Here is a 72,089-nt window from a genome sequence, read left to right as displayed (position 1 = left end):
CTTCCCATGTAGCAGGACATTCTATGCTCTTGCAGACTACAGTCCACCAAAGTGATGCTCTGTCTATCAGATGATTAGTAACACACTTGATTTTATCTTTCTCGGAATAAGTTTCCTCATGGAAATAGTCATCAAACTGACTAATAAATGATAAAACAGTCTTTCCTTCTCTTATGCCATTGAAAGTGCGAAACTTGAAACTTCGTTTACTTATCTTGGATTCCTTGCGAATGGTTTGTGCTTCAAGAGTGGCGTTGATGGTACGGCGAATCAAATCTTCAGCTTGAGGTTCTTCTTTGTCAGTGGACGCTCCTTGTAGCTTTGTCAATTGCGCTTGCAAGGCTTGCCTAGCTCTTCGCTCTTCTTCCAATTGCAACATAATAAGATCCAGCTTTTGTTCCATGGTAGGCTCGGGTAGATCGTCTTCAGCCATAGGATCATCCATATGTGGGGTAGTCATCCTGTAAAACTCAACAAACCTTTCTCACTCAAAATCAATTAGCGGGATGAGCGTAGCTCAAATTTGGGGTTACAAGGCTATGTATTTTTGGGTATTTTCTTCTTCAATTTTCAGAAATTCTGCAATATTTTTGTCTCTGTTTGCTGAAAGTACTTCAACGAACTTGTAGATAGGTAGAACAGCTTGCTGCGAACAACTTTCCAGTTCAGAGTTTTTGCATACGAACAAGTCTTCTATGAGTTTTAAGCACTAGTCAATTCTGATTTAGTCTGACTTGCAGAGTTGCATACTTAGCAGACTTGCAGAGTTGTTGACTTGCTGGACTTAGGCCGACTTGCAGAACTTGCAGAACTTGATTACCGTCGACTTACGGAACTTGACTTCAGGAGTGCGAGACCCGGAGTTACTGAACTTGTCTGCCCAGTGTAACTTGCAGAGAATTGTGTGACTTAGCTTAAGAAATTAAGCTTAAGCTTAATAAGCTTAATAGCTTAGACTTTGTGGGGATGAAGAGCCGTCAGAAAACGGCGCAATTCGTGGAGGACAAGAGTATGTCTTTGATGACGACGCGGATTTTTCGGACGTCCTCAGTTACCACGATTTGAAATTTGAAGCTTATTAAGCTTCTTCTCCAAGCTTTGTTGATTAATAAAGTTAGGCTTTTAAGCTTGAAGAAAAGAAAATACTCTGATTATCCACGACTTGATGAAGGAGTTGGATGCGTGGTCCTCCGCCTGCAGAGCCTGGTCCTTCACGATCTGACAGTGGAAACAGGGGTTCTTGATCGCCAGAACTCTGCCTGTATCGACGGTTCGCGACGAGGTTGACTGTAGAGGCCGTTTGTTCCTGGAGCTCCGCCTTCACCCGAGATTGGTAGCGATTGGAAGCTCTTGATCTCTGCTCCGCTCTGATACCACTGGTGCGCAGATCGGTCGCAGATAGCTCACGTGGTGAATCCCGGAAGGTCCCCAAGAACAAAGTACTCTACTTTTTAGCACAAAAACCCATGTAAAAGCAAGCACGACATGAGGCAAGAGACAAATTGGGTTCAATCTCCCCCATGCCTTGTGTGAGCGCTTCACAAAGCATGTATTTTATGTATATTTCCAATCTTCATGCTCAATAATAGCCCAATTACAAAAATATGACAAGCTTTTAGCTTTTGAGTTTGCTTTCTACAAAAATAGTAAAATAAAGCTAATGGACGGTGCCCATAGTGTCTGGCACGCCCAATCTCAATGTCCAAATAGAAATAACATATCCAGGCGCATAAGCGCATACAAAATAATAATAAATAATCGATGTCTCAATAGACATAACAAAATATAGGCGTGGCGCCTATCAAAATCTAGTCCAAAAGTCGAAAACCCGCTAGACTCCAATGCTTTCCTCCGCCACTGCTGCTATCTCTACACATCAACTGAAGCATTCACAATCGTTAGTAAAATAACACAATTAAACCGACAAAAGTGAATACCTAGCAGTCTTCAGCTACATAAATAAATCAACTGGTTAGAAATAAATCCTAACCTTAATTTATTACGAGTGCGCACTCTAAACTCATAAACGTTTATTAATTTAATATGCATTTTGCGGAATCACCCGCTATGGAATCACCCATGTACACACTAAATTAATGAAACGCCCGAAAAGGACAGGCGTCCCCATCAACTTCTCGCACAAAGAATCCTCTTTGCGTATGAGCCCCGGTCATCTAAGTTTACGGAATCCACCGTAAAACCTCACGGAATCCACCGTGGAATATGCCTCCTGGCATCAAGTACTACTGCTAGATGTTGTGATTGAGGACAATATATGGGTTAGTTTTGCTACTAGATAGCACTTAGGATGCTTGACCAAAGGGACATGCAAAGGGTAGACTAACTGTCGAGCATGGAAGCTCTTTTCCTTCAAATCCTAATTTCCCTTGGATACTTGATCCCTTGATCTCTTGGATTGTGCAATCCTTGATCTCCTCACTCCCTTCCTTATATATTCTACTGCTTTCTCTGACATTATCTCTACCCATGTACTATGCTATAGATGGTCTTCACTACTCTTGCACCTGTCAACTCATTAATTTTCCACTGTGGCGACTCCTAGCTTTAATGGCCGCCAACTACTGCTTCCTTTAACAATGGATAACCATGGCCACTTCTTGAAGCTTCAAAATCCTTCAAGAAAAATCCATAATTGAATCTTGAAGCTTTCCAAAGTCATCTTTGTGGTATCTTTGGATCAAAAACTCAAGTCTTAGAGCTTATTTACCATCAAGAAACTCATGCATGCATTATGGAGCATTATGGGAACATGAATTCAGGAAGAATTGTCCATCCACCAATCATGGGAGGGCTATTGAAGCTTCTTGTGGAGGGATTTGCATTTGGCTTGTGCTCTTATATGGATTCTTGAAGGCAACCTCTAAATCAAGCTTATTACAAGGCACTCTTTTCATTCTTGGTCTCTCTCTTTCTCATTCACAATTGCTAAGCTGAATCCACTTGTTTGAGAGACCTAAGGATTAAACATTGCCTTGTAATTAGAGTCTTACATGGAATGAATGTTGTCCAAACTAAAATCGGTAGCTTAATTTCTCTTATCATTGCATAAGGAATGAGATTTAGTTAGGGAACGTTTAATAATTGGTTGATGCTTACCCCTAACATTCCCTTGTGGTTTGTTTACTGATTTGACCATAAAGAAATTACTAAGCCATTGTAAAAGGGTAAGTTGGCATTCAGTGAGTCATTAGACTGCCAAGGTAAGCCCCTCTTCCATCCCATCCATTTTCCATTCCATACACTTCATGAAGAGGCCCAAAGTTTCCTTTCCTACATGAATTTCATGCTAAATTCCTTAATTAAAATATATGTTCTATCTTCTATCTTAAAATTGTCTATATCATCTTTGGTTTGATTCAAAAGTTCCCCTCTTCAATTTGAATCAAAAAGTTCCCTAATTGGAGTTACATATCAAAAGTTACACTCAATTTACTCAGAATGGGTCTATTTGACTGCACCTAGAATGGCATGAAACAAAGGCAAGGGCAAGGCCCAAGGTATTCTACAAAGAGATATTATCAATGCTAGAGATGATTTAATCAAATAGCTACATGGGGATAACGTTGAGGAAGGATTACTCGAATGGGGAGCCTTCAGCATCCTCAATAAAACTCTATGTCAACATGAGATGCACCATGCGCAGAGGCATAATAACATGGTCTCTAAGCATAATGAAGTGGTATCAAAGTTGATAAGCTCATTGATCATATGGCCCACTTGGATAGCCCCTCTAAGATGGATTTATTGATTGAGAAAATAGCCCTATCCAATAAGCAAGCCATGGTTACTCAAGCTAAAACTCAACAAACCTTGGATAGACTCACCATCCTCATCTCTCAAATGGCTGCCAAATCATTTGCAAGACAAAGAAAGTATTGATAGAACCGAATTGCACTCCAACCCCAAATGGTAACTCTTAGCCCACCAATTCAAGATAGTCCACTTGATCCCTAATGCAAACTTGTAGCATGATGTTATTGGAAATAGAGACCTTCCCATCGACAGCTTTGAAGTGGGTGAACCATCCAATAGGAATGAAGAACTAATGATTAGTGCTTTCTCTATGCACAATTGGGCAACATGCATACAATTGGCAACATAGCCACAATGGACAGCAAGGTCACAATGGGAAATATACATTTAATGGACAACATGCCTACAATAGGCAACATGTAAACAATGGGCATTATTGATGTAATGGGTAGTATGCTTACAATGGCCAACATGGCTTAAATGGGCACCCAAATGATTATGAATGGGAGATCTGGGATAAGATAATGCTCACCAAATACAATAGTGAATCTTAGTCCCCATTGGATCTAGAGGAGTAGACGGTCAATTTGGAATCCTACTTTGATCTCTACCCCAAGATAGATGAGGAAAAGATACACTTTGCTATGCTTCATCCTGAGGTTTTTGCATATAATTGGTGGCACGCTATGTAAAGCATGAAAATCATACAATCCATGGATGGAAGGACTTAAGGCACATATGGTGCAAATGTTTTTTCTCCAATTGAGGCAATGTGGTTAGCTAGATTGTACCAACTAAAGCAATGTAGCTTATCCATGAGAGACTATGAGTTAACTTGACAATGTATATGGAAAGTGTTAGTGATGATGTTGAATTGCACAAGTATATATATGGATTGGAGCCCAATTTACCCACTAATGCGATGGCACAAAATCCCACTGCACTTTTGCAATCAATAGAGTTGGCTGAGAGGTATGTGTGCAAATACAAGAAAGACATTGGATTTCAATCCAAATTTGGATAGCAAAGGGCTATAGCTAGAGAAATCACTCAAGGATATGCTTATGGGGACGTGACATACTATATAGAAACCCTAAAATACCCACTTACCTACCATTTCATGCCTCAAAACAATAGCCAACTTTTAGGGCAAGATGCAATACAAAACATGAAAAAAGTAAACCAAAGAATGGTTCAGCCAAGGCAACCAAGGGGGCGAAAAATTCATGCTGATGGATCTCTTTAGAGAGTACAAAGAAAAGTGCTTATGTTTTCAATATGTGAAATAGTACATTGCAAATCATGCATCAAAATATGCTTATCAGAGGGCTAAGCTCAATATTATGTATGTCTTGGAATGTGTGGATGAACAAGATGAGGACACCGATTCCATGATACATGCTAATCACATGAGGACTATGATAAGGATACAGATCGAGAGTACTTCTATGATCCCCCAAATGACTTTTCCTTCAACTCAGGTGGATTCTTGCCTCATAACCTGGGTGGAAATGCTTATACCATATCATCATGTGCTACCACTTCCGTATGCTCTATTTCTATGGATGCATGGATGGGATCTAGGAGTCCAAGCATGCTATGAGTACAAGGAAGCATACATGAAAAATATGTTTTTATGCTTGTTGATAATGGTAGCACTCACAATTTTGTGGATAAATCAGCCATGGATTGTTTGAGTTGCTTTCCCATTGAATTACAATAGCCCCTAAGAGTGCTAGTAAATGATAATAAGGAAATCAATATCAAATATGCTCTAACGTACCGTTATATACTTGGTTGAAAATTATGTGTCATTTGTGGACTTGAATTTATTTTGATATGGGCCCCATTGATGTTGTTTTGGGTCGAGCGCTTGGGCAAGATTGCCATGGATTTCTCTTAGCTTTACATGGAGTTTGTTATGCACAAACAACTCATATGCTTATAGGGAATTCAGGATAATATAGAATTTCAACTTATTATAACTAAGAAATTCAAAAGAAAATTCAAGAAATAATCATAGATATGTGTGTTGAATTTGAACAAAGAAATTATATATCAGTACACAACTTTAGCTAAGAATTCAGCATTGAAAGATCTCTTGGATAAGTACAAACATTTATTACAAATGCCTACAACCTTCCTACCTAAGAGATAGATGGATCACTCCATTGACTTAGAGCCCCATTCAAAGCTAGTGAACAAGCCACCTTGCAGGCTCTCAAAGTGTGAATGTGAAGAAGTTGCAAAGTAAGTTGAAGAGTTGCTTGAGATGGGGTTCATTAAGCTGAGTTCTTCTCCTTATGCATCCTCTGTTTTGTTAGTAAAAAAGAAAGGTGGTTCTTTCAAGATCTGTATTGACTACAAGAACTTGAATAAAATTATGGTTAAGAACCGGTACCCCATACCTAGGATTGATGACTTGCTTGATGAGGTAAAGGGAGAAAAATATTTCACAAAGATTTATTTGAGATTTGGCTACCGTCGGATACGCATGAGAGTAGGTGATGAGATAGAAATAGCATTTTGCATAGATTGAGGGCTTTATTATTTTCTTGTAATGCCATTTGATTTTATGAATTCCCATGCTAGTTTTCAAAGCCCCATCATGAATAAGATCTTACAGCCCTTTTTCAATTTGTGCTTTTATTATTTAATGACATTCTCATTTGCAATAGATCATTAAAAGAGCACTTATTAGATATCAAGAGGGTGTTTAACATATTAAGAGAGCATAGAATGTTTGCAAAGGAGAGAAAATGTATATTCGTGCAATTTGAGGTAGAGTACTTGGGTTACATTGTGAGTGACCATGGGATACAAGTTGATCCCAAAAAGGTGTAATGTGTCAAGGATTGGCTCACACCATCTACTACCACATCTTTACACTTATTTACATGGTCTCTTGGTCTTGCTTTATTCTATTGGAGATTTATTCACTGCTATGCAACAATTGTAGCACCTTTGATTGATAGGCTAAAAAAGGAGGTATTCATTTGGGATTCTCTGCTAGTCACAACTTTAACCAATTGAAGGAATTGCTTACTTTAGCCTCCATTCTTGTTTGCCTAGACTTTTCTAAAGAATTCATTATTCAATGTGATGCTAGTGGAATGGGTATAAGTACTATCTTGTTGTAAGAACATGGTGTCATTGCATTTGAAAATTTCAAATCAGATGAAATAGAGAGGTAAATGCACGTTTATGACTAAGAAATGTTGTCCATCCTTCATGCTATCAAGAAGTGGTATCAATATCTCTATGGAAGCCAATTTAGAGTGAAAAGTGATCACTGATGAGTGCTTAAGTACTTTTTCTATCACAACCAAATTTGACTCATGAGCAAAGAAGGTGGGGGCAACCATATACAATTATGGTTTTAAGACCATTCATATTAGACGAAAGGATAATGTTGCAGTTGATTCACTCTCTTTTATGTGGGCATGCAAAGTATAATCCATTGATTCATGGTGATTTGGATAGAGGAGCTTTGAAAGGAATACTTGTTTAGTGGTGACTTCAGCCCTATCTTTCAAAAATTATAGCAAGGTATCATGGAAGAGAACTCCCAATATCAACTCAAAAATGGCCTCATTTGGTCACATGGCAAGATTGTAATCCCTCATACCTTTCCTTTTACACAAAAAATAATGAAAGGGATGTATTCTCTGTCAATTGTTGGTCCTTTAGGCATGTTTAAGAAATATGATAGAATTAAAAAGAGTTTCCATTGGAAGGGCCTATGGAAGGATGTCAAGGAATTTGTATCTAGGTGTGTATCATGCCAACAAAACAAGGATAATACTCTTAAGACACGGATTTATTGTTGCCATTGGCTATCCCTGAGGGAAAATGAACACATATTACGATGGATTTCATCACTCAGTTGCCCACGACCAAGAAGTGTTGGAATAGTATTTATATGGTAATGGATCAGCTCAGCAAAGCAATCTACTTTAACATAGTATACCACATCTAAAGTGGCTAGCTAGATTATGAGCATGTCTTTAAGTTGCACAAGCTTCCATTAGTCATTATGCAATAGAGATGCCAAATTCACGAGCCATTTTTGGTAGATAGTTTTCAACTCCATGGGGACCAAATTAGCTCCATCTACAATATACAACACCTAGACAAATGGCCAAACTAAGAGGGTAAACAAGTGGCTTGATATACACTTGAGGCATTTTTGTTATGATGTAGAGCATGTGGGGGATTCATGGTTCCATTTAGCTCAATTTGCTTATAATAACTCTACTCATGCTAGCATTGGAGTATCCCCCTTTGAAGCCATGTATGGGTATAGGCTGCCCCTTCCAATGGTCATATTCAAGGAAAAGTTAAACCCTTATGGAAGAGAAGAATTGGATCACATGCAAGCCCTACTTTAGCAATGAAAGTTGAATCTCAAGAAGGTTCAAGAATACATGAAACTCTATTCTCATGAAGAAAAGTACTCCCTTGAGTTTCAAGAAGGTGAGTTGGTTCTCATAAAGGTACCCAAGTCTCGATACTCCACACTGAAGGATGACTCTAGCAACAAGTTGGCACACTGCTATTATGGGCCTTACAAGATAGTCAAGAGAGTAGGTGACTTGGCCTATCACCTCCAACTCCCTCCCTCCACTAAGATTCATAATTTTTCTCATGTGTGTCAGCTGAAACCTTTTACTAGGTCCCCTAAAGACTGTGTGGAGGAGCTGACATACTGAAGAGGGTATCATCCATTACACTCTTGAGGCAGTCATTAGATAGAGAGAAAAGAGACCTAGAGCTCGATCAATTCTAGAATGTCTAATTAAATGGCAAGGTTTATACTTGAAAGAAACCTCTTTGATATTAGCAACTATTTTGTAGCAGTTCGCTACATAAAAGATGTCATTTTGGCTGAAAATTAGCTTATTTTGGCCCAATTTTACATGCAAACTACTTACAAATAACACATGTTTTAAAATAGTTTTTAACATAAATTAATAAGAGTTATATGTAATCTATATGTGCAGAAAGTAAACTTCATGAGATTCATTTTGACACGTCAGACATCTCAATTAGAGCCACCCATAGAAATTTATGACTACTTTTCTCCAGTATGCCTATTTTAGACATGTTATCCACTATCGACTGTAACTATAACAAATTGGTGGAGAAACTAATACCTTGTCAATCTATACATGTTGTACATATTCCACACATCTATACACCCCAATTCCACATGAGATTGAGCTTCTCCATATAGATATTACCTTTCTTCCCATACATAATTCTCTCTCTTCTACTAGTCTTTCTCTCTCACCCATCTGAAGTCTTTTATTTTTTCTCTTCTATTTCTCTTGTCTTCTTCACTACACATAGTGTTTTGATCTTGATTTAGCAAACAACCAATGCAACATTAGAGGCTTGGAATATACTACGGAGTTAGTAGAAATGGGAAATCAAACAAGGATTTAGAACCAAGAGAATCAACTAGCAGCAGAGAAGTTTGCTAATAGAGAGACATTTGAAGCATTCATTACTCAAATTAAGAATCTATGCAATCGGCATTGGAATATAAAAGACTAATGAGGAGCCAACTCTCGGAGGTGTCTTTGAATTTTTCCACCAAAGTTTGATGGACTAGTAACTCACTTAAATACTCAAATGAGACTCGAAGCTTTGATGTTTGAGAAATTTTGTACACGACTAATGGAGGAGGAGTTGTGGCTTAAAGCCCGAGAAGGTAGAAGTAGTGGAGATGTTGCATTCTCTGCCAATGTGAAAGGCAAAGGTGGTTCGTCTGCTGCTGATGGTGACAAAGAGAAGAAGGGTAGTAAGAAAAAGATTTGAGGAGAGTGCTTCTATTGTATGAAGAAAGAACATGCAATGGTAGATTGTCATTTCAAGAAGGAAAATAAAAAGAATGACACCCTAAAGGCTAAAGGGGAGGTGATAGCCACTAGGGTTGAAGTAGACTTGGAGTTATTCATGGTGACTATTGATGAGGAAGTATGTTCCTTGGTGCAAGAAGTATCTACCACTAAATCATGGATATTGGATAACGGTACCTCTCATCACATGACTAACAAGAAGGGTCTATACAACCTTGCGGAACCTCTATAAAAATACATCACTTGTGACGATTGAGAATGATGCAAAATGCCTTGCCAAGGGCACATGTGTTATTTCCTTTATTACTACAAATGGTGACTCAAAAAGCTTTCAAATGTATTGTATGTTTCAAAGATCAAGAGAAATCTATTATCATTTTCTTTTATAACTAATCTTGGCCATAAGGTGAGATTTACCAAGATAAATGTAGAAATTACCAAAAAAACTGACAAATTTGCTAGGAAATGAGAAAGAAGAAATAATCTATATGAGCTAAGCGCTCTTAGAGCCACCACTATTGTGGGTACAAGTAAACTTCAGTATGAAAGATTTGGTCACATTGGTTTTGCATTGTTAAAGGAGATGCATACGCAAGCTACGGTTGCTCACTTACCTATAGTAACTAAAATGAAGGAACCATGTAAAGCTTGTATGATGGGCAAGCAATAGAGAAAGGTTTTTCCACAAGAAAGAAAAAATAAATTGAAGGATCCTATAGAGTTGGTACATGCTAACTTGAGTGGTAAAATGCCTACACAAGCTTTGGGGGGATTTGCTTATTTTATAATGATCATCAACGACTAGAAAGACGTGGTACTTCCTTTGTGATAAGGCTCAAGCTTCTAGTAAGTTCAAAGAATGGCTAAAACTTATTGAGAATGAAACAAGGAAAAGTGTGAAGAAGTTTAGAACAAATGGTGGTGGTGAGTTAAACTCAAAGGATTCCGACGACTTTTGTAAGATCAAAGGGATTAAGCATCAATTTGATGACGCCTCAAATATCTCAACAGATTGGCATTGTTAAATGCTCAAATCACATTATTATGAAAATGGCAGGGTGCATGCTTAAGTGCAAGAGATTGCCCAACTAGTTTTGGGAAGAAGCTATTAGTACTATAGTTTGCATTCTCAATTAGAGTTATATAAAGGCTCTTAAGAGCAAAACTCCTCATGAGACCTATGTTGGTAAAAAACCATTTGTCTCACACTTTAGAACTTTTGGATGTGAATGCTATGCACATGTTTCAAAGGATAAGAGAAAAAAGTTAAAATTAAAAAGCAAAAAATGTATCTTCTTAGGTTAGAGTGATGAGCAAAAGGCTTACAAATTGTATGACTAAGAGATAAACAAAAACATAACAACTTGGGGAAGTTACTATATGTATATCCTCTACATCACGTGCGTTCAAGGCCTATTTATATATCCTTATTTGTGAATTTTTCTTGAATAAAACATAATCATTTTCTATTCAATTTGTAAATAACCCCTTATATTACACCATTCTATATGTAAAAAATTTATAAAAATGGTATTTTAAGAATACCTTAACAAGCCACGATGTGGTGTTCAAGAAGTAGCCACAAATACTAGAGGGGGAGAATACAAGTTCTTCCACTTGATCATCCGACAAAGAAGTAGCCCACTATGAACTTGTCCCAAGAGTTGTCCCTACCCTCAAGAAAGAGTAAGCATCATATTCGAATCATGAGGAGAAAGTTCACAAACTTGCAATCATGCCACTGGAAAAGCCATTGTTATGAGGGTGACACAGTTCTATGATTGTAGTAATCCCATACCCTCCACTATTGAGAAAAAGGGAGATGGACCAAGGATGTCTTAGAGAATAGAGGAGCAAACAAAGGTTTCTATTCACATAGTCAATATGGCTTTAATGGTTGAGATTATCAAAGAAGTAAAGAAGCCAAAAAATTTGGAAGAAACACTTTCCAATCTAGCATGGAGAGTAGCTATGCAAGTTGAGTATGAAAACATTATGCATAATGATACTTGGGAGCTAGTGGATCAGTCAAAGAAGAGAAAGATTATTGGCACTAAGTGGGTCTAGAGGATAAATTCCAAGGTTGATGGAAGCTTAGAAAAATACAAAACCCAAATTAATTGCATAGGGATTTTCACAAGTTGAAGGATTTGATTTTCAAGAATCATTCCCTCCAAATGCTAGAATGTAAACTATACTCATAGTACTTGTAGTGGTCACTTGTAAGAAGTGACTAGTTTATCAAATGAATGTTAAATCAACATTCTTGAATGGTGACTTCTAGGAGGAGGTGTCCATGGCTCAAACACTAGGATTTGAGGTCCCCCATTTTGAGAACAAAGTTTGCAAGCAAAGAAGGCATTGTATGGGCTAAAAAAATCCCTTAGAGCATGGTGCCAATGGATAGATAGATTCTATTTAGAATTAAATTTCAAAAAGTGTGTCTCGAATGCTAACTTGTATGTTTACAGGGGTGGTGAAAAATCTACATTGATTATCCTATATGTGGATTATCTTCTTATTAGATATTACTATGAAGATACAATCCATCAAACTTGAAAGGCTTTGAGCTTTGAGTTTGAAATGACAGACTTGGCCATGTTGCATTATTTTTTGGGGATTGAAGTTTGGTAAGAGCCTAGTAGAATCTTCATCTATCAAAAGAAATATGCATGGGAAGTCTTGAAAGCACTTGGCATGACCAAGTGTAAGGAGATAGCTACATCTGTGGAGGTCAATGTATGTCCATTAAGGATACATAATCACTAACAGAGCTAGGAAAAAAGAGGATATGTTGGTAAAGATTCATGCTCTATTTGTGACGGTTTGAACAGTGCACTTGTGATGGCTAGGCAAAAAGAGAATACACTGGTGAGACTGTTATTAGAATCTCCACACCAATGAGCTTAGAGCATCTTATGGAATGCTTGAAAATCTCACCTTGCATGATGAGGGTCGTATAATCTTCCAAATAGCATCTTAAGATGAGCCCTAGCACAATCTAAAATGTGGATTGTCTCCTTAGCAAAAGTTCAAGAGATTTGAACTACTCAATTAAAAAATCCAAGTTAGCAATTAATAAATTAATTATAAATGAGCATTAATGATACAAAATAATAATTAATGGATAATAAGTAATAAAGTATTATTTATAATTAATAGTTTATCATTTTAATAATAATAATAATTAAATATATATAATTTCATTTATATATATATAATTTTTTACTAAGTATTAATAAATGAAAAATAAGAAATAGTTAATAATAAGTAACATAAATAATTATTATTATTAAATAAAAATTATATAAAATAATCATTCTGGTGATTATATATTGTAATTAGGATATTATATGGATTATACAGAGGAATTGAATGATAGAACACATTTTTTAATAATACAGCCATATAAATGCAACATAGAATTCAAGTACTTGATAGGACAAAGGACCAAGTAGTAAGTTCCCCAATAATATAAAATGGCTTTGGAGGCTTGGGAAACTTAGCAAGGCTTTGAGCTCATATATTACATGTGCTTGTAGAAGAAGTGCATTCACATATGGCTTGAACTCACCACATTGGAAAGTCCCATCCTAGATAGGATAACTTTGACCACTCTTATGAGAGTGATGGTTTTGTAAGAAAATTTTGAATTAATATGTTGTTATTTTCCAAAGTGTTTTCAAATGTGTTTAAAGAATGTGCTAATGAACTTGTGTTAAGGGATTGATAAAAGAAAACTACTTTTATATGTTCACATAGTGTGATAGTATGCTTTGTTGAATAAGATGACTAAAATAAACATATCTAAAAAAGTGGGAAGCCTTAATCCCAATGTGACTGAGAGTTTCTAGCTAGGTGGGCTTGATAAGTCAAGTAACTTTTCTAAATACCCCCAATTTGGTAGGATAGAATTAGCTTAACACCACTTTAGGGGACTACAGTGTGGTTGAGTATTGGTTCTAATGAAAGTGGAATTTTAAAAGATAGTTCCACTCCCTTTGAACCAAGTGCAATGTTAGCCCACTCTCACCTTTGATTGGTTAAAATGTGACTCTTCATAGGTGGGTATTAGACTACTATTAGGAATGGTAGTCTTGCAGTTCCCCTATGAAGTAGAATCAGAATTGTTGTGTCAAACTAAGTCTGGCATTTCCCAAGGGGAGACTAGATGGTGTTGCTCATGGACTTAGAGTTTCGGTTGGCTAGAGGTAGGGGGAACCCCCGAGGAGTCCACGTTGGGTTAACAACCCTCTATGTAACATGCATGGTATTTTTAAAACCCCTTTTTAAAAACTCTGCACCATTTTATATACCCCTTTTGTGAATTTTGAAGGCAATATTTATATTCCTTTTGTAAATCTAAATTTTGAGATGAGGTTCATTTTTATAACCCCTTCTATACAATTTAACTAAAAACACAACGCTACACTACTTTACGTCGAGTTTTTTAATGATAATCTAAGTTGAATATCCAAACACTAGAGTGCATAGTCTTGTACACTTTTACAACCCTATACAAGAGCCACCTACTAGAGGGTAAACTCCTCTTTGAAAACCATGCACAACAACCATAGTTACACAACATAAAACATAGATTTTCATTTCAAGACCAAGACCATGGCTTGATATCAAAGTTTAAAGAATTTTGTGATGATGTGAGAGCCTCCCCTTTATGAAAGGGTCTCTAGAAACCAACGGATTTTCCAACTTTAGGCGTAGCGTCATCTCAACCTTCACCATAGAAACAAGTGATAAACTAAAACATAAACAATACACATGAATTTTCAAGATAGCCCCAATAAAATCTTGTGATTGTAACCTCCAATCCATGCTTATAGTCCTTCCATGTGGTTGAAGACCCCATCTCTAGTGTACTTGCCCATGCTGCTCAACAAAGGGGAAGCCTATTTCTTCCTATTTCATACTACTGGAAGTTGTGGTGCTCCCTAGTATTAGAGTGTCATTGGGTGGGCTAGAGGCATGCATCGTCCTCTCTCTTGTCTAAGCCATGATTCTCTACCTCACAGGTGGACTACTAGAGAAAACTCCTATTTGTAGGATTAGAGATTATGTCTATACAATTGAAACAAAAGGGTTCTATGGAAACAACCCGTGTAAAGATGCAGTCCAAAGTTCTTTGAAGAGGGCCAATGGGACCACTGTTCAATCAGAAAAAGGTTTAGAATTGGCCACTCTGAGAGTTTGAGGTCTGATACATGCACACTGCCTTAACAGAATTAACAAATGTACTAGTTTGTCCAGCCACCAAACAAATTGGAAAATTCACAATACTAATTGATATGTAAAGCACCAAAATTTGCAAGACTTGCCTGATGTTATTAGATAGAATTTGATGGGTGTTGTAGGGAAAGAAGACGTCAATGACAATGACATATGCTGAGGTTACTAAAGGGGCTTATTGTGGATTACAACATAAAAAGAGACTGCAATTCAATGAGGCCAATCAATCAATAGGCTGTAGTTAAGGCAAGCCACCCTCCTTCTACACCCTCTCTACCCAACTAGTGAGTTCTCCAAAACCTAACATGCCTAGATTAAGGATGTGTAGCATCCAATGAACCAACCCCCTTTAGGAGAGGGGGTGTATGGAAGCAAACTTTAATCCATATTTGTATATCTAATGTGATCGACCATAGGTTAATGATGTGGATCTTTGATCTTAGCATACTCCATGTTATATACAAGTTATTTAAAGCCGAAGGGGATGTCTTGCATGTATTTATGCCTTATTGATTGACTATCTAGTGGATGTTTGACCCACGAGGGCGATATGGCTGTTGGAGACTGTAGTGGACAGGCACAGCTAAACTAAAGATGTGTAAAAATATTTCAATTGGGAGAGGATTAATAGTGACCGATGTATCCAAAATGGGCTTTGATACCTTGAGAAGGGTCCTACAAAGTTTGGTTGATACCCATGTTTGTATGCAAGAGATACAGAGTCGGGAAGGTCGATATCTGGCCGGGGATAGCATGTTATAATGAACAGTTGCAAGTTGTGCGAAAAATTTTAGGGCCTGAAAACTTCAGAATTTGATCCAAGTGTCCTCAAAAAAGTTGTACATCATAAGCGGGGCTACATTTTTTATTTTTAAAGCTTAGTGATCCGAGTTATGGTTCAAAAGATATGAGTTGTTTTCTGTAGGGTGGTCCTATAGGACAGCTTTCTAGATAAGATAAGACTACATCTGATGGATGTAAATTATTGCATGTGACATATGCTTTGACAGAGATGTTTGAGACTAACATGACGGTACCAAGGATAGGAAAAAGGATCAAAATATGCGAGAGAAGAGGTAGATCAAAATATGGGAGGCCAAGCCCTCAGATATGGATTTCGCTTTGTATAGATACGACCCATGTCCCCCCTCTTTGTTAGTAGCCTAGCATACAACACTAATGAGGAGTCCCTCCACGAGGCCTTCCAAGCACACAGCGAGATCATCGATTGCCATGTCATCATGGACTATGAGACAAACATGTCAAAGGGCTTTGGCTTTGTCACCTTCCTTGAGGAGGCTCAAGCAAATGTCACATAGTAGAAAATGAATAATTAGTTCTTGGATGGGCGCATGATTAGGGTGGACCACATGACGCCTCATCCACGCTGCTGCCTCCCCCTCCCCCGTTGCTTGAATTGTCGCCCCGGTATCAAACTTGTCGCAGGTGCCATCGGAGGATTGGGGCTCCATCTCATCTTCAATTGCTTCGATTCCTCAGAATGCATGCATGGCATATGCTTCTCCCACACCAAGGAGTTGTTCTAGGAAGGGTTTCCAAATGGGAATAGTTTTTCAGAAGGTGCCTAGGACAACATAGCTTTTGGCCAAAAAACAAGGCCACATGCATGGTTTTTTTAAAATCCCCCAACCCCTTCTAAAATATTAAGTTGGGAATGAAGGGCCATCGTGCCTTTTATATGTGCACGGGTGTGAACACACCCTTAGCACATTTGTACTTTCATATATATATATATAAACCTAAAGAGGTACACTCGTCATTGTACCCAAGAACGTCGTGCTCACTCTTCTCTCTAATCTGCACTCTCTCTATCTTTCTCTCTGCTTTGAGAAAGAAAACCATTGTGTGTCTTGATCCTTGTGCTCTCTGTCATAACAAATTGGTATTGTCATAGAGTGAACTAGAGAGAGAGAAAGAGGAGAGAGAAGACTGCAGAAGAGAGAGAAAGACTGTAAGAAGAGAAAGAAAAGTGATGAGGAGAGAGAAAGACTAGATTTGGAGAGAGAAAGATAGGAAAGAGAGAGAAGCCATGGAAGCTGTGAGCAAGATGGGAGAGAAGGACATTAATTGTATTAATGTGTCAAAAAGATATGAAAATTTACATGTCCTCTCCTTTTATACCAATGTCAGTGTGACATGGCATAATATCAATATTATTTTACACTAAGTCCTTATTCCCATCTTCTTACAATCCATCCTGTCCCAAAAGTTTTTGTCCTAAAAAACAAACCTGAAAAACTAGAAAAGGATGGAGAGAACAGAGTACTACTATGTTTTTAGAGCTTTACAAATGGAAAAATGAATGAAGTATGACCAACTATATGGACTAAAATTGAAGAACAAGAGTAGGCCCTAGCTCTGTACATGATCTGGAATATTTCAAAAGTATATGGAACCATAAAATCTTCAACAGATAATCTCAAAATGAAGTAAATAGCTTGTTGTGTAAACACACCCTGCTGGACCAAATCTGCCATAACTTCTAGTAGTGTCCAAATGCGGCATGCCATATATCAAAACAGAGCTCTTGAAGAGTACTTTAAGCCCATGTAGATAGCTTAGTTCTGAAAATTAAGCACGATAAAAACTGTTCTAAAATAGCGTGTTGTCCTGATCCTGTCTGCATCATCACTAGCTCCATAATCAATAGGCTTCAGCCACCACCAATGTATCCCTTAAGAAAGGAAACTCATCCAATATAGAATCAGGCCTTCAAGAAGCTTCTTCAGGTGGTAAACCTCTCCATTTGATCAAACATTCCATGGTAGAACGAGATCGAAGCTTCTTCTCATGCTGACCTATAACAGCCTCTAGGATATACTGAATAAGACCTTCTTCATCAATAGGTGGCCACTCATCAACTATATCCACTGGATCACCATAAAAAGGCTTGAGTTGACTAACATGGAAGACATTGTGAATCTTTGTAGAACAGGGGAAGCTCTAATCTATATGCCAAGTCTCCAATTCGCTTAAGGATCCGGTGAGGGCCATAAAACCTGTGGGCAAGCTTATTACTAGATCCATCTTTTAATGTAGAGTACCTAGACTTAGGCACCTTTAGTAAAACCAACTCTCCTTCTTGGAACTCTAAAGGCCGCCTCTTCTCATCAACATGCATCTTCATTTGCTCTTGAGCTTTCTAACTCTTCCTTCCCATGAGGATTGATCCTTTCATTAAAGATGATTGTGGGTAAGGGCATCTTGTAACCATACAAAGCCTCAAAGGGTGAAACTCCAATACTAGCGTGGGTAGAATTTTTATAAGCAAACTCAGCCAAGTGTAACCAAGAATCCCATGAAGTTTGGACATCATAATAGAAATGGCGAAGATAAGTATCCAACCATTTATTGACTTTTTCTGTCTGTCCATCAGTTTGTGGATGATAGGCCGTAGATAGAGCCAATTTAGTGCCCATAGATATAAATACCGCATGCCAGAAGTTATTCATAAACTTTGAGTCTCTATCATGAGCAATCACCTGCGGTAATCCATGTAGTCTAAAAATCTGCTCCATAAACTGATTGGCTACTTGAGAAGCAGTAAACTGAATCTTGGTTGGAATAAAATGGGCTACCTTGGTGAGTCTCTCTACCACCATATATATACTATTCCATCCCTTCTTGGTAGTAGGCAAGCCAATAATGAAATCCATAGTAATATGAGTCCATTTACTTGTAGGAATAGGTAACGGCTGTAACAAACCTCCTGGCTTATGGGTGCTGTCCTTATTCTGCTGACAAGGCATACACTTCATGACAAAGTCCTTGACATCTTTCCACAGTCCTTTCCAATAGAAACTTTTGTTGATCCTGTCATGGCTCTTGAAAACTCCTAAATGTCCAGCTAGAGGCGAAGAATGTAGTTCCTCCATAATTTTCCGTGTAAAAGAAGAGGTAGAAGGAATAACAATCTTGCCTTTCAACCAAATAAGTCCATTTTTGAATTGATAATGTGAGTTTTCTTCCATAAGACCTTGCTGTAATTTCTGAAAAATATGGCTGAATTCTTCATCCAGAAGATAAGCCTCCTGTAATTCTTCAATCCAATCATTATGTAATTCTGTCATAGCTGAAACTTTGCAAGCCCACATATGAGAAAGAGAATCAACCACTATATTATCTTTGCCCCTTGTATAAGTGATGTCAAAATCATAATTCTGTAATGTAGCTATCGAATGACGCTGCTTAGGAGTAATATTGGACTAAGTAAGGAAATACTTAAGTACCCTGTGATCTCTGTGTACTCTGAATCGGCTCCCATACAAGTAATGGTGCCACTTCTTAATTGCATGCAAGATAGCCAACATCTCCTGGTCATAAACATTTATGGCCATTTCTTTATCTGTAAACTCACGGCTCTCAAAGGCAATCACTTCATGCTCCTATAGCAAAACATCCCCAATACCATGGCCACTAGCATCACACTCTATAAAGAGGGAAGTAAGGTTTTGTGCCATGACATTAGCTGATAAAGATGGCTCTAAACCATACATATACTTGTGGAGCTTAGCCTCATCATTGATGCTTTCTACATACATGGTTAGGTTGAGAAATTGGTTAGTGTACTCTCTTACACTTAGGCCTCTTTGTTCCAAACCATACCATCTCTGTGCCAATTTCTCTTTTTCAAGAGAGGAGACAAATACTTAAGCCATAAGTGCCTTGAAAGCTTCCCAATTCTCTACAAGTATGTTTTCTTTTTTTATATACCTCCGCCAAGTATGGAAAAATCCTTCCAAATGCAAGGAAGCAAAATGAATCTTCATGTCATCAGTTTTAGGGAATATGTCAAAGTAGGATTCCATCTTAGAGGTCCACTCCTCTAAATCAAATGGTGAAGATGACTGACCATTAAATTTAGCTAGAACAATCTTGTCCTTTAGCTCTCTTTCATGGAATGATTGCTGTCCCAAAATAGGCTGATCATGAGTACCATGTATGGAACCCCCAAATTGAGACGGAAATCTCCCAATAGGTGGCTAAGAACCACTATGCAATCTTCCTGTTGGTAGAGAACCCCTAGGAATTTGAGTATTCAACCCAAAAGCTTGAGAATTAGCTCCATTCAAACTGCCCAAATAGTCATAATGTCATTGTGAAGCCTCACCTACTTCATATTGGCTATTTGGGATGCTCCTTCTTCCAATAAACCCATGACCATGACCATTTTGGTTAGATGGCTGAAGTGGGACTAAAGGCTTGCTGTTTGAATAAGCTTTCTCTTTAGCTTCTTTAGATCCCATTTGCATTTGCATCCATTGGGAGAATTGTGCCATAATTTGAGCATTAGATTCCACCAACTTATCAATAGAAACCTTTGTTTGAGTCATTGAATCCACTAACTTCTCAATGGGAGACTTTGTTTGATCAGTTGACAAAACCATTTGCTCCATTCTTGATAATATGGCCTCATGACGTTCCCTATGTCTTTGTTCATGGATGCACAAGGTATTATTGAGTGTACTAACTTCCCCTTGTTGTTGAGGCTCTTCACGGCTCTCTTCAGGTGCATTATCCAACATGGAATCCCTGATTTGCTAAGCATAATCTTCCTGGATATTATTTTTACCCTTATGTCCTACCATAATAGTATAGTCCTGCAGTACCCCCTGTCAGAAAAATGGCTATAACTTTTGCTAGGGAACTCAGATTTCAAAACTTTTTAGCTCAAATCAAAGCCAAGAATGCCCTCTTTGAGATAAGCTATAGAATGCTATAAAAAATTTAGGACAAAAAATTCTACAACTCAATTTCCGAGTCTGAAATGTCCAGGCCTACACCCTGTTTTAACCTGTAAGTGCCATGTTTTGACCTTGTAAGGCAAGATAATAATCCCAAATGGTTACCAAACATTGTAGAAGGCTGAATAGGACCTGTGGGTACCCTGTAGTACCTGCACTTGTACTTCAATAATGAAAGGTTTACCTATAACAACCTGTAAATGACCTGTGGTGCCTTGTAAAATCCATGTTTTACCCTTGAACTTGAAGATACTTGAGCCTTTGGAAAGTCTTCAATCTTCAATTCTCCACTCATTGTACCTGTGTGAGGGATAAAACGGCATGACAAGCTCCCTAAATGGGCTCCGAATCACCGGGAGGTGGGCAAAGTTCCCCCCGGGTCGGTTGGTTGCACCCCTTTGGGATCTTTGATAGTGAGGGAGGGTCACCTCTCTTTTGTCCCACTATCTCCCTCGGCATCCACCTTTTTCCTCGGTGGGTATATCAACATGGCAGTAGCTTGCTAATTTAATCAATCAGCATGAAATGCATTTCTGAAATATTCATTCAGCCCCTTTCATGAGATGCAATTGAATGAAATCTTGAAAGTTTGGATAGGGGAAGGGTCTTACCAATGCAATTCAGTGACTCACTGATTGCTAGTACTTAACCTTTTACAATATTTTAGCTTGGGTAAAAGAATTCAACCAAAACAAGTCAAAGTTATGCATCAAACTTGGCAAAATGATATCTATGATAGAGTAATGATCAAATCAAGAATGAAATTCAATGGAATAGGCTGAGATTAATGAGGAATAACACTAATCTCTGATCTATTGATCAATTCAGAGAATTAATTGATCAATAATCTCCCATCAACAAGTAGAAAAGCATTAGTAAGTGGATTATTGAGAGATTTCAGAGATTAGTAAAAGAAATACCTCAATTAATCTTGAAGAAGATGATAGATGTCAAAATTCCACCATAAATCCATCATAAAGCTTGAAATATCCATAGAATCAGTCCATATAAGCTCCAGTATGATTAAATCCATGAAGAATCAATGCCTCGGGCTTGCTTGAACACTTGAATACCAAAGATTCAAGCCTCTTGAAAAACAATCCCAAAATAATCCTTCCATTTGAGCTCCAATGTCCTCCACAAGCTGAAATCTCCACAATGTCTTCAATCTTGAAGTCTATCCGACTTGTACATAATACTAGAGAAGCCTTGGAGGTCGGAGAAGTCCAAAATTTGAAGAAATTTGAGCTTCTAGGTCTATGGCTATGGCTGCGCTGCTGTGTTTTAGGGTTTTGAACAAAGGAGATGAAGATTAGAGTTCTCATCCAGCTAGAAGTTGCTAAAATAGAGCCTGATGAAGTACTTCAAAGTAAGTAATCAATATGTATAAGATCTAGAGCAGATCAAAAAGAGGTTGAGAGGAGGAAAATCAGCGCAATTTTCAGTGCAAATTTCGGGCTGAATGTTGCTCCATCTCTTGCATCAACTACCTGACTAGGATACTCATCTTGAAGCTCAAGTGATAAGGAATCATTGCCCCATGGTTTGGCTATGAGGGATGATCAGTAGAGAGAGAACTTGGAAGATTTCTTGGCAGCCACCATTGAAGCTTCAATCAAAAGCTTGAAAGAGAGAGAAGAGAAGCTCCCTTTTGAAAAGTAACTGGAGTTTAACCTTTAACGAAGCCTGGTTAACCTTCCTTTACCCTAGTTACCTCCAGTTTTGCATGAAATTTGATGATGACCTGCCACTTAAGCCATCCTCTGCCATATCTGACCTTGGATATCTCTAGATGTAGTCTCTTACTAATTGTAGATGATCTGCAGCACTCCACTAGTCACTGTCTTGTACAATACTTGTCTAAAATTGATTTTGATGGAGGAAAATAGGACTAAAAATAGAAGAAAAAGAATGGATCAAAGACCAATTCTCTAATACCACTTGTCAGAGAGTGAACTAGAGAGAGAGAAAGAGGAGAGAGAAGACTGTAGAAGAGAGAGAAAGACTACAGGAAGAGAAAGAAGAAGAGTGACGAGGAGAGAGAAACACTAGATTTGGAGAGAGAAAGATAGGAAAGAGAGAGAAGCCATGGAAGCTATGAGCAAGATGGGAGAGAAGGACAATAATTGTATTAATGTGTCAAAAAGATATGAAAAATCGCATGTCCTCTCCTTTTATACCAATGTTAGTGTGACATGGCATAATATCAATATTATTTTACACTAAGTCCTTATTCCCAGCTTCTTACATGTATCAGAGCTGGCAAGGAGTGCATGCTTGTCGAGAAAGATTAGGAGAGGCAATCAGACTATCGGGCGGAGTTATAGGTGTCGTAGACGAGCATCAGTCTCACAGGTGGGTAGCAGTTGGCAGAGGGCTGTAGACATCACTTGAGCAGGCGGCAGCTATGCATGATGGGGTAGTTGTCGTGACAGGCAGGACGTGATGACCAGTCATTGTAGGCGACCCCCAGTGTCTAGAGGGAGCGACGAAGCAATCAGATGGAGACCATGTGACTGACAACACGCGACTGACAGGTCGCACGGCTGGCACTTGATGGGCTGGTGACGGGCAGACAACTAAGTGACAACTTGTAGGCACTGACGAGTGGGTCAACGAACCCCAAGTCAGATGGTTTTTTTTTCAAAAAAAAAAAATCCCCCTTTCCTTTGCGGCCGTTCGTGCGTGTAAGCACAGTTCAAGTTTTTTAGGTAGATTTGTGCCAAAAATTTGGGGATTTTTCTAGATTTGATGCGAGCAAGACACAACAGTGATATTTGTCTCAGAAGTTGCAAGAATTTGTGACATTTTTCCTTCGACATTTAGGGATTTTCTTGTACATGCAAGAACTGGGCTGAAATTTACCCAATTTCTTGGCATTGATGCACATTGGACCTTGTGCAATTTGGGGCTTTTGCTATTTGGGCAAAATTTATGTGCCACTTGGTCATTTTATGTACATGCGAGATTAATTCCTTGCAATTTGGACATCTAGCACTTGGAAAAATTTGGGCGTTTTGCTGATATTGCTCTATTTTGGAAAAATTGGTCTATTCTATGCATGCCAAAAACAGTGTAGATGCATGATTGATGATTTGAGCACAAAATTTTTGGAAATTTTGACCGTGTGTGTCAAATTTTGTGCTCTTGGGTACATGTACAACAGAAATTGCAACTGAAATTTGGGACTTTTCATGTAATGTGATGTATTTGTCCTTGGAACAGCTGTAATGAGTTGTGGAGTGTTGTAGCACAAGGTTTAGTGCTTCTGAAAATTGATTTGCAGATCTAAAACTTTTGCTTTTACGTGGTCATTTATTGCTAGTTGGTACTTTTTTGTACCTTTGTCACTTGTGTGACTGTTTGGGCCTACATTTGCTGAATTTTTGGTCAGATTTGGGCTAAAAATCATGGTTGGTAGCAATGATAGCAGTCATCTCATTCACATTAAGAAGCTTGAAGGAGCACATAACTTTGCAGTCCGACAAAAGCAGTGCTATAATATCCTGATGCAGAAGAAGCAGACAAAGCCAATTAAGACCAAAGGGGCAAAGCCCGCAAATATGAAATAGGAAGATTGGGATGAGTTAAATGAGCTTGCATGCTCAACCATCAAGCTATCAATTTCTGATGCCTTGCTGCTTGACATTGAAGGTTTGGATTTTGCCTATGCTATTTGGTCTCGACTGGAAGAATTGTATGCACAGAAGAGTGCCACAAGTAAATTTTATTGGCTGAAAAAGCTTATGGATTTGCGCATGAAAGAGGGTACATCAATGTCTACTCACTCGAGTGAGTTTGCCTCCATTTTCAGCCAATTGTTCACCTTGAAGTTCATGATTGACGAAGAATTTAAGCCTACGTTCTTGCTTTGCACCCTGCCAGAGAGTTGGGATACATTTAGGACTGCTATGAGCAATTCTAATGCGATCCTTCTATATGCTGATGTAGAGAGTGCTCTACTCATGGAAGAAATGAATCGGTAGAAAAATGCATCCAGTAAGTCTTCCAATGCTTTTCATACTAGGGGAAGATCACAGCAAAAAGGCAAATCTAATAGCAAGGGATGCAATAAATCATGTGGTAAGGATGTTGAATGCCATCATTGTGGCAAGAAGGGTCACTTTAAATGTGAATGCTATAAATGGAAGAAAGAGAAAGAAAAGGGCAAGAAGATAGATGATAGCAAGGAAGAGAAGAAGAAAGAGAGTCAGCCTAAGAAGAACAGTGTCAAAATTGAAGAGGTGAATGTAGTCACTCATGACAGTGATAGTGGGAATGATGTACTCCTTGTATCTTCACACTTTAGTACACATGCTCTACTTGCAGATACAGATGATGATATGCATACTTGCATTCTAGATTCAAGGGCTTCCTTTCATGTCACCCCTCATTGTGTGTCATTTTCTGACTATACAAGGGGTTGACATGGTGTTGTCAATCTTGGGGACAACTATGCATATGACATTCTAGGTATTGGTAGTGTGCAGTTGCAGTTTCAGCATGGTTTTGTCTTCACACTTCAGCATGTACGACATGTACCTCAGCTCAAGAAGAGCTTGATTAGCACAGGGCAGCTAGATGATGATGGATTTCATACCACCTTTGGTGATGGGAAATGGAAGATCTGTAAGGGATCTAGAGTGATTGCAAGAGGTTGTAAAAGTGATACCTTCTATCCTCTCCATGTATTCAGTGTGCGTGATCATGTTGTTGCAGTGACCAAGAAGCCAAGTGTTTCTTTGTGGCATGGCCGGTTGGAACACATGAGTAAAACTGGAATGAAAGTGCTTTCTTGTTTGAGTTACTTGCCTTGTCTTCATTATGGTGATTTTGAGCATTGTGATTATTGTGTTTATGGTAAACATGCACAAGCGTCTCATAAGAAGTCTCTTTCGTTGAAATCTTCTCCTCTAGAGTTAGTACATTCCAATGTATGTCAGATGCCAGGGTTATCTTTAGGGGGAAATAAATACTTTGTCACCTTTGTCAATGATGCTACACGGAAGGTATGGGTTTATCCTATTTGTAGCAAGTACGAAGTGCTTGACAAGTTTAAAAAATTCGTAGCATTGGTTGAAAATCAGACTGATAAGATACTTAAGTGTCTTCACTTTGACGATGGTGGGGAATATGTATCCAAGGCCTTTCAAGCATTTTGTGATGGCAAAGGGATAAAGAGGGAGCTCACTGCCCCTCATAATCCATCCCAAAATGGAGTTACGGAGCATATGAATCAGACCATACATGATAAGGTCCATATGATGATGTCTCATGCTGCATTACCCCATGGTTTTTGGGCAAAGGCTATTATGACAGTTGTTCACTTGATTAATTGGTCATCGAATAGGTCTTTGGGGGAGGGAATCCCTCAGGAAGCATGGTTGTGCAAGCTTCCTTCATATGCTCACTTAAAAGTGTTTGGCTGCAAGGCTTTTGTGCACATTCGTAAAGAAGAACGTAGCAAGCTTGAGCCAAAGTCTTGTAAATGCATTTTCCTAAGATATGGTGATGATGGTGAAATGGGGTATAGATTATGGGATCCCGAGAAAAGGAAAGTAGTACGCAGTAATGTTGTTATCTTCCGAGAAGTTCGCATGCATAAATAGCCCGAAAAGGCTGACGAGGTCCATAAGGTTGTATTCCGGGAAGAAATACATTTTGGACAGCAAGGAATGCCCATTGTACATCAGCAAATACCTGCTATAAATGAACCTACAAATGTAGAAAATAATGCTGGAATGTCAGAGAGAGAACTAGGGAGAGAAAAAGAGGAGAGAGAAAGACTGCAGGAAGAGAGAGAAATAGAGTGACGAGGAGAGAGAAAGACTAGAATTGGAGAGAGAAAGACAGGAAAGATGAAGAAGCCATAGAAGCTTGGAGCAAGAAGGGAGAGAAAGTTTGTAAATGTATTGATATGTCAAAAGATGTGAAAAATTACAACTTCTCTCCTTATATACCAGTGTCAATGTGACATGGCATATTATTAGCATTCTAAGTATTCCCAGCTTCTTACAATCCATCCCTTCCCAAAAGTTTTTGTCCTCAAAAAACAAACCTAGAAAGAACTAAAGAAGAGATGGATAGAACAGAGTACTACTCTGTTTTACAGCTTTACAAATGGGGAATGAGTGAAGAATTATCATTACAAGGGCTGAATTTGAAGAACGGAAAGAGGACCCTGCTATATACATGATTTGAAGAACTTTAGAAGCCATTGGAGCCATAGAATCTTCAACAAATAGTTCCAGAAGAAAGTAGACAGCTTGCTGAAATAACAGCCCTGCTGGACCAAATCTGCCATAACTTTTGATAGAAGTGTCCACATGAGATCTACCACATATCAAAACGAAGCTCTTGAAGAGTACTTTAAGCTCATGTAGATAGCTCAATTCTGAAAATGAAGTAGGACAAAAACTGTTCTAAAACAGCGTGCTGTCCTAAACCAGTCTGCACCAATACTAGCTCCATAAGCAATAGGCTTCAGCCACCAATGTATCCTTCAAGTATGGATACTCATCCAATATTGAATCAGGTCTCCAAGAAGCCTCTTCAGAGGGTAAACCTCTCCCTTTAATCAAATATTCCACAATAGAACGTGATCGAAGCTTCTTTTCACGCTGACCTATAACAGCCTCTGGGATGTACTGAACGATACCATCTTCATCAATAGGTGGCAGCTCATCAACTAAATCCATTGGATCACCATAATAGGGCTTGAGCTGACTAACATGGAAGACGTTATGAATCTTTGTAGAAGAGGGAAGCTCTAGTCTGTATGCCAAATCTCCAATCCGCTTAAGAATCCTGTAAGGGCCATAGAATCTGTGGGCAAGCTTATTACTGGATCCATCTTTCAATGTAGAATACTTGGATTTGGGCACCTTCAACAAAACCAGCTCTCTTTCTTGGAACTCTAAAGGCCTCCTCTTCTCATCAGCATACATCTTCATCTGATCTTGAGCCTTCCTTAGATTCACCTTGCATTGCTGAAGAAGGGTCTGCATTCTTTCCAACTCTTCCTTCCCATGAGGGTTGATCTTTTCATTAAAAATAACTGTGGGTAAGGGCACCTTGTAACCATACAAAGCCTCAAAGGGTGAAACTCCTATGCTCGCATGAGTGGAATTATTATAAGCAAACTCAGCCAGGTGTAACCAAGAATCCCATGAGGTTTGGACATCATAGCAAAAATGGCGAAGATAAGTCTCCAACCATTTATTAACTCTCTCTGTCTGTCCATCAGTTTGGGGATGATAAGCCATAGATGGAGCCAACTTAGTACCCATAGATATAAATACCGCTTGCCAAAAGTTACTCATAAACTTTGAGTCCCTATCATGGACAATCACCTGCGGTAATCCATGTAATCTGAAAATATGCTCCATAAACTGGTTGGCCACCTGAGAAGCAGTAAACTAAATTTTTGTTGGGATAAAATGAGCTGCTTTGGTGAGTCTGTCAACCACCACATAAATACTATTCCACCCCTTCTTGGTAGTAGGTAAGCCAGTGATAAAGTCCATAGTAATATGAGTCCATTTACCCGTAGGAATAGGCAATGGCTGCAACAAACCTCCTGGCTTATGGGTGCTATCCTTATTTTGCTGACAAGGCATACACTTCATAACGAAGTCCTTGACATCTTTCCACAGTCCTTTCCAATAAAAGCTCTTGCTGATCCTGTCATAAGTCTTAAAAACTCCCAAGTGTCCAGCTAAAGGCGAAGAATGCAACTCCTCCATAATTTTTCGCTTGAAATAAGAAGCAGAGGGAATAACAATCTTGCCCTTCCACCAAATAAGACCATTTTTAAGCTAGTAATGTGAGTTTTCTTCCATAAGACCTTGCTGTAATTTCTGAAAGATTTGGCTGAATTCCTCATCTAAAAGATATGCCTCTTGTAGCTCTTCAATCCAATCACTATGTAATTCTGTCATGGTTGATACTTTGCAGGCCCACATACGAGAGAGAGAATCAGCCACTATGTTATCTTTGCCCCTTGTATGAGTGATGTCAAAGTCATAATTTTGTAATGTTGCTACCCATCGTCATTGTTTTGGAGTAAGATTTGACTGAGTAAGGAAATACTTGAGTACCCGATGATCACTATGTACTCTGAATCGGCTGCCATATAAGTAATGGTGCCATTTCTTGATTGCATGCAGAATAGCCAACATTTCCTGATCATAAACATTCATGGCCATCTCCTTATCAGTAAGCTTACGGCTTTCAAATGCAATTACTCCATGCTCCTGAAGCAAAACAGCCCCAATGCCACGGCCACTAGCATCACACTGTATAGTAAACGCTTTAGAGAAATCCGGGCATATAAGAATAGGAGCAGAGGTAAGTAATTCCTTTAACTGGTTGAAGCTGCTATCTGCAAGAGCATCCCAAAAGAAAGCCTCTTTCTTCAACCTGTCAGTTAAAGGGGCTGCAATTGCCGCATAATGCTTTATAAATCTGCGATAGAATGAAGATAGACCAAGAAATCCTCTAAGAGAGGTAGTAATAGTAGGCGTTGGCCAATCTTTTATGCATTGCACCTTCTTGGGATCAGCCTATATTCCTTTTTCACTGACTATATGTCCCAAGTATTCCACTTCAGTCTGCATGAAAGAGCACTTCTTCTCCTTAGCAAAAAGTCTATGATGTCTCAACACATCAAAAACCTTCCTCATATGCGACAAATGATCCTGAAAAGTCTTGCTGTAGATCAAAATGTCGTCGAAGAACACTAAGACAAACTGAAAGAGGAAAGGTTGTAGAATCTTATTCATCAGGCTTTGAAAGGTAGCTGGAGCGTTTGTAAGGCCGAATGGCATCACCAAGAAATGGTAGAGCCCACGATCAGTCCTAAAAGCAGTCTTGACCTCATCACCCTCTCTCATGCGAATCTGATGATACCCTGATCTCAAATCAATCTTCGTGAAGAATCGAACCCCCTTAAGCTCATCAAGCAAATCATCTATCCTGGGTATAGGTTACCTATTCTTCACTGTTATCTTATTGAGATCCCTGTAGTCAATGCACATTCTAAAAGATCCATCTTTCTTTTTGACTAACAGGACTGGGGATGCATACGGTGAAGAACTGGGTTCAATAAATCCCATTTCAAGAAGCTCTTTGATTTGCTTGGCTACTTCCTCTCGTTCACATTTTGATAATCTGTAAGGTGGCTTATTGATTGTCTTTGAGTTGGGTTCCAAATCAATGGGGTGATCCACCGCTCTCTTAGGAGGCAATGAAGTAGGTACTTCAAATAAATCTCTATACTCCTCAAGAAGAGCTGTCAAGGCTGGATGGTTTGCTGAATTATGGGACTGATCCTGTGTTTCTTTGTTCAAATGCAATACAAATATCTGTGAGCGCTTCTTGTACTCTTTCTTGAGTTGTTGAATGGTGATAAGCTGAAAATCAGATCTACTAGGGATTCCCTGTAAACGGATGAGCTGTCCATTGGAGAAAAACTCCATATATAACTGTGAGAAATCCATAGTAATCCTGCCTAAGGTCATCAACCAATCACAACCAAGTACAATATCTATAGGCCCCATTTCCAAAGTGATCAGGTTTACTTTGACTTCAAAACTTTCAGCCATCTGCAAAGAAACCTGTGGGCAAATCTATGTGCTGATTTCCTCTTCACCATTAGCCACTTGTACTCTAATGGGCTGCTGTAAGTCGGTGGGAACACAATTCAACTTGTACATAATGGATTTATTGACAAAACTGTGGGTACTGCCACTATCTATCAGGATGAACACTGGCTTTCCACATATGCTTCCCTTCATACGAAGTGTATTAGGGTTCTTAGATCCCGTCCAAGCATCCATAGAGATAGAACAATTAGTGGCAGCAGGCAACTCATTACAAAATCCACCAGGATCAAATGGGATATCACCGCCTGGATCAAAAGGAAAAGAGTCAGATGGATCATAGAAGTACTCCTGTCCACCATCATCCTCGAAATCTTCATTTTCAGCATTGATTGTGACTGCATTAACTTCATCTATGTCATTTTCAAGGTCCTCAAGAATTAGCATACTCTGAATTTTTGGCTTGGCATTTTTGTATACACACTTTGAAGCATGGTCAGGAGTATACTTTTCTCCACACTTGAAGCATAAGCCTTTGTCCTTTCTTTCCTTGTAAAGATCCATGGGAATATTTCTGGAATTTGTATTGGCTGAAGTAGACTTAGGCTTATTGTCACCTTGCTTAAATTCAACCTTTGGACTGTTTGCTGTCCTGAAATTGCTTTGAAGCCTAGAAGCATTAAATGGAGGATAAGTTGGTATCCGTAAGCTCCCACTAGGCATATGATTGCTACCATAATTGTTACCAACTTGCCCTTGCTTTAAAACAGTCCTTGGCTGTCCATAACTTGGCTGAAATGAAGACTCTTTCCTATACTTCCTTCCAAAGTGCTCTGCAAGCTCAATAGCCTTGAAAAGTGAAGTAGGATTCTGCGCCATAACATCAGCTGACAAGGATGGTTCTAAACCATACATGAACTTGTGTAACTTGGCCTCATCACTAATGTTTTCCACATACATGGTCAAGTTGAGGAATTGGTTTGTATATTCTCTTACACTTAGGCTCCTTTGTTCCAAGCCATACCATCTTCGTTCTAACTTCTCTTTTTCAAGAGGTGAAACAAAGACTTCAGCCATAAGTGCCTTGAAAGCTTCCCAATTCTCAATAAGTACATTCTCTTTCTTGATATACCTCCAAGTGTGAGCAAATCCTTCTAAGTGGAGGGAGGCAAAATGTATCTTCATATCATCAGTTTTAGGAAATATGTCGAAATAAGACTCCATCTTAGAGGTCCATTCCTCTAATTCTGATGGTGAAGATGACTGGCCATTGAATTTGGATAAAACAATTTTGTCCTTGAATTCTCTATCATGGAATGGTTGCTATCCCAAAACTGGCTGATCGGGATTTCTAAGTACAGAACCCCCAAAATGAGACTGAAATCTTCCAACAGGTGGCTGAGAATTACCACGTAATCTTCTTGTTGGTAAAGCACCCCTAGAATTCTGAGTATGCAGTCCAAAAGTTTGAGTATTGGCTCCATTCAAACTGCCCAAATAGTCATCATGCCTTTGTGAAGCTTCCCCCACTTCATATTGACTATTTGGTATGCCTCTTCTTCCTATGATCCCATCTCCATAACCATTTTGGTTGGATGGCTGAAGTGGGACTGAGGGGTCACTGTTTGAACAAGCCTTCTCATTTGCTTCTTTTGATCCCTTTTGTGACTGCATGAGTTGAGAAAATTGTGACATAAGTTGAGCATTAGATTCTACCAACTTATCAATGGAAGCATTGGTTCGGTTAGTTGATTCCATCATCTTTTCCACAGTAGACTTCGTTTGATCAAATGATAAAATCATATGCTCCATTGCTGACAAAATAGTCTCATGACGTTCCTTATGTCTTAGTTCATGGGCACACAAAGCGTCATTGAGTATACTAATCTCTCCTTGTTGAGGCTCTTCAGGGTTCTCTTGAAGTGTGCTTTCCATCATGGAATCCCTGATTTGCTGTGCATAGTCCTCCTGGACCTTATTTTTGCCTTTATGTCCTGCCATACTAGTGCAGTCCTGCAGTACCCCCTGTCAGTAAAACGGCTATAACTTTGGCTAGAAAACTCCGATTGCAAAACTTTTTTGTGCGAATCGAAGCTTACAATGCCCTCTTCGAGATGAGCTATAGCACGCTATAACAGGTTTAGGACAGAAAATTTTGTAACTGAATTTCAGAGTCTGAACTGTCCAGTCCTGCACCCTGTTTAGACCTGTAAGTGCCCTGTTTTGACCCTATAATGCAAGAAAGTAACCTCAAATGGCTACCAAACCCTGCAAAGGGGTATATAGGACATGTGGGTACCCTGTAGTACCTGCACCTGTGCTTCAGTATCAAAGGGTGTACCTGTATCCACCTGTAAATACCCTGTGGGTAACCTGAAAATGCCCTGTTTTACCCTGTTTTAATCCAGTAGGTACTTGAGTCCTTGGAAAGTCTTCAATCTTCAATTCTCCACTCGCTGTACCTGTGTGAGAGATAAAACGGCAGGACGGGCTCCCTACACGGGCTCCAAATCACCGGGAGGTGGGCAAAGTCCCCCCCTGGGTCGGTTGGTTGCACCCCTTCGGGATCTTCGATAGTGAGGGAGGGTCACCTCTCTTTTGTCCCACTATCTCCCCCGGCATCCACCTTTTTCCTCAGTGGGAATATCAACATGGCAGAGGCTAGTGTGCTAAGCAATCAGCATGATATGCAATTGAAAAATATCCATTCAGCATTTCATGAGATGCAATTGATTGAGATAAGAAAACTTGAGATGGGAGAAGGGTTTTACCTATGCAATTCAGTGACTCACTGATTGCTAGTACTTACCCTTTTACAATTTTCCAATTTAGGCAAAAGAGAATCAACCAATCAATTGGATTAGAGTAAACAAAGGAATCAATCAATGTATTCAGTCAATAAGATTCAAATGTTATGCTGAAATCTCAGATTGAGGCCTTTCATTCACTGATTGAAGCTAATATGCATTAGGCAAGCATTGCATTCTTGAATAGATGAATTCAAGCAAAGGTTGGCTGAGAGTTTGATGAAAATGTTCAATTCTTTAATCTCTCAGTCAAATGGCTTAAGGTCAGCAATTGGATTAATGAGAGAGATTAAAAATTGAAGAGAAATACCTTGACATGGCTGAAAATAACTTGCCAAATGCTTGATAGGGCTCCCGGTTGTCCAATGTTAGCAAAATAATCCATAAGGCTTGCTTATCTGATGGTTGAGACAATCTTGAAGCTTCAAATGCTTGAAATTGAAGCATTAAACCCGTTTTCCCCAAATTTTTGCTCCATAGAAGCTCTTGATCTTCAATCTTTAGCCATCCCATGCTTAATCCTTGCAATTTGTTGAAGAATCCTTGCTGAAATGATTCCACGGGCCAAAAGGATGAAGAATCTTCAAGAAATTGTCAAGAAATGGAAGCTTGGGCTGAAGCTTTCATGGCTGCCCATGGACTGTTCACCTAGGGTTCAAGAGAGCTGAGGAATCCATGAATGTGGCTGAGAATCTCACCATTGCTGAGGATTTATATTTGAAATGGATCAAGAAGATTGCCAGAGTTGAGGAGAAGCAAGTTTGAAGCAGGGCAGGGCTGGAATCAGCCCGAAAATTGCGCCGCAATTTTCGAGGCTGCTTCTGGCTCCATGGCAGTGAAAAGCTTGAGCAACCATATGCTCATTCTGAAGGTCTTGAACTGAGGAATCATTTCCATGTGGTACTTGACCAAGAAACTCAGGGATAAGAGAGATATGAGCTGATCTTCAGGGCTGAACTTCCATGAAACCTGCAGGAAACTCTAGGAAAGGGGAAAGAGAAACCCCTCTTTTCAAAGTAACCACAGTTTGTTCTCAAACTAAGCCCGGTTAACCATCCTTTACCCTAGTTACCTCCATTTTTGCATAAAATTTGATGACGTCCAGCCATTTAAGCCTTTACCCGCCATATCTGACCTTGGATATCCCCAGATGTAGTCATTGCTAACTGTAGTTGTCCTGCAGCACTCCACTAGTCACTGTCTTGTACCATTTTTGTCTGAAATTGGTTTTGAAATAGGAAAATAGGAGTGAAAATGGAAGAAAATAATGGATCAAAGACTGAAGCTCTGATACCACTTGTCAGAGAGAGAACTAGGGAGAGAAAAAGACTGCAGAGGAGAGAGAAAGACTGCAGGAAGAGAGAGAAATAGAGTGACAAGGAGAGAGAAAGACTAGAATTGGAGAGAGAAAGACAGGAAAGATGAAGAAGCCATAGAAGCTTGGAGCAAGAAGGGAGAGAAAGTTTGTAAATGTATTGATATGTCAAAAGATGTGAAAAATTACAACTTCTCTCCTTATATACCAGTGTCAATGTAACATGGCATATCATTAGCATTCTAAGTATTCCCAGCTTCTTACATGGAAATGATCAGTTAGCCATTTCCCATAATGATGAGCCACTGGATGTGCAGAAATAGCCAGGACAACAAGCTGTTAATGCTGATTTGCAGGTTGAAATGCCAAGACATGAAGCTGAAAATGGAAATTTGTATGCTCAATAGCCAACAAACAATGATTATATGGTTAGGAGATTACCTAGGACTACTAGAAAACTTGATAAATTCATTCCTGGTGCAAACAATGTGACTGGTTATGTCATGTTGATAGACTCTAGTGAACCGACTTGCTTCCAGGAAGCAATGGACAGAGAGGACAACAAAAAATGGTATAAATTCATGTTGTCAGAGATGGAATCTCTTGAGAAAAATGGCACTTGGGACTTGGTATAGTTGCCTAAAGGGAAGAAAACCCTTCCATGCAAACGGGTTTACAAGATGAAGGTCACTTCTAGTTCCTCGCCAAAGTACAAGCAAGATTGGTTGCGAAGGGATACAAGCAAGAACATGGAGTTGACTTTGATGAGATCTTCTCTCTTGTAGTCAAGATGACTACATTGAGAACCATTTTGGGTTTGGTTGCAACTGAAGATATGGATCTCATACAGATGGATGTAAAGACTGCATTCTTACATGATAATCTGCATGAAGACACATATATACAACAGCCTAAAGGGTTTGTGGCAAAAGGAAAAGAGAAGATGGTATGTAAACTCAAAAGGAGTTTGTATGGGCTGAAACAAGCACCAAGAGAATGGTATCATAAGTTTGATACATTTATGCAATATCAAGGTTTTCATAGAAGTCAAGTGGATCACTGCTTGTACAACAAGAAGATAGCAAATGGTAGCATGATTATCTTGGTTCTGTATGTTCATGACATGCTGATTGCTGGCAGGGATACTTATGCCTTGGACTCACTGAAGCAAAGTCTTCATGGCAGCTTTGACATGAAGGATCTTGATGATGCAAATCACATTCTTAGCATGCGAATACTCAGAGATAGGTCAAAAGGATTACTCTATCTATCTCATCACGAGTATCTCTGCAAGGTTTTGCACCATTTCAATATGGAGGGGGGGAAAACAATTGGGGTTCCGTTGCCTCCATATTGAAACTCAGTTTAGAGGATAGTCCTACATCTGATGATGAGAAGGCTGAAATGGCCAAGATACCATATGCTTCAGCTATTGGCAGTTTGATGTATGCTGTGGTTGCTACACGTCCTGACATTGCCTTTGCAATTGGAGTGGTTAGTAGATACATGGCAAACCATGGTAAAAAGCATTGGGAAGTAGTGAAAGGTATTATGTAGTACCTCAAAGGCACAAAGGATCTGTGCATCTTCTTTGGAAAGCAGAAGACATCTGTTGTTGGCTTTACGGATGTAGACTATGCTAGTCATGCGGATTGCAGAAAGTCCACTTCTGGGTACTATGTGTTTACCTTCACACAAGGAGAAATCTCTTGGATCTCCAGGCTACAAAATTGTGTTGCATTGTCTACTACAAAGGCAGAGTATGTGGCTACCACTGAGGCATCCAAGGAGGCCTTGTTTCTAGTAGAGTTATACATTGGGTTCACAATGCTATTCTTAGTATAATATCCCCATTATGTGACTAGCAAAACTTGCAAAAGGAACTAGTGACAATAGGCTTTTCATGTAATAGGATAATGGGAGAATTTTTTAAAGTGAGCGATTTTTTTTCTTTTTGGAAAGTAGGGAAGGGCTTAACAAAATTTTCTTCTTTTAGTGAAGACACGAATCATAAAGCAAAAGACAAAACAATTTTCTCTTTTAAAACAAAAAATGAGGAAAAGCATGTTGTGCTCTTTCCAAGATGTCCCTTCTTCCCCCCTTTTGCCCCTTCAAAATTTAAACTTTCTTCTTTGGGCAAAGAATTCACTTCCGTCTACTATTTTACTCAAGAATTCAAGCATACTATTGTGTTCCTAATCTACCCGATGCAATAGTACATTAGCATTTGGAGGTCATTCTCTTAATAAGCATCAGTAAAAGTCATTCCATAGACTAGTTCCAATGGACCAAAAGCAACATATAGAGATTGTGTTTGAATTCGTCATCAATGAATCTATGGTTGAATTTGAGATGCATACAAAGTTGAAGTGAAACTTAAGGAAGTCATAAATAGGAGTAAATTATAAATGAATACAGTTTCATTAAAATATGTTTTAATTTCCTTAATTTCCTCTCTTAAAACCATGATGGTGACTACAAGCATATTAAAAAAGGTGAATAAAAAGTGACCCGAGACACTAGAGAAACATGTTTTTTAAACAATTTCTTCTAAAAGTTATATTGGTTAAAATTTAATTTAAGTCAAATCCCAAGAGACCCAAAACCAACTCTAAATTGATTTTTTACTTTTAGGAATGAAAAATGGGATAAAAACAAAGGTAGGTTCACACATGGCATAGTCGTTAATAATTAATGTTATGCTTTCTATTTATGGTATGATTGTTGTTGGATTTGTATACACGATGGTTATCTTACCCTAAACCTATGGTTGTGACACTTGGATGTAAGAGTATTGGGATCCCTAGACAATGAGCCTTGAGCATCTTGTAGGATATTGCAGAAAGCTCACCTTATGTGATGAGGGCCTTACACTCTTATAGGAGTAGTAGATGTTTTATTTTATTGATCACTCAAGTACATTGTTTCATGAGCAATGGTAGAGATAAAATTGAGTCAGAACCCAAAAACATGCGAGGGAAAGGAGTGCCAATAACTTGAAAGAATTTGGTTAAGAATGGAACTTAACAAGAAAAATTTTCAAGGCACGAGTAACCTGCCACAGAAGACAAACACATCAAAGCAAAAATAGTCAATAAATATCATACCTTAATATTCACGAATCCACAATACAAGCTATTTCCATGATGAACGAAACTTGCATGGACTAAAGCTCTAGACAAAAGCCTTTAGCTCTTTTTTGAACTTGTCTCATGCGACCCTCCCTCTCTTACACAAGGAAAATTGTTTAGATGGCATTAGCTCTCATATCCTGCGAAGTATCTCATATTGTGTGTGTTGTCGGCTTCCCTCCCTATCATACCATGAGCTCTTGAACTAGCCTGACTCCCGCCCTTCACATACAGAGAAGCGTTTTCATCCTCACGTTCACCGCCCAATAATTGAAAAGCATACATAATGTGAACCTTCCCTGTTACACACACACACACAGCATCGACATCTTCAAAGTACGATGTCAGACAATTCCTCTCATCGTAGTATATATCATCTACGTGAGAGTTGCCTCAATATTAAGAACAAGAGAAGCAAACACCATAAGACTCGGCCTCACCCTAGAAAATATGCAGCTATCACTGTGAAATTCATTAACCTGTTCATTCATTGCATCCCTAGAATATACTCACCAATGCCAATCAAAATATTCTCTTATGTTTTCAAAAAGAATGTTTTTTTTTTTTTTTTTGTACTTGCTTTGATACCATGCAATGCACCCTAATAAAAAATATGTTTTTAAAGATGAACTCCGTGCTTAATCACCAATGTTTTTGAAAAAGTGCAATGTTGGAACCTATGCCATGCAACCACACAATCAGTGTAGTATGTTAAAAAAATCAATGTATTGAAGGACTAGTGTCTAGCCTATCTACAGTGCCCGTGTGTCATGCAAGATGCAAACACAATTTCTTAATTATTTTTATCCTTAACCTCACCTCTCGATACTCGATGGAAGGAAAAAATGTTACACTTTGCTCTAACCACCCAAATCTTATAGTCTCTCAGGAAAATAACGGTCCTCATGATGTTTGACTAAGTAGAAAAACCCATCTCACATCTTGAGGCCTTCTTTTACGACCCTCAAACTCACCCAACCACCTTTTCCACTCATCTTGAGGTTCCTAATTCAATGATAAACATCCCAACTCTCATGTGTGTATAGAACTATGCTTGCATAATGAAAGGTGCTCTCTCAAGTGCACATGCATATACATTTTACTACATATTGCTGTAGCAGGCATCATGCCGTGCTAGTGCTCAACGATGGTGCAATAAGTATAACCCCAACCCATGGCATGGAAATAATTGAAATTTTCTAAGAGCCAATCTCCAAGTGTAGTACATCCGACACTGGTGCAAGGTGAAGTGCTCATGAACCCATAATCCCCATGATGTGGAAAGATAACTGCTACAAGGATATATGAGAATAGCGACGGACAGTTGCAAAGCATATCAGCAGCCTTGTTATAGCGATGGTACTCAAACAAAAAAAAGTGGCCGAAACCTGAGTGAGGCATTTTGCTACAAAGAGCGAAAGAGTGAGCGAAATAGGTCGTGTGTTTGGGGGGAAGAGAGAGAGAGAGAAAGAAAGAGAGAAAGAGAGAAAGAGAGAGAAGGAGAGCTTCTCACCGCCGCCGCCATTTGCGAAGAATAGGAGAAAGTGCATGAAGGGGGAAGATGAGCCATCGTGAAGAGCAGATGAAGAATCCATCCTCGGTCCTTTGTGGTAAGTACGTTGCTTCCTTTTCATTTGTTCTCGTTCTTTCTCCTTTTCTTTTGTTTGTTTTTGTTGAGAATGAGGTGCATTGAGGGAGAGAGAGAGGGAGAAGAAGAAAGGAAAAGGAAAAGAGAACGAGAGAGAGAGAGAGAGAGAGAGAGAGAGAGAGAGAGAGAGAGAGAGAGAGGGGGGGGGGGATAGATGAGAATGAATGAGAAAACACGAGGGGGTGGAGAGAAACAAAGAGAAGGTTTGTTCTTATTTTTTCTTCTTCTTCTTCTTTTCTTAAGAATGATGTACATTGAGGAAGAAAGAGAGGAAACGAGAGAAGGAAAAGAAGAAAGGAAAAGGAAGAGAGAACGAGAGAGAGAGAGAGAATAAACATGAAAGATAACAAAGAAAGAGAGAAAAAGATAGAGAGAGAGGGAGAGAGAGAGGAAAATGAGTAAGAAAACACTAGGGGGTGGAGAGAAAACAAAGAGAGGGGTTTTCTTGAGAATGAGCTGCATTGAGGAAGAACGATATGAAATGAGAGAGGGAGATGAAGAAAAGAAGAGAGAGAGAGAGAGAGAGAGAGAGAGAGAGAGAGAGAGAGGGGGAAGGAGAGAGGAGAATGAGTGAGAAAATATAAGGGGGTGGAGAGAAACAAAGAGAGGGGCATTAAAGAGAGAGAGAGAGAGAGAGAGAGAGAGAGAGAGAGAAAGAGAGAAAGAAATGAGAGAGGGAGAAGAAAAGGAAGAGAGAACAAAAGAGAGAGTGTGTGTGTGTGTGTAAGAGAGAATAAATATGAAAGATAACAAAGAAATGGGGAAAGAAATAGAGGGAGAGAGGAGAATGAGTGAGAAAACATAAGGGGTTGGAGAGAGACAAAGAGAGGGGCAATGAAAAGAGAGAGAGAGAGAGAGAGAGAGAGAGAGAGAGAGAGAGATAGAAAATGAGAGAGGGAGATGAAGAAAGAAAAAGGAAAAGAAAACAAGAGAAAGAGAGAGAATAAGCATGAAAGATAACAAAGAAATGGGGAAAGAGAAAGAGAGAGGGAGAAAGGGAGAGAGGAAAATGAGTGAGAAAACATAAGGAGATGGAGAGAAACAAGAGAGGCAACAAAGAAAGAGAGAGAGAGAGAGAAAGACATATAGGAAATGAAAGAGGGAGAAGAAGAAAGGAAAAGAAAGGCAAACGAGAGACAAAGAGAGAATAAACATGACAGACAACAAAGAAATGGGGAAAGAGAGAGAGAGAGGGAGGGAGAGAGGAGAATGAGTGAGAAAATATAAGGGGTGGAGAGAAACAAATAGAGGGGCTACAAAGAAAGAGAGAGAGAGAAAGAAATAGAAAGGGAAGAGAACATAAAACGAAGAGTGCAAAGAAATGTGCAAAGAAAGGAGGAGAAACATCGAAAGGGGGAGAAAACCAAGACTTTAGCATTAGGGCCAAAAACGCTTCAAAAAATGCACTTTTGTTAATCACGGGATTAAGAAAAGGGCCAAAGAGAGTGTGCCACATGCGCAAGAATATGGTATTCTTGTCTCCTCTTTTTTGGAGATAGTAGAGTCCACTTCGTGATTCTCTCCTCCTTTTTAGACAAAATCTCCAAAGTCTGGCATGTTTTGGTAGTCCCGAAGTCCTTATTTACTTATAAAATCTGAAAAATGACATTGAACACCCCTTTTTCGCGCCGTATCATGATATGCTATTTTTGGGTGATTTTTTGTGATTTTTTTGTCATTTTTTGCTTTAAAATAGTTTTTAAATAGCAAACGAGCTTTAAAAATATTTAAAAATTCTATAATTTTTTCAAAGCCTAATAACCTTGTGGAAAAATTTTGGATTTTTAAAATAGGTTTAAGGTCTCATAAAAAATAAGTCATTACAGGGGGTTGTACTTTGCACGCACATGTTTACTCCTTCACGATACAGAGCGAGGACTCCTCATATGGAGATTTCATTGTGCCACTCTCATGCCATATCAGGTCATCCACGATACGGAGCAAGAAGTATAGTACCAAACATTATGCTTTGCCATGCTCACGTCGTATGAGCTGTACCACAATACAGCGCGAATAGGACCTTGTGAAAATTTGGCTTTGCTACTCTCGTGTCGTATCAACTTATCCTCTCCATGTCATATTGACCATACCAACGAATAGTTTTTTTTACTCTTCCTGTCATTTTCTCAAGCGGCGCAATAGTGATGACAAGGACAAAGCTGACAACTACCAAGGTTCCAATCTCCCTTAGAGTACTTGATCAGCCAACAAATCAATCTAGATCCTCTTCTACTCAAGGAAGTGAGCCTTCCAAGCCAAGGAGAAAGAATATATATTGCATTTTATTATAGCTTGATTTATAAAGGCATCTTTTTGTGGATTAAGGGGGAGCATCTTGTTATGCTTTGTAATCCAATGTGGCATTGGGGGAGGGGGAGAAGGGGACAAGGTATTGAGAGTGTATACATGTGAATCTTCGTAATGCTATAGAGGACAAGAGGAGCTGAGTGTGAATGGTCTTGAGGGAAAGGGGAAACCCTAACCCAAAAAAAGCACAAAGAAATCACCAAAAAATGCCATCATGATATGGCGCAAATGGGAGGGTTGCATGATGACCCAACCCCCCTATTCACACCATATCATGATGGCCTATTTTTTGTGATTTTTTAATACTTTTTTGGGGTTAGGGTTTTCCCTTTCCCTCAAGGCCACAAAAAATAGGCCATCATGATATGGCGTGAATAGGGGGTTGGGTGATTATCACCCAACCCCCCTATTCATGGCATATCATGATGATGGCATGAATAGGAGCTTTTGAAAGTTACTCCGTTCCCAACCGAAAGTCTGGACGCGAGCCATACTCCGTAGGGAGCGCGGCGAGCGTAGATGGCCTATCTTAGACAAAGCTATCAATAACTTACCATTTTTGGACGTTCAAAAAGGCTCAATGGCAATCCCCAATCTGTCATTGCCCTGCTCTCTCCCACTGCTATGATGACGAGTCCTTAAGTATAATCAACACTGTTAATTGTCAAGCCACGAAGCTTACACTCATTCATTTTTCATCTTGCACTTCAAGCCTTCTGCCTCTATAGCTCTAAGGGCAGCCATTCCTTTGCTAAGGCTTGAAAGTCAGCTGAATATTTCAGCTATTGGCCGGAGGTCTTAACGATTTCTTTTTGCCTTTGATTGGAGTTTACATTACTACCCTATTCATGGCATATCATGATGGCATTTTTTGTGCTTTTTTGGGGTTAGGGTTTCCCCTTCCCCTCAAGACCATTCATACTCAACTCCTCTTATCCCTTACAACATATAAGGAAGATCCTCTTCTTCATTTTTACTTAAAATAACAAATGAGCTCAAAAATTTCTTAAAAACTTTCCAAAAAATTTTAAGTGTCTAATGCTTTTATGATTTTTTTTATTTTTTTAATAGGTGTAAAGTCTTATTAAAAATAAAGATTATAACATTATCAGAGAGTCACATGTGACTATTATCCTAAAGCTTAAATTTTTTTGGCCTATTCCTTTACTTTTTTTTCTATCTATCATTACATAATTTTGATCCAAAATAGACTATCTTTTTGAATAGATATTGCATTAGTATATATTTGCTATAGATATTCTATCTTCTTTAAGAGCTTTAAAAATATACAAAAGATATGAATAGTTATATATTTTTGAGATAATATATATTTTTAATAACTTATTTGCTAATAATTCTATCAATTCACTAAAATATTTTTATTTTAGAGAGGGTATCTTCTTGAAGAGTTATGAAATATAGTTTATCTTTATTAAATAGTATATTCTATCCTTTTGAGCTATAGAAAAAGATTGAAGAGATATTGAATAATTATATCTATTATCATGGGATTCATATAAGAATTTAACTATTAATGACTTATTTATTCAACTCCATTGATTTATCAACAGTTTATATTATTATATAAATGACTCCATTAATAATTTATTTATCTAACTCCATCGACTTGTCAAAAGTTCATGTTATTTCATGTAGAGAACTTTGTATAACATCATATAATACTCTTTAAACTATTTTTAAAAAATAAATAAGATCATGAATGCTATAGAGTAAAGGAGATCTATAATCACAAAGATTATTTTGATGGTCATTTTTTTTGTGAAATTGAGATATATTACATTTGGAAAAAGATATACAATGATAAAGCATCAATAATATAGTGATGCTTTCAATTATAAAATCAGTCTGGATTAGAATCAAAGTTCTGAGAAAAAGAAATAGAGTCAAGTCCTTTCTATTTCTTCTTACAAATCAAGGGAAGAGATCTTAAGACATTTGCTAGGATATGATAGCATGTGCATTAGAATCAGAGTTCTGAGAGAAAGAAATAGAGTCAAGTCCTTTCTATTTCTTCTTACAAATCAAGGGAAGAGATCTTAAGGGATTTGCTAGGATATGATAGCATGAGTAGTATCATCCCATGACATCAAGCCACCATTTAGGTATTGAAATCCGATAGTGCTAATAAGAATCGCAATTGAGGATATTGAAACTTGAAACCCCATAGTGCTAATCATAGTTGAGGGTATGATGAGAAAAAGACTCCCAAGAGCTAATATTAAGTAAGAAGTTATATCCTTCATATTCTTCGAAGCATCTTGCACACAGAAAATTGTCTTAGTTCTAAAGTTGATATGATACACAATATCACTAATACTTCTATCTATTACTTGTTTAATATTTTTTATATTTTAAGAGACTAAAATTTTAATAATAAACGTTTTTAATCTATTACTAGGTAAATATTTTTGTCTCCTAGAAATCAAAGTACTTCTTTTCTTCTAATTATAATATATTATCCTTGTCTTATCCATTAGTGCTTGCTAAAAAGTTGATATTACAACACTGTATAATGAAGATATTCTATTTTCAAGTCCTAAGATCAAGGTGAAAAATTTCACTTTCTATTCTATTAGGTTTAGGATTATCCTTAGTATATCTATCCCTACCAATTTGCATCAACACCATGGGACTCTTTTACCCATTTTCTTATGAATTAAATTGAAGAGATTGAATAAAAAGCTTGGATTTAGTTGAAACAAAATCTTATAGAATGGATGTCTTAGGGGTCGAAGTAAAGATGCGGCTTGGATGTGCCAACCTAGTTGGGTTTGTTGAAAACTAACGAGATGATCTCACCTCAGGTCCATGGAGGACAATATCTCTATAGCTCAATCGGCAAGTAAGTGGTATTGGTCCTCTGTGTAGAGACTCTTTTGATTGTTGATCATCTTCTCAAGATTGGTCCTCTATGTAGAGACTCTTTTGATTGTTGATCACCTTCTCAAGATTTTGTGAAAGGAGATGAAGGGAGACAAAGGGAGACCAATGTAGACTGCTGGTAAGAACCGGACGTGATTTTGGTGAGAAATTTTGCGACAGAGTAAAATCTGGTTTAAGAACCAAGAAAACAAAGTGAAGAGGAGATAACGATGATTCAAATGAATGCAGACGAAAAAAGAAGCGTGATTTTGGTGGAAAACGTGATAGTAGAATATTAAAAAAGAAAGAATAATGGCCGAAAAGTGACCTCTGACATGAGTTAACGTCCTTAGGCATTTAATGACTGACCTCTTAAATGAATAATAAATTCTCTCATTAATCACGTCTGAATGACCAAATTTGGAGGATTCATTATTTTAAAACCTCAACTAATTAGTAATTAAATTATTTTTTTACAAGTACCGTTTTTGAAATATTTTTGGCCCTAATGGTTAACGTTAATTTTGTTGAGTTATAAGACAAAAAATACATCCTCAAACAAATTAATAAAGAAAAAGTGAATGAGAACAAAAACAAATTGTTTGTCATAACGTAGACAAAATGGAAAACGATAAAGGTCATGATGTTCAAGATTGTGAGGCAAATCTTAATCAGCGTGTCCCATGTCCTTGTTCTCCATTCAAGCTAGCAATTAGACGAAAGTATTGCTTGTCTATAGACCACGTACAACGCTTCGGTGAGTTTCAATTGGAGATCATTGATCAAGAAATCTCAAACTTTGAGCAAACAGTAAGAAAAGTGTATATCAAAAACCAATCATGCAAATGATCAAACACAAAATTCCTAACTACATGATGCATTACTAGGGGTTTTCAATTTATGAAAATACACTTGACATATTTAGCCCTCCCCCTAGTCTGCAAGCATTATTGCACAGCAGTTGCTTTCATAAAATGATGAAACATCTACAAGCCAATAAAAATTTAGGTCTAAATTATGATCTATCCACAAGCTTCTCATCAAAACAAATCAATATCACATCAGCCTCAAGTAATTCAACAAAAGGTAGGAAGCTATCCATAAAATTCTCTCCAAAATCAACAAAAATTTCCAATTCAAAAATCTCAATACAACCCACACTATCAATGAAAAACATATCATCCACAACAATCCACATATCCATCCCAACCATCCTAAGAGCAATCTTGAATAAGGTTTCAAACCTTTCTTTGTTGCTAAACTCAATCCATATATACAAACAACCAAAAACCATTACAATAAGACAATCATTCATACTATCACATACATCAAATTGAGTCACATCTTGACTCTCAATACTACAAGAACCAAACACACTAAGACATGGAGTCTCTCCAAGACACCCATGCAAACCAAACAACTCATCAACAATACATGACTCCACTGAGTCTTCCAAACAAAAAGATTAGTAAACACCTTCTATAGCATCCTCACAAACAATCTCAAGAAAAATCTCACAATAATCTAAATAAGCTTCAATAGCATCACAAACTAAATCAACACAAGACAACAAATTTGGGTCATGAATCTCATAAAAAATTCTCAAATCCCCAATTCTCAACTACCATCTCATAATCACCTTCCAACTTCTGTTCCCTAGTTATAAATCTCTCTTCTCTTAAGGTTTTGATTCTTTCAAAACCTTAGTCAAGTTTTCTCTCACATTCTCATGTCACTCTCAAGTTTCTGAAAACCCCAATCAGAAACATAATCAAAAACTCTAGGAGTATTTAAAGAAACTGCAAGACTATTAGACAAAGTTTTCTCTTCTTCATTATTTCCCAAATCAAACAAGCAATCATCAACACAAACATCAAGAATGAAGTTAGGTCTACTCAAAACAATATCAACAACATCACAAATAGAAGCCTCTCTAGGGATACTCAAATCACCATTAGACAAGTCACAAGTAGCCAAAGAAGACTCACCAAAGTCATAAACACTAAGTTCATCACAATAAGAGTTAGAATCCACAACCTTAATACTCTCTCAATCGACCTCTACATCTAGAAACTCACTATCACACTCAACTATATCATCCTTATCAAGAAACAAATTTGAGTCCTCAACTTCATTATCAAATCTTCCTACTTCTAAGCCCTCCCCCTCATGATCCTCTAAAAATTTAAAAAAATCCTCCTCAATTCTCTCATCATCTCCCAAACACCCACGTCTATCAAAGCAAATAATAAAGCCCCAACTCTCTTGTCTGTCCCCATTTCTTTCAAGATTTACTAATTCTACTGCAATTGATAACACTTCTCGATTAGAATCACTCTCATAACTCTCATCCTCACTATCACCTTCCTCAAAACTATCACTCTCCTCCTCTTCTTCTTCTTCACTATCATCCTCAATCACCAATTCCTTTCTTGATGCCATGTCAAACTTTTTTGCTATTCCTCTCTGTTCATAAATCGTTATGGTTCCTCTCCCCCAATCTTGTATTGCACCTGCCTTCCTAAGCCATGGTCTACCAAGAATAAGAGGAAAATCCCCCAACCTTGTGGGCATAACATGACAAGTTATTTTCATGGCTACACCATAAATCTTGACCTCCAATTTTTGAATTATGCTAAGTCACCTCACTTTAGAATTATTTGCAAGCCTAATTTGAAACTTTGATCCTTCGATAATTTGAAGACCAAGGTGCTCTACACAAGCCTGAGTAATCATGCTAACTTGTTCTCCTCCATCAACATATGCTTCACCTATATTCTGATTCTAACAAATATCACATAACTCTTCTACACTCAAAATTCTCACTATTTCTCTCTTTCTTTTTTGGGCCTTCAGATTTACTAATTTTTTCCATTGTCCTCTCATCGTAGGGCATAGCTCCATTAGCTATGCAAAAGATATATCATCCTTCCTCCTCATCATATATCTTCTCAAGTCATAATTATTTTTCCCTTCTCCCAAATTTGAAATATTAAAAGCATAATAGTGTTTCCTAGATGCTCTCAATTTATCTCCTTCTTTCTTCTCTTTGTTTAACCTTTCTCCCTCTTTCTTCACCATCCTTACCAGTTTTAGGCCCATCTCTCTCCACATCTCTCCTCGCATCTCTCCTCCTACGATGTCAAACAATTCCTCGCGTAGTGTGTCTATGTGAGAGCTACCTTAATAAGAAGAAGAGAAACAAATACCATAAGACTTCCTACCCTAGAATATGTTAAAACATGGATTTAGGACATGGCAATGCAGAAGCTATGGAGGTTGAAAGATAAAGACCAAAGTCATGAAGACATAGACACATATAAAACCAACTGTCACACAAGTGAATTAAGTTCTAAGATTGAGACTTGAACTCATAAACACAATCTTGTGTGTGGACAATGACACAGACACTTTACTGGAAAGAAAAGAGTACTATCATTGCATTGAAAAAAGGAAGCAAGTCCAATGCTTTATAGGCATCTGACTAGGAAGCACTTTCCACCACTGTGCATATGGGATAAACAACTTGAGCCCACACTGCTCCATACAAAGAGGCTAAGCTAGGTGTGATTGCCAACATCTCAACACCCCTCCTCAATCACAAACAAAAGTAAAAATGTGTAGAGGCTTTAGTGAGCACCACCTGCAATGTGTGGCACACCACAAACATGGTAAACATTAGAGGTTGTCGCAAAAAATGCTAAGTGTGGGTATCACAAACATGGTGGACATCCAGAGGCTATAACAGGGGCCTCACAAAGTGTATAGAGGCTATAGTACAAGGCTACATGAGGAGTTTACAAGCTTATGTTGGAAGCATTTAGGCTAGGCATTACAAGGCTAAAAAAGTCTATCAGAATAAGAGTAGAAGGAGTGATGAGGCTTGTCCTTCTCCTAGTAGTCTTCTTCTACTTCATTTTCTTCATGGTCTTGTTCTTCTTTAACAGCAGCTAGATAGGCCTTTTGAGACCTCTTCTTGGCATGTCAAAATTTCTTAGTGTACATGATCCTTTTATAGAAGTCACATATCAGCTGATCTTTCGTGCCCTTGTACTTAGATGACTTTGATTGTGCTCCAAATAATGTGTCTAATCTCTTCCAAGTATCATTAGATGTTTCACAGTTATCCACATGGTTGTTAACAATGAGAAAGATAGAGACAGAGAATGGGAACCACTGTGAGGAGCCGTATGCTCTCACATATTCTTTATGTCTAATTGCTCATATATATCAAATGATTACAACACACTAATGTCTATAAGACCATTCAAACCAAGTATTGAATAAGTCTAAAGCCATCGACTTATTTAATGTCTCACACTTGCTGATACAACTGGACACAGTTAAGACTCTGTCAGCGGTCACACACCATATGAGCTTGAAGTCTCAACTCTCCCCCTCAAGCTCAAGGCACTAGCTGCACACCAAGAAGTTGTCTAAAAACACTAAACTTATCTTTACCTAAAGACTTGGTAAAGATATCTGCAACTTGTTCATCAGTCTTCACATGCATGAGATCAACTCTTCCTGCAAGAATAATCTCTCTAATGAAGTGGTAGTGTACCTCAATGTGTTTTGTACTGGCATGGTATACTGGATTCATGGCCAGGAGTACACTACTAAGATTGTCACATAGCAGAGTCACTGGAGCATCTACATGTATGTCCAAATCAACCATAAGCTTGAGAAACCATGCAATCTCACATGCTGCCAATGCAGCACCCCTGTACTCTACCTCAGTACTTGATAAAGCAACCATAGGCTGCTTCTTGCTACTCCAACTGATCATTCCGCTTCCAAACCTGAAAAGCATAGCCACTCGTAGATCTATGGTCATATGAACATCGTGCCCAATCCGCATCCGTGTATCCAACCAGTTTCAAGGGCTTATCTCTCACATAGAACAGCCCATAATCTATAGTGGACTTAACATATCTCATAATGCGTCTAACCGCATCCAAGTTCGGCTTTCGAGGCTTCTGCATAAACTGGCTTATGATCCCTACAGCATATCTCAAATCAGGCCTAATGATGGTCAAGTAAATTAGATTGCCAGCCATCTGCCTGTACATAGTCACATCCTCAACTTTAGCCCTAGTGCTCATGTCTAACTTTACATTCTGATCAAGAGGTGTATCCAGTGGTTTGCATTCAGCCATGCCATACTTCTTTAGCATTTCCATGGCATAGTGCTTCAGCATCAACCACAAACCATTTTCAGTTGTAACCACCTCAATGCCCAAGAAATACTTCAAATCACCTAAGTTTTTCATGTCAAATTCAGTTTTCAGCATCTTCATTACATGTTGTATGCCAAGTCATCATCACCAGTGATTATCAAATCATCAACATATATGACCAGCACTACTAAGCCACTTTCAATCTTTTTCATAAATAGGCTATGATCAACCCTACCAACAGCAAATCCCAAGCTTTGCATGTAGTTACTGATCCTTGCATGCCAGGCTCTTGGAGCTTGTTTCAGCCCGTACAATGCTTTTTTCAGCCTGTATACATAGTGCTGAAAATTAGGGTATACATACCCTTCCGGCTGACCCATAGATATCCTCTGCCAAGTCACCATTGAAAATACATTATTCACGTCCATCTGCTGCAATTTCTAGCCTCTAGTAGTAGCCAAAGCAATCATAGTGCATATGATTGCCAACTTGGCAACAAGGATGAATGTTTTCTCATAATCAATTCCATACTGTTGGGCACCCCTTAGCAACCAGCCTCGTTTTGTACCTTTCCACACTGCCATCCGACTTGCATTTGATTTTGTAGACCCATTTGCAGCCAATGGTATTTTTTCCTTCAAGCATAGTGGCACAAGATCCCATGTTTTATTTTTGGCCAAGGCATTCATTTCTTCATCCATAGATGCACACCAGTTCTCATCTTTTACTGCTTTAGCATATGTACTTGGTTCTTTGATCTCCATCACTTTTGTCATGTAAGCATAATGCTTTGCAAAGTAGCCACTATACGTTAACCTGTCAATAGGATATCTGACCCTCTGCGAGCATCTAGGTTGTGGTGCACTGCTCTCAATTCCCCTCTCTCATGAGGCGGAATGTACCTGTTCTGCCTAGTACTAGGCGTATACACAGTAAGAATACCAACTTCAGTGTCTAGATTGTCAGTTGAGTCATAGCCTGAAGTCATTCTGCCAAGTGTCATCACACCAAATATATCATTAATGACTTTTCCTTTTCCTTTGATGTCCACTATATCATGTCTCCCCCTCACTGACATAGTGGTGTCAGTGGGGACGGTGAGCCAGAGCTCCGCAATCTCTCTGTCCATGATGATAGCGTCTGACCACTATGACCTGTCATAGTAGTACTCTGCTGCAAATCAGTTGTAGATACATGAGTAGAAGGCGTATCCGATGGCACTGCAACCGGTGATATATACCAAGAGGCCATCTCATCAAAGATGACATCCCTACTCACCAAAGTCTCCTTAGTAGAGGGATCGTAGCATTTGTATGCCTTCTTCTCCTGTGAATATCCAATGAAAACACACTTATGTGCTTTTGGATCTAGCTTCTTCCTTTTCTCATCTAGGGTGTGCACATAAGCAAGACATCCGAAGACTTTCATGTGACTTACATCTCGCTTATAGCCATACAGCTTCTCAAATGGCATCATCTCATGAATACCTGCAATGGGAGTCCGATTCAAGATATACATGGCTATCGTAATAGCCTTAGCCCAATAATAGAGCGGCATCTTCTTCTCGTTCATCATGGCACAAGCAGCTTCCATCAATACCCTATTTTTATGCTCATTCACTCCATTCTGCTATGGAGTATAGCTACAGGTAAGCTGCCTATGTATTCCATTTTCAACCAAAAAATTATCAAAATCATTTGACACATACTCCCCACCGCTGTTGATCTCAAGCAAGAGATATAGCAGTCAAATTCCTTTACAACCTGCTTTTTAAACTGCTGAAAAATAGCAAACATCTCATCCTTTGTACATAGAATATACACCCAAGTATAGCGACTGTAATCATCAATAAATGTCCCATAGTACTTCGAGCCTCCCATAGATACATTATGGGCTGGTCCCCCAGACATCAGAGTGCACAAACTGCAATGGATGTGTACTCTGCCTTACATGCCTGACAAATGGCAACCTTGACTGCTTACCAAACCTCATACATGACCAATGTCTGTGTATTGGAACTTAAGTAAACCTGTAATAATATGTTTTTTCTGCATAATTTGCAGCCTTTGTAAATTCACATGTCCCACTCTCTTATGCCAAATTTCCAAATCTCTGACAGTGTCAGAACCATGGGCAAACATAGCTGAATTTAGCTCTAGCAAAGTGGCATCAAGACTAAACATTCTGCCATTCCTGTGACTACAAGCAATCAACTAGCATCCATTTCCAAACTCTTCAATAAAGCAACCATGCTTATTGAACCTAACCTGCAAGTTATGATCCGTCATCTGACCCCGACAGTAAGTTCTTCGTTATCGATATGGGACATGTAATACATCATGCAAATTTTTCTTTCTACCATCATGAACCACAAGAGACACTTTGCCTTTATGCTCAATGCTATGCTGTGTGTCATCTCGATGCCCGTGAATCAATGTACCATACTGCATCATCAGTGGATTTTTTAGCAATTCTATCTTTCACATACTACATGGCAAACAATCTATCTCCTGAAGCATCATCTGCCTGACTAGGCGTAGCAAAATGTCCATGCTATTTGCCCTTTTGATTGCCTTGCTTCTTCCAGTAGTCCTTGGTAATATGTCCATAATTCCCGCAATAATGACAATCCTTATCCTTTTTCCGATTGTCAAATGAACGCTGTTGTTGCCATGAGCCTCTGCCTCTAGGGGTAGATCTCCCCCTCCCTCTAAAGTTTCCACCACCTCTTGCATTTGATACCTACTGGTTGTTATTGCCATAGGACGCATTTTGTTGGCCTCCTTTGCCAGAACCATAGCCTCTACCACAGTTGCCACGACCGTGTTGATTGGAATAAAAGACTACATCCTTGCTTTTGGAACTACTTGACCCTATAGCTAAGCCAAGTTTAACCTCCTCATGGATAAGCAATGCAACCAGTTCATTGAAATCAGGCATTTCAGCCTGCACAGACACAGAAGTATCAAAAGACTTATTTCTCAGGCCCCAAGCCATTCAATGTTACAAGAACCATGTCTTCATCTTCAACCTGTGATCCAACAGATGCTGATCTGTAATGGTCTTGATCTCCGTGACATAATTCTATATAGATCTACTCTTTCTCTCCATATTGTTAAATTTCTGTTTTAAATGGATCTTTCTGGCACTTCTAGTGGTGCCATAGTATTTGATCAAAATGTCCCATGCATCCTTAGGAGAGCTATGTCCAAGCTTGGTGTAGTCGTCTTTGATCAGCTGTAGGTCTCTTTGGGAGTTCAGGTTCGGCTTCTACTCCAATCACCAACTCCCAATATCCTTTCCCAATTAAGAAGTTCTCCATGCGAAACTTCCATATGACATAATTATGGCTGTCCAATTTATCCCCCACAATCTGGGTAATATTGTTTGTCCTGTCAGCATTTGCCATTTCGTAAACAATGCCTGACTACCTGCAAGTCAACAAGTCTAACTGACTAACTACAAACTTTGACTGTTTATGACAGTTTTCTACACCAAAATCACTATTTAAAACCAGAATATTTCAGCCCATCAACATCTCAAAACCATCCAGAAACATATGACATAACCCGTAGGTACATCAGTCAGTACATAGACCATATAGTTACTTTAATTATGTATCATGCAACCTTACTACCAGGGTACATACAAACAATCTAAAATTTGTAGACTCTAAATGACCAGCCACTGATTTATAGCCAAAAACAAGGTGTATGCATGTCATATATGTCTCAAAAGCTCACAGACATCTGCTAATACATGTAGGGTTCCATACATGATCATTCGGGCACATACTAGTGCATGTACATTAAGTGCCAGTGTCAAATATCTTGATTGTAGGTTGCAGTCAGCAAATATTCACCAAAGCAAGGTTTATCTAGCTCCAAAATGTCCTCAAAGTACTTCATACATGTGCTATCAGATCTAGGGGTCAATACATGACCATACAGACAGCTATAGACACTCTGTCTTCAACAAACAATGTCATAAAATGAATTCGATGTCTGTAACCAGCCAAGATAACATCACTGTATTTGTTTCCAACTTCAAATATTAGCATGCAATCCCTTTCTCAGTCCACAAGACATTTGCCAAGAAAATGTCAAAGCATGCATCTCATAGGAGTCAATCAAGGTCATGTTGTGCTTCAATATAAACCAATGCATGCTTCCAACAGTCTATGACAGTTTTCCAGCCTGTCATAATTCTCAAATTTGTATATTATAGCACATAAATATTTGTTCAAACTGAGGAGATGAAGCCCTTGAATCAGCCCAAAGTCATCTCACAGCATAAGCACAACATCCTCAAGTGTCCAGCATCAATCATTGCCATTTGGGCATCAAATGAGCATAGCCAGGGAGCTTGAATCATCAAGACACGGGGCTGCCCTATTTTACACACCTGTAGACTATTCTTCACAATCCAAAATTGAGTATGTGGTGGTCAATCTCAGTACCAAGTATCAACAATTGATGTCAAGGACCATTTCCACTATATTCAAGAGTGTCACAAGTAAGAATAAGCTACCGCTGAGCTAGAGTAGAAGCTGGAGAGGACTGATACAAGTAGAAGCAGTTTTGGACAGCTTGCGTGAATTTGCACCTGCTATTTTGGGGACTGGGTGCAGCAGTAGTTAATAGCCCATAAGCCTCAATCAAGGCTCTATACAGGCTTGGATAAGTCTAGATCAAGTCTAGAGCAAGCCTCCATTGCAGACCAAGGTTAAACAGGTTGCCAATATCCATTGCAAACTGAGGTGAAGCTGCCCTATGAACTGAGTTGAAAGCTCACTGTCCTGATCTTAACACAAGCTCACAGAAGCCTTGTAAGGCATCCACAAAACCTACTCTAATACCATGTTAACAGTAAGAAAGACAGAGATAGAGAATGGGAACCACTGTGAGGAGCCGTATGCTCTCACACATTCTTTATGTTTAATTACCCATATATATCAAATGATTACAACACACTAAGGTCTATAAGACCATTCACGCCAAGTACTGAATAAGTCTAAAGCCACCGACTTATTTAATGTCCCACACTTTCTGATACAGCTGGACACAGCTAAGACTCTGTCGACGATCACACACCATACAAACTTGAAGTCTCAACAATGGTGGATGTAACTGTCATCCAATTCTAGCTTAATGATAGCATGTGCCTTTTTATCACTCTTCTGCCAAGTAGCTACAAGGTCTGCATCCAGAGGCTTCTTCTCTTTGCCATTGGTAATGTCCCAACAACCCTTCTTCATCAGGATGAGCCTGATGCGGGTTTTCCAGGTGTGAAACTAGACTCCTTTGAACCAAACAATTGGAGATTATTTTCCATGTTGGAGAAGCAAATCAACACCAAAATTCTCATATTTAAGCAATAGAAGAGTTGATTGTGTCAAGAGACACAAGTGTTAAAAGCACTAGATGGGTGTCAATAGACACTGTGCTTCTATCTTCTTCTTTGAGTCTTCTAAATCTCAAAAATCCTTCAAGTTCTTCCAAATCCAAATCTTCCCCTTCTTGATTTGATACTAGGAAGTTGAGATTTAGTAGGCTAGAACTTAAGTTGACTGGAACAATGAGAAACTTAAGTGAAAAAGAGAGCTTGAAATGAAATGGCTATGGTTGAAACAATTAGGGTTTGGACAGAGCCTGGTTCTTTTTTGCTTATAGTAGCTCATACAGTGAGCCATTTTGCAAAATATTTTTGCTGAGAGTGGCTTAGGTAGTGCCCTTCCATTTCCCTATGGTTGTGGGAAGAATCGTTGAGCACAGGTGTAGCATTAATCATATGATAGGCTGCTGAGATGAAATTTGCGCTAGATCTAAGAAAAACTCCAATGCCGGTTACAGTGCACATGAATCTAGTCTATTTTTAGGACAAAAGGGAGCGCCTTGACTTGGAGAAGATATCCATAGAAGAAAGCTTGAGGAGATGTCCCTTGGTTGAAGAGATCTTAGCCCTCCAAGTCAAGTAGGCCTTGTAGGCTATGGCAGTCATGAAGGAAAGAATGAGGATGGAGGTGAGAAATGAGCTCATTAGTTGGAGTTGGGAAGAGGTGGAGAGAAGCTAAAAGAGTAGAGAAGGCAGCCAAGTGGGCTCTAATACCATGTTAAAACATGGATCTAGTACATGGCAATGTGGAAGCTATGAATGTTGAAAGATGAAGACCAAACTCATGAAGACATAGACACAGACAAGACCAACTGTCACACAAGTGAATTAGGTTCCAAGATTGAGACTTGGACTCATAAACATAATATTATGTGTGGACAATGACACATACACTTTACTAGAAAGAAAAGAGTACTATCATTGCATTGACAAAAGAAAGCAAGTACAATGCTTTATAGACCGTTGACTAGCACTAGAAGGATATGAGGGTATAGCAATGGCCATTTGCGACAAGAAATAGCGGCATCGCTATTAGCGTCGCATTTGCGACGCAAATAGCGATGGTACCCAAATGAAAAAAACGTGGGCCGAAACCCGAGCGCGCCATTTTGTGCGCATTCACGAAAGAGAGAGCGAAAGGGAGAGCGAGAGGGAGAGCAAACATCTTGCATTTGAGAGGGAGAGAAAGAGAGAAAGATGGAGAAAGAAGGCTTCTCACCACCGCCACTTCCGCTGCCGTTCGCGAAGAAGAGGAGGAGGTGTACGGAGGGCGAAGAGGAGTCGTCGTCGCAAAGAGGAGCCACCAAACCCTTCAAGCCTTTACGGAGAGTGCATTGTCCATTCTTGCTTTGCTTTTGTGTTTTCTCTCTCTCTTACTTGTTTTTGGTATAATTCGTGTGTATTGAGAGAGGGAGAGGAAATGAGAGAGAGGGAGGGAGAGGGAGAGGGAGAGGGGGAAACATTAAACATAATAGGGAAAGAGAGAAAGAGAGGGGGAGGGAGAGGATTTGAGAGAGGGAGAGGAAGAGAGAAAAAATATTAAACATAATAGGAAAATGGAGAAAGAGAGGGAGAGGAAATGAGAGAGGGAGAGGGAGGGAGAGGAAAGAGAGGGAAACATTCAACATAATAGGGAAAGAGAGAGGGAGAGGAAGAGTGAAAAAACATTAAACATAATAGGGAAAGAGAGAAAGGGAGGGAGAGGAAATGAGAGAGGGAGAGGAAGGAAAAAACATTAAACATACTAGGGAAAGAGAGAAAGAGAGGGAGAGGGAGAGGGAGGGAGAGGAAATGAGAGAGGGAGAGGAGAGAGAAAAAGAGAGAAAAAACATTAAACCTAATAGGGAAAGAGAGAAAGAGAGGGAGAGGGTGAGGGAGGGAGAGGAAATGAGAGAGGGAGAGAAAGAGAGAGAAGGAAATGAGAGAGGGAGAGGAGAGAGATAAATAGAGAGAAAAAACATTAAACGTAATAGAGAAAGAGAGGGAGAGGGTGAGGGAGGGAGAGAAAGAGAGAAAAGGAAATGAGAGAGAGAGAGAGGAGAGAGAAAAAAATGAGAGAGGGGGAGGAGAGAGAAAAAGAGAGAAAAAACATTAAACCTGATAGGGAAAGAGAGAAAGAGAGGGAGAGGAAATGAGAGAGGGAGAGGAACAGAGAGAAGAAAATTAATTGTTGTTGTTTGTTGTAGTAGTAGTAGTAGTAGTTTTTTCTTTTCTTTTCTTGTTTATTGTTGTTTAGTTTTCTTGTTTTTTGTAGTAGTAGTAGTTGTTGTTTTTTTTTTCTTTTATTTTCTTGTTTATTATAGTGGTCGTAGTCGTGGTAGTGGTAGTGGCAGATGTGGTGGTCGTCGTCATGGTAGTGGTAGTGGTAGTGGTAGTAGTCGTGGTCGTGGTAGTGGTAGTGGTAGTGGTAGTGGTAGTGGTAGTGGTAGTGGCCGTAGTCGTGGTAGTGGTAGTGGTAGTCGTGGTCGTAGTCGTAGTCATGATCATTAAAGAAAATGAGAGAGGGGGAGGAAGAGAAAAAAGAATAAGGAACGAGAGAGAGGGAATAAACATACATCATAATAAAGAAAGAGAAAAAGAGAGAGAGATGGAAGGAGAGGAGATAATGAATGGATAAAAAACAAAGAGAGAGTGGTGGTGAGGTCCGGTGCAACACCACGAGACGGGAAACACTCGGACATATATATGTTAATTTGTGGGTGGGTGGGTGGAGACTTTATATACGTTAATTTTTTATGAGTTACAAGAGAAGAAATCCCTTCTCAAACAATTTAAAAAAGAAAAAAAGAATGATAACAAAAAAAAAATTGTTTATCGTAACATAGACAAAATGGAAAATGATGAAGGTATTGTTGTTCAAGATCGCGAGATGTATCTTAATCAGCGTGTCCCATGTCCTTGCTCTCAATGCAAGCTAGTAATTAGACGAAAACATCGATTGTCTATAGAACACGTACGACGCTTCGGTGAGTTTCAATCTAAGATCATTAATTAGACGATCTTGGATTTTCAGCAAACAGTAAGAAAAGTTAATATCAATCATACATTGTACTCGCAAGCTAATTGAATACCATATACAAGAAGATTGGGTGTGGCTGGAAAATTTTCTATCTAGGGAGGTGACGTCTCGTCCCAAGGAGGAGTTCACCCTTTGTGGCCAATTAGAAGAGTTCGTGGGCATGCGATGGATGGAGTGCCTGAGCTTGGCAAGGATATATAGCTCGCCCTTGGATCCTTGGAGCTCACACACCCTTCTTTTTTTGTCGCCTGATCTGTGTAGACATTTTCTATGTAGTAGTGATATCTTGCCATGATTGTACCAATCACTTTCATTATGCGATCATGTATTTATTTCATGTATCAATGTTATGATTTAAGTACACTTTGTTTTCATTTACACGAGCATTGTACACCGTGCAGAAACTATTTTGTATGGCCCAAATAAAGCACACAGTGCTATATGTGACTTCCCTGCCACAATTTTTTTTTTCCTATTACCGTTGCTATTAGTGTCGCATTTTACTTGCACGCGTCCTTATTAGTGTCACCGCAGAGCGCCGTTATCAGCGTCGGTAAATGTGACGCTGATATCGACACAAATAACGATGCTAATACCGATTGTTCTATATCGTCGCCAATAACAACGCTTTTTGCGATGATGGGGGCAAATTTTGTTATTTACATTTTCATCGCTTTTAACGTCAGTATAAGGCCTATATCTTGTAGTGTAGGCAACACTTTCCACCACTGTGCATATGGGATAAACAACCTAAGTCCACATTGCTCCATACAAAGAGGCTAAGCTAGGTGTGATTGCCGATATCTCAACAGAATACATGCAGTTGCACCATCAAATTCATCAACATGTTGATTAACTACATCCCCAAAGGCTCCTAGTTGACTATTCTCTTCTGAAAAATAATAACAACATCCCTTGCTTTATGGTTTTATACACTTTGCAAAAAAAAATCCAACCCCCTTAGGATTGTCATGAAAAGTATTCCATCACGGCCCTCACATCTTCCTCATCACCTCCACACTTTATACCGGACACACCGAGGCTCTCTCGGTCTTCCACTTCCCCTCACTGTTGTAACACATATCACAATTTGCAATCCCTTGCAGTCAACCCTCTCTCACAATCTTCTTAGGCCTGCCAAGATGTATATAGGTCCCATTCATTCTCATGGAGCTCCTCTCCCTCTGCAACATAACTCCCCAAAGCTTCCTTCTTACCTCCTCCTTTTTGCAGTAGTTGGCACCCTTTCTCATCCGTATAACCTTTCTCAATGTCTTTAGAGATGTGGTTAGTATTTGAACCCAAACTAGGCTCTTTTACTTTAACTTGTTGGATATTGCCACCAACTCTATAGTCATGAGAACCATTTTTGGACCTTGAACTCCTATGTCCTGGTTTAGCATGATTGTCTTGTGTGTCTAAAATCTTTGTAGAGTGAATCCAAAATTGGAAGACCCTTAGTATAATCATATCCCAAATTTATTGTCCCTATAGACTTCATAATTAAATATTTATCCTCCTCAAAGCTTATACAACTAGCATGAATCATTGACAAGGTGTCTCTATTACAAAGCTTCCTTGGCCACCTTACACTCACCAACCCCAAGCAAAACATTCTCTTATGCCTTAAAAAATAAATGTTTTTTTTTTCGTGTATCTAATTTGATAGTATGCAATGTGCCCTAGTAAAAGATATGCTTTTGTAGATGAACTCCATGCTCAATCACCTATGTTTTTGAAAAAGTGCAAAGTCAAAACCTATGCCATGCAACCACACAATCAATGCAGTACACAAAAAAAAAGAATGCATTGAAGGACTAGTGCCTAGCCTATCTACAAGTGACCGTGCATCATGCAAGATGCAAATACAATTCCTATTTTTTATCCTTAACCTCACCTCTCAACATTCAATGGAAGGAAGAAATGTTGCACTTCACTCCATCCACCCAAATCTCATAGTCTCTCGGGAAAATAATGGTCCTCATTATGTTTGACCAAGTAGAAAATCCATCCCATAACTGTACGCATCCTTCATGACCCTCAAACTCACCTAACAACCTTTCCCACTCATCTTGAGGTTCCTAATTTTGTGATAAACATCCCAACTCTTGTACATGCAAAGAACAATATGTGCACAAGGAAATATGCTCTCTCAAGTGCACATGCATCTAAGTTTTATTGTATATAGATGCAATGGGCATCATGCCATGCTAGTGCTCAACGATCGTGCAATAAGTGTATTAACCCAACCCATGACATGGAAATAATTAAAAAAATTTAGAAGACGATCCTCGAGTATAGTGTATTGGAAAAGTGCAATGTGAAGTGCTTGTGAATCTATAATGCCCATGATGTGCAAAGATATTGGCAAGAAAACATACCTATTTTAGGATGTCCATTATGTTGAGATATCGAGCTCCACTCGTGATACGCCAGGGTGACCGTTGTATATTTATGTCACCAACTTGTCAGTTGCAGACGCGGTTGGTACACCGCCCATGAATAATAGCTACATGATAGCTATCCTTATCTACTCTAGTTCGTGGCTCAGTTAGTATGCCACCTTAGTTAGTTGAGTTTGGTTTGAGACCCATATATAGGGTTCTTCTATTTCTTTGTACTTGAGTTCTTTTTGGCTTACACAACTAAGAAGAGGAAAACTGTTTTCAGCCTCCACCCTTGTGTGTCTTCCCCCATTGTGCAAGCAAGAAAGCTTCAAGCGAGACTCCTTCCTTCTCTCCCACAATCTTGACATGGTATCAGAGCCTTGTTCGTGGTAAGGAGCTCAAGAAAGCAAGCCAAGCTCGCGGTGGTCTGGTAAGAGGAGCAGTGTTGCTTTCATTTCCTGTTTTGGGAGCAGATCTCTGCAGGTAGCACAGCCGGAAATTGCAGGAGTGCATTGTCTCAGGTTGAGACGCCCTTCGCGGTGAAGCAAGAGGGCAGTATATGCTGCGGGAGAGGGCTTTAGGCCTTGGCGACCTTGTTTTTTTGATTTGAGGCCATTTCGGGGCCTGTTTTGCAGACGGAAGTTTTCTGCACGCACTCAAGAAAAGGCTCAGTTTTATGCTGTGCGACCACTGTTCTACAGGTCGGTGAAAAGTTACTGTAGAAATTGCATCGTATGCTTGTGCGCAGAGACATTGGGAGTTTCAGAATCATCCTTGGTTTCTGTTTATGCAAAATCGTCACTAGGAAGTGACTGTGTGGTCAAATACCACTTTCGCCAGTTTTGCAGATTTGCCCTTGTGAGGGTGAAGCTGTGTTTTTTGCAGTGACAGAATTTCTTGCAGTATTCTGTAATGGCGTCTGATTCTCTTTCACAGATTGTCACTGAAAAGCTTGACAAGAACAACTTCCAGGCATGGAAGTTTAGAATGACGAATTTCCTTATGGGAAAAGGATATTGGGAATTTGTTGCAGGAAATGAAGAAGAACCAGTTCTTCCTGATGTTCCCAATCAACAACAAATGCAGGCATTTAAAACATGGCATGAGAGAGCCAGGAAAGTTATGTATTGGCTGTCTATCAGTATTTCAGACTCTATGATTGTGCATATTCAGGATGCAAGTACGCCAAAGGAGGCATGGGATACTTTGTCAAAAATGTATAGCACAAATACGCAAGCCAGGAAAATGCAGCTCAAGCAAGAGTTGCATAATGTGCAAAGAGAAAGTATGAGCATCAACGACTACCACATGAAGGTGAAGAAGATTGCAGATGCACTTGCTTCCATTGGGTCGCCAGTGGAAGATGATGATTTAGTTTCCGTGACCTTGAATGGTCTAGGAAAGGATTATGCACAGTTTCGGACATCCATTTTAGTTCGTGAAAGATTTCCTGATTTTGAGGAGTTGATTGCTCTTCTAATTTCTGAGGAACAGAGAAATGGTGGTGCATCTTCTTCAGGAGGAACTTCAAAAGAAGCTGTCTTCTACTCAAATGCTGGAAGAGGTAGAGGCAGAGGTAGAGGAGGCCGATTTGGAGGCCGTGGCAGAAATCAGAATATGCAGCAAACTCAAGAAAACCAGTCCTATGGAGGAGGACGTGGTAACTCTAGAGGCAGGGGGAGCCAAAGAGGTCGTGGTGGATGGCAAAGAGGCCAAAATGCAAACAGTAATGTTGAATGCTACTACTGTGGTAAAATGGGTCATATGGCTAAAGACTGCTATAAAAAGCAGAATGACATCATGAATGGAAAACTGCAACAAGGGAATTATGCATCTTCTAGTAGACAGGGTGATGACAGAAATGAGCATTTGTTCATGGTGCAGCACATGAACAATTCTATGACAAGTGCAGAAGAAAGCAATGATGTATGGTATGTTGACTCAGGTGCATCAAACCACATGACAGGTCATGCAGAATGGATGGAGGATGCAAGGAAAATGGAAAAACTAGGATTTGTGGAGACTGGTGATGATACTGCACATCCTATTGTGCAGATTGGAAAAATTCCCTTGTCTATGCAGGATGGGAAAAAGAAATACCTGTCCGATGTATTTCATGTCCCGAATATCACCAAGAATCTGGTTTCTGTTGGTCAAATGGTTGAACAGGGCTTGCAGGTCAGATTTAATCCTCATGGATGCTTTGTTGAGGATATGAAAAATAAAGGTCGCTTGATAGCAAAAGGAAAGAAGAAGGGCAGAATGTTTACGTTGGATGCAGACATGTCTGAATTGAGTGCAGCAATGTTTGCACATGGGACCGGTGTAGTTGCAGATATTGATATCTGGCATAAACGCATTGGTCATGTTAATGTACAGCGACTTAAATCAATGCAGGCCCAAAATATTGTTGCAGGATTGCCCAAATTCAAGGTTGCAGAAATGCATAAGGTATGTGAAGCCTGTCAGTTTGGAAAACAGGCAAGGAAACCATTTCCTAGACATGTTCAAGAGAGTGAGAAGCCATTGGAATTAATCCACTCTGATGTGTAGACTACTAAAGCTGCATCTCTTGGAGGCTGTCATTATTTTGTCACTTTTATTGATGACTATAGCAGAAAAGTTTGGGTGTATTTTATGAAAAAGAAAAGTGAAGTTTTTGGGCATTTCAAAACTCTTAAAGCTATGGTTGAAAAAGAAACAGGCCTGCAGATAAAATGCCTAAGGTCAGATGGAGGGGGAGAGTACCTCTCAAATGAGTTTGCAAGGTTCCTGCAGGAGCATGGCATAAAGCAGCAATATTCATGCAGTTATACCCCACAACAAAATGGAATTGCAGAAAGAAAAAACAGACATATTGGAGAGGTGTCTCGTGCCATGCTCAATGAAAAAGACCTGCCAGATTTTTATTGGGCTGAAGCAGTTGCTACAGCAGTCTACATAATGAACAGGACTCCCACTGCAGCAATACATGGAATGACTCCAGAGGAGAGGTATACTGGTAGGAAACCAGATATTTCTCATTTGAAAATTTTTGGTTGCATTGCCTATGTACATGTGCCAGATGAGTTGAGATCCAAGTTGGATCCAAAAGCTGAGAAGTGCATCTTTATTGGTTACTCTCTGCAGCAAAAAGGGTATAGATGCTATAACCCTTCTACTCGTAAGTTTACAGTGAGCAGAGATGTTGTTTTTGATGAGATGAGTAGCTGGTATAAACCAGTAAATGTGATTGATGATATAGATGCACAAAATGGTAATGCTGCACAGAATTCACAGGAGCAGTCACAAAATATTAGTGGACCTGGAGCGTCCTCTAGCAGTGGTTCACATTCTTCGCCATGGACAGGCAGATTGAGATCAGGAGAATCTTCTCAAAGTAATGCAGATAGTGGTATGCAGGTATCACGAAAAGGAAAAGAGAAGGTTGATCAGCCCATGTTTGATGTGAATGCAGGTCACTCTTATGTGGATGGTGAATCCAGTGGCTCAGAACAGAGCATTGATGATGAGTTGGGTATTCCTTCTATTGTTACACCTGGAGTAAGGAAGACCAGGGATGTTTTGAGAGCACCTGGGAGTGAACCCACTTTGCGCAGGTCTACCAGAGTTAGATATCCTGTGGATAGGCTGAAATATGATGGATTTACAGCCATTCACTATGCATATATGGTCAAGGTGATACAGGAACCAGAACCCACTTCTTTTGAGCAAGCCATGGGAAAAGAAAAATGGGAGAAAGCCATGGATGAAGAAATGGATGCCTTGGAAGCAAACGCTACATGGGAATTGGTACCTTTGCCTAAAGGTAAGAATGCAATTGGCTGTAAGTGGGTTTATAAGGTGAAGCACAATGCTGATGGTTCTGTGAACAGATACAAGGCAAGATTAGTAGTCAAGGGGTATGCACAAACATATGGCATTGACTATGAAGAAACATTCAGTCCGGTTGCAAGGATGGCAACCGTAAGAGCAGTCATTGCTATGGCTGCATCAAAGGGATGGTCTTTACATCAGATGGATGTAAAGAATGCTTTCTTGCATGGTGATTTGCAAGAAGAGGTCTATATGGAGCAGCCACCAGGTTATGTGCATGCTGTTCATCCTGAGTTTGTTTGCAGGTTGAAGAAAGCCTTGTATGGCTTGAAGCAAGCACCTAGAGCATGGTCTGACAAGATAGGACAGTATCTTGTCACTATTGGCTTTCAGATTTCCAAGGCAGATTTCTCACTTTATGTGAGAAAAACAGAGAAAGGTATTATGCTGCTTGTCATTTATGTTGATGATTTGATTATGACAGGTGACAGTGATGAAGATATCCTTCATGTGAAAATGCTATTGAAGCAGAAGTTTGAGATGAAGGATTTGGGAGAGCTGCGTTATTTCTTGGGCATTGAGGTGATTAGATCACCAAGTGGGATACAGCTCTTGCAGAGGCAGTATGGATTGGACATGCTGTCCAAATATGGGATGACAGGCTGTAAGCCTATTTCAGTTCCTTTGGAGCAAAATGTGAAGCTGAGCACAGATGCAGGTGAGCTTCTAGAAGACCCTACTATGTACAGACGCATAGTAGGAAGTTTGATTTATATGACTATTACCAGGCCAGATTTGAGCTATGCTGTTGGATTGGTAAGTCAGTTTATGCAGGCTCCAAGGAAACCACATTTGGATGCGGCTAGACGCATACTTAGGTATGTGAAGTCCACATTGCAGTATGGACTATTTTATGAGACTGGGGTTCAGATACAGTTGCATGGATACACTGATGCTGATTGGGCTGGTAGTATTTCTGATAGACGATCTACCAGTGGATATGTATTCTCTTTTGGGAGTGCTGCAGTCACTTGGAGCAGCAAGAAACAGCCTACAGTTGCCTTGTCGAGCACAGAGGCGGAGTACAGGGGTGCAGCAATGGCTGCATGTGAGGTAGCTTGGTTGCATAAGCTACTTTATGATATGCATCAGCCTTCAGATGGGCCAGTTGTCATTTATTGTGACAACATGAGTAGTATACACTTGGCAAATAACCCAGTCTATCATGCTAGAACAAAGCACATTGAGGTGCATTATCACTATGTGCGAGAGAGGGTTTTACTAGGTCTTATTGATCTAGTTTATGTCAGCACAGAGGATCAGGTAGCTGACATATTCACGAAGGCATTGGGCGCAGAGAAGCTGCGCAAGTTCAGAGACCTGCTTGGTGTGCAGGAATTGGGATTGAGCTCGAGGGGGAGTGTTGAGATATCGAGCTCCACTCGTGATACGCCAGGGTGACCGTTGTATATTTATGTCACCGACTTGTCAGTTGCAGACGCGGTTGGTACACCGCCCATGAATAATAGCTACATGATAGCTATCCTTATCTACTCTAGTTCGTGGCTCAGTTAGTATGCCACCTTAGTTAGTTGAGTTTGGTTTGAGACCCATATATAGGGTTCTTCTATATCTTTGTACTTGAGTTCTTTTTGGCTTACACAACTAAGAAGAGGAAAACTGTTTTCAACCTCCACCCTTGTGTGTCTTCCCCCATTGTGCAAGCAAGAAAGCTTCAAGCGAGACTCCTTCCTTCTCTCCCACAATCTTGACACATTAACTACCAACAAAATCCTATCCAAACTGAGACCACAATCTCGACCAAGACTATCAAGTTCTCATTACGGATAAAACAATTCCTACTCTAGATAAACACAAAGAATTTAGCTAGAAAGCAACAAGACAACCAATCACACAAACAATCAAACACAAAAATTCCTAGCTACATGATACATTACTAAGGGTTTTTAGTTTACTTGAAAGCCCTTGATAAAGTGGTAGAGCAAGGACAAAGTGGTAAGTTCCCCCATAATGTAGGAAGGCTTTTGAGGCTCAGGGAAGCTTAGTAGGACTTTGGCCTCAAAATATCCCTATGACTGTGAAAGAAGTGCAATCACATATGGCCCGACCTTGTAGGGTTGAAAGTCCCATCCTATGTGGACTCTTTTGGCCGCTCCTATAGGCGTGACATTTTTTAATAAATATTCAAATCAATATATTATTATTATTATTTTCAATATGTTTTCATGTGCTTAACGTTTGAGTTAACAAACCCTATATAACAAATTAATCAAAGGAAGCTACTTTTATATGTTCACACAATATGGTAGTATGCTTTACTTAATTAGATAACTTAAACAAACTCATCAAGAAAAGTGAAAGGCAAGGCCTTGGTCTTGACAACTAAGATTTTATGGTTGGATAGACCCAATATGTCAATTAACTTTCCTAAACACTAGATAAGGCTACTAGAATATTGTCCCCTAATTCGATAGGATAGAACCGATATAACACCATTTTAGGAGACTAGAGTGTGTAGTTGAGTACTAGTCCTAATTGCTATGGAAGTTTAAAAAATAGCTGCACTCTCTTTGAGACAAGCATACTATTATCCCATGCTTACCTTTGATTAATTGCAAAGTAACCCTTCTTACGTGGGCATTAGACTATTTTTAGGGGTAACCATCCCATGATTCCCCAATGAAGTAGATTCAAAATTCCCTTGTTCAACCAAGTCTACTATTTCCCAACGGAGCATTGGATGGCATCACTCACTTTCTCATTGTAATCAAGTAATGATGGTTAGTAAACCATGATGTCAATGATAAATGATGGAGCAAGGCTTGTCTATTATATAGATATGCAAAAAAAGCTCACTTAAAAAAGCTTGCCAAACATTTTTCCCTTGCATGGGCACAGTCAAATACTTGAGGTATATTTTGTAGACCTAGCAAAAGTGAAGGATATCCTAGATTGGCATGTTCTTAAAATAGTAAGGAAATTTGAGGATTCTTAGGATTTATGGGATGCTATAAGCAACACCTTTGACTAATCTTTTTAAGAAATCACTTCAATTATATGAGTAGTTGGCGAGCACTAGGAGAGCTTCACAAACACAAGGAGTGTGTAACCATAGCCTCAGTGTTGAAACTCCTTGACTTTCCCCAAAATACGAAGTAAAATTGGATGCAACTTGGCTTGCAATTAGAGAAGTGTTGTAAAAGAAGGAAGGCATGTGGCTTATGCCTTGCAAAAGGTAAATCCCTATCAATCTAACTATGATATAGATGACCTAGAATTACTTGCACTAATTTATGCCTTGAAATTATGGAGACATTACCCATTAGGAAGAAAAGTTCATTTTGGTAATTGATCACAAGTGACTTAAAGTGAAGTTTTAGCTTGACTAATGTGAATATGAGGCAAAGAAGATAGAATCAGATACTGCAAGAGTTTTGTTTTGAGATCAAGTACAGAGACTACAAAAGGATAATGTGGTTATAGATTCCTTAAGCTAAAAAACGTTTTTAACATTATTCCCAAGGTGTGAAGCTTAAGAACGGTATCCATACTTGACAACTATATCCTAGAGCTTGTACACAAAGCCATTCCCCAAGACAAGGAATACAAGTTTCTCATAACCAAAGTGTTCCAAGGTAGGAGCTTGAAAAGAAAATGGGGCAAGATAAAAGATTATCACACAAGTAATTGGTGGCTCTATTACCAAGATCACCTCTATATCCAAAATATCAAGGTGGTTATCTTAACCTCATAAACTCTTGAAATTCTAGTAAAGTGCTTGCGAAGGCTATAAATCATAATATGTTTTGTCAAAGGGAACCCATTGGCTTATTCTATCCCAAGATGAATGATGCTTAGAGTGCTAGTAGTCTAAATCTTGCCATCTCAATCTAGCAATGTGCTAGTCCAACCTTTATAAAAGCTTTGATATCCTTCCCCTACCACTCCTAATCCATAACAAGTATATGCTAACAAGCTACCTCTTCAATACTTTGAGAATGCTCCTTAATCATTTATGGTTGCATACCTGGTGAGGACTACTCAAAAGCATATTAAAGAACCAAAGAAAACTTTGCCTTTACATGGCTAGCACATGGCCTATTACACACATGGTAAGCATAGTATATTCCCTACTTATTTTCTATATTATTGGGGTAGGAAAGCTTCCCTATCCATAAATTGTCCATACACTTTTTGGTATGGTATTCTCCTAATTAGTATCTCAAAGTTTATTTTACCAATCTTCAATAGATTTTGAAAGCTTTTGGTGTTGAATCAAAACAATTAAATTAAAGAAGAAAGGCTAGAAGATGCTTTAGCAAGTGACCAATGTGCAAAAAGCCAATGGACATTAGCTCACACACTAGTTTAACATTAATAAGATGTCCATTGCAAATATGGGACAATATTGTTGCCCATCACCAAAATATGTGTGCCCATAGAAAAGATACCCGTATGAGTATCCATGGCAATATATAACCAATAGTTGCAAATCAATGATATTTAATGTCAAGTGAATTGTTAGACCTTGCAAATTTGGAGAGAATGTTTATTTAGCTTAAAATCTCAAATCTTGAGATAAAAATACTTGCAAATTGTCAAGGTTGGAGGCTTTCATTGTGAACATGAACCCTATGTTATATTTTGAAGGGAGAATTCTAAATCTACTTTTCATTGCAGTTATTTAAGAAGTGTATCCTTAAATTTTTTTGAATGTAACTCTTCGTTTGAATGTGGCAATTTAAACAAGAGAGAGATGTGAGAGAAGGGAGACTTGAGGATAGAGAATGCAAAACCTACCAAATGAATCACTACCATATCGTTTGCCTCCACCTAGTTCGTGAAGGAGTACCTCCATTTTCGGAGGTATTCCATTAACTCCAAAGTAAATGGAGGTACTCCAACTCCAACGTTTATGACACCAAAGTGAAGTGTGGTTAAGTAAGCTTCCTACATTATTAAACTTAACAACACAACCTTGTGGAAGTAGATGTTGTCAAGGCGAGTCTTGGCTCTTTGATTTTGGCTTCTAGTCAAGCATTCTAAATAAAAGCATTCAATTGACTAAAGTGCCAATTGAGCATTATTGGTGGATAGATAAAGGTCTTTGTTGCTAAAACAATAGGATATGGGAAGGTAAATCAATACAATGGCTATTCCTTTTCATACAATTTTGTCAAGTTGGTTGTGTTGCGCCATAGTGTAGTGAAGGGGTATCGAGTAGCACTCCCCCTTCTACACCATGGTCACACCAATTGCGATTGAGGGAAGTAGGGTTACTAGAACTCATTGTTGCCTCCATAAGCATCCATTTGGAAGTGAGTTCCCAAAGAAGGTTAGTGGGGGACGAATAGGACAAAAATGCGAAAAGTTGTTGGCGTTGCAAGTTTGCTCCAGTCAAATGCATCTCTTTGACACACTATGTAAAACCCAACCACTTACTTATACCAAGTGTGACACTAGGGCAAATGTTTTTGAGTAGGACCCCACAACCCTTGCATGCATTGGGTGCAACACAAGTGATATTCTAGAATGCATAGTGGGAAGATGCTTTAACAACTTGGAACCTCAAGGGTAAACACAACAATTTCTTAAATATTCAAGGTTAATGGTCTGAATAATATATAATCTTTTCTCAAAAAAAGAGAGAGGAGGAAAGCATCATGAAGAGAGAGAGAGAACTAATAGGGTAGAGGGGCCAATCATAGATCACTTAGCTTACTCCACGATGCTCCTTCTCTCTTTAATGAAAATTATGTAGCCCTCTTACTTCAAATATGTTCCCAATATGAAGGTGAAACAACAAAATGGCTGTATGCTCCTATGATGGACCATGGTGTTGCGTCGAGGGTCAAACATGAAATCACGTTAAACAAATTGAGTCTTTCAATAAAGAACACATTGTGAAACCTCATCCCCACTCACAAGAAACTTCTAAACAGCCATAAGCCAACCACCCCTCACACAAATTTATGTGTTGGCCAAGCACAAAATGTTCTATAACTCGTCCTCCCCCTAGCACCAAGAACATGTATAACTCATCCCCCCCCCTAGCACCGAGAATATGTTCCATTAAGGGAGTCAAAGTGGGAGCGCTTTGGAGAAAAGTGACACTCCACTCTGCGACTCGCTTTTCGTCGACTCGTTGTTCGTTCGAGTAGGCTTTCGTCCGACTCACTTTTCATCTGAGTAGGCTTTCATCCGACTCGCTTTTCGTCCGAGTGCGAGTCCGAGTAGGCGAGTCCGAGTCCGAGTAGGAGGAGTCCAGAGGCTGTGGAGGAAGTGCTTCTGCTGCGTCTTCTACCTCGAGTCGTGTGTCTCTCTCTAAGCTGCGCGCTGAAGCACTGCGATCTCTTCTGGATGCCTGCACTGTGCGTCTTCTACCTCGAGTCATCTCTCACCCTATCGCAGAAAGAGTGATGGACCGAGATATCAATATGCAGCACGTCACTATAAACCCTAAAGCATTCTGGGCGTGGAACAACAATCAGCCCTGTAAGGGCATGGCGGGGTCACTACATAAATCTTTTGGGAACATCATTGGCAACCCATTATTCAATGGTTTATCAGCTCAATACACACATCAAAATCACCATGGCATCTGGGTAAGGAGTCAAAGTGGAGGTTTCGGAGGTGGAGAAGGTGAATGGGCCTTGGGAAATGGCCCAATCAACATGGGAGGCCCTTCGGACCCACTAGGAAGAAGCGGTGGAGGTAGCCCCTACCTCCAAAGGGAGAGCCTCAAAGAAGCTGAGAGGTCTGACAACCATGCAACTTCTGGAGGTCAGCAGAGCTTTCCTCAACAAAGCGTACATCAGGCTAAGGGTGGACCACAAAAAGGGCAATCTGACACCAACGGCATCCCCAAAGCGGGCCAAACTCCCAGTAACTCAGAAATGGACTCCACCACCACAGCAGGTATCAAAGTACATCTTTTGGTTCCAGTAGGTGAGTTAAAAAAATGCATTTTGTCGTATCAATCTAGGGCTCTAATAGGATTATGTCATGGTGCCCGACCCCCAATGGAATTTCTAAGGACATGGGTACGTACCAACTGGGAACCAATTGTGGCTAAACCAATAGTCATGCATTATCTTCCAAATAGTTATTTCTTCTTCTTGTTTGAGAATGAATAAGCTGCCCTGACCATCTTGAGCTATGGGCAATGGATGCTCAAAAGCTCACCGTTGTCTCTGTTCAAATGGGCCCCGGAATTCGACCCTACAAGCCCAAAGCCTACTTGTATACCTGTGTTGGTAGAGTTTCCCAATCTCCCACTAAATTTGTACCCATTCCTTAAGATGTTATCATCCCCAATAGGTAGACTTTTGGGACAAAGACCATACACGGACATCAATCCTAGATGGCACTACCAGCTATTGATAGAAGTAGATCTCAGTAAAAAACTTGTAGAATCTTTGTTAATCTCTGACTCAGAGGGAAATTTTATAAAGGACCAGTCACTCCTCTATAAAAATATCCCCAACGCATGTTTTAAATGTCTCAAAACAGGGCATTTTATTAGAAATTGCCCAGAATGGAAAAATAAGGAAAAGACAGAGCCCCAAAAGGAACAAACCCCTCCTCAAACTGAGAAAGCCCAGGATGATGGCTTTCAGACAGTAAATAGGAAGGGAAAAAACAAGAATCGGTCAGCCCATAAAAACAGTAACCCAACTAAGAGTAAAAACAATAATGCCAAATTTTCAATACTTCTAATGAATATAGAGGAGGAGCCCACTAGTACATTTGAGAAAGGAGAATCTAGTAAAGATAAGGAGGGTAAACCCACGGAATCTGATAATGATGATGTGATTATTGAAGAGACTCAAATGGAGGCCAATGATGAAGGAAAAAATAGGGAGAACCCCATCATAGACCTCAACACTCAGGATGACACTGAACTGACTCAGGCTGAAGAGGAGGAGCTAC

This window comes from Lygodium microphyllum, chromosome 29, assembly GCF_053477565.2.
Source record: "Lygodium microphyllum isolate KBCC chromosome 29, Lygodium_microphyllum_v1.1.10, whole genome shotgun sequence".
NCBI lineage: Eukaryota > Viridiplantae > Streptophyta > Polypodiopsida > Schizaeales > Lygodiaceae > Lygodium > Lygodium microphyllum.
The sequence above is the reverse complement of the archived record's forward strand: the minus strand, read 5'-3'. Positions refer to the sequence as shown.